The following is a 72,089-nucleotide window of genomic DNA, read 5'->3' as shown; positions in this document are numbered from 1 at the left end:
CCTATAGCCCGAAAGTGGAATGCACCAGAGTCATTTATCACTCTGAGGTCTGTGAGTCAAGAGGGGAAAAAAAGAAGTATACTATAATTCCCCATGGTTATGGAAATTTATTGGAAGCATTTTTTTTTTAACTATGTGTAACCAAAAAAATCGCAACCAACTAAAGTAAAAGGCAACAATTCTGCATAGTTTCAAACAAGAGAGGGTAAAATGGAAACCTCTCAGCCTCGCCCTGTTTTGTAAATCATGGCTGTAAAAAGAAAGTGAGAGATTCCAAATAGCAGGGATAGGAGAAGTTATCACCTCAGCCTCCCTGGACTCCTGTAACAACAGTGTGTGTTTGCCTTCCACTGTTCCTCCTCCTGCTGCTGCATGCCTGTGCAGAACCCCCCCCCCCCGAATGTCTTGAGCGAGCCTGAAAGCAGAAACGCTCAGCGTCGCCACACAGCTGAGTGATGGAGCGGCCAGGCTGACCCTCAGGGCAGGTACTGTTACAAATAGCTGATGGCTGAGTAATGGCAGCTCTTCAAAAGAAAGTTATGTATTCATCCATGTTGGGCTGCAGTTGAGTGTTTGCAGTGCACATCAGCCTTCCCCTGCTTCACTTGTCTTTTTTTTTTTTTTCTCCAACTGTCAGGGACTGATGATGTGTTTTTAGTTTCCTTGCCAATAATTCACAGAGTACACCTTCCTCGTCTTGTACCGACTTGTAACGCTACAGAAATATAGGACGCTAAGCAAGTAGTTTTATGTTGTATGCAGATAAATCAGATTTATACGTTTGACGGTGAGGTGTTTGCTTCCTGTTTGGCAAAATGTTCGCTTTTAAGTGAAAATACACATTAAAACTATTTAATATATATTACTTTTTCAAGCTTGATCAAACATGCTTGGATGAGTTCTTTCAAATACTGGCCATTTTTGCTTTTCCAAAATGGCCAACTTCTCGGTGGGTGGAGCTAATGGAAGTACATTGGAAATTTATTTGGAATCATGAGAGCAACAAGTGTAACCAAGTTGGTTAAAATTGGAACAACTATGTGTGACTTAGACCAAATAGAAAAAATAGAAAAAAATTAGCATTTAACGCAATTTTTACCACTTTCTCTCGCGTAAAAATTGCCAAGAAACTTTGGAGTAAGCCCAACACACTCACCAAATTTCATTCCGATACGACAACTTTTGTCTGACCATGATCCGACTTCTGGGGGCGCTATAGAGCACACATTTGTGTCCCCCAAAAGCAGGAAAAATCCAGTTTGCTTCTTGAAACGAGCTTAATACTGTATGTGTGTCTCATTATATCTGAAGGCAGTGTTTTTCCACTTTTTTGAAATCCTGTAATCCGATTAGATGGTAAGCCAAGCGCATCTTCTTGTGCCTGGACATGTGAAGAATTATTCCCATCGTGAGTCATTTATCGGGTTATTTCATTAAATCCATTTATAGACCGGATGAACTTTGACCCTTGAACACGTAAGCGTGCACATGCAGGAGCTGTGTTGTGTTGCAGTCATTCAACAATGAGAGGCCGCCTTCAGAGGAGATCGTCTTGGATTATATTTCAACTAACGCATGCGTGTTTTTTTCTTTTCTTTTTAATAATCTGAGTTTAAAAAACAGAGAAGTCTCTCACACACACACACACAGAAGGGGAGGGAGCGACGAGGAAAAACCTCCCCATCTGATATGACTGCATGACGATGACCTCAGTGCTCAGATGCGTTTGCCACATTAGTCTGGAAAGGTTGAGTTCATTCCGCTTGTTTCCTGGAGATGCCAAGGCCTGGGTGTGAGTGCCCCCACAGTCTGGTTCAAGGTTGAATCACCTCGCCCCCCCCCCCTATAAAGTGGAATTTAACTGCTTAGTCACATTCCCCAGAGGTTGGAAATGGCGGACACAAATGTAGCAGTGCAACATGTGCTGTTGGAATGTTTGCATGTGTGCTGCATGTGCAGGACGCAGTAAAAAAAAAAAAAGAGTAAAGCAAATGGCTTCCTGCGTGTGAACGCGACCCACGAGCGGCATCGCACGTCTGCCGTTCTGCAGTGTTTTGTGGACGCCAGACAGGCTTGTAATTCAAGCCCTTGTTTACACGGTTTCTTCTCAGACAGCGAGCTGTGCTCAAGTGTTTATGCTGGCGTTTGAATTTATGCCGCCGTCCAAATAAAAACTCAAGGCACAAACATGGGCAAAAAGCAGAGCAAGCATGCCCTGACATTTGTGTCAATCATAAAATATACAAATGTCGCCAAATGTTTCCTTTTGGAGTGACTTAAAGACACTCTTTAAAGATACAGTTTGCAATTTAAAGCATAGTTTTAACACACATTGTGTAATTTCTGCCACTCTGGGGATCTCTCAATCAAAACATATCTACTTTAATGACATCAGGGAGCAGTGTGGGATCATGGGAGTTGTTGTTTTGTTTTGGTTTTCCTGTGTGTTTGCGTAACCCAGATGAAAAACTAAACTAAATGAATAAATAGTGCCATAAAATTAACTAAAATTTAAAAAAGGAAAAAAAAAGAAAAGAAGATACTTCCGGGTCAAGTGAGGTCACTTCCTGTATCCCAGTCACCCATGTCACTTCCTGTTTCCACTCTTCCACATGGGAGCCCAGAGAGAGAGACACTTCAATTCAACAAATTCAACTAATTCAACAAATGGAGAATCTGAACATCATGCAAAACAGAATTTCCCCTCAGTCAGCGGTGAGTTTGTTTGCTTTGATTTTGACTTTGGTCGACTCTTGACTCTCATTTCCTGTTGGCATTGACTTGATTTAAAGAATTTAGTATTGTTTTACACATTGTTTTCACTTCTATTTATATAGTAATGTATTGATTAATTGCTGGATTAATTCTGGACCAATTTAGCTGAAGAAATCAAGAATATTTATTATATTTTGTGACCCATCATGGGTCAGGGTGTTTTTCTTTTTAAAGGAGCACTGTGATGGCGAGCTACCATGAAGAACATGGAGAAAAGGAGCATGCCTTTCGTAGACTATGGTAAGACCTTTAACTCTTTAAAAACTGGGAAAATGCCAATGTTTAAACTGCTTTTTGAGATTAGGCCCACGTGACCCTCATGTGGAGGATAAAGCGGTAGAAGATGGACGGACACTCCTGTTTTCAGTTTGTCATTGATTAACCTAAGTAGTCATTCAAATTGATATTAAACTTACAAAACTTGAGGTTGTGACCTTCACATACCAGTAAAAGATGTCTTATCTTCTGAAATTGCATAGCTGTTAAATGCAAACACAGGCTGTGGCTTGTTTGTCCATTCAGGCTTCTGTAGAAACATGGCGATGTAAGATGGTGGCGTCTGTAAGGCAAGACTATACTCGCTTAAGTGAAAATATTTTCACTTAAATGAGTAAAAAGGATTATGGGTAATGTATTCAACATTGGACCTTAATCATATCCTATCATATACAATGTAATGTAAAAATAAATGTAAATCTTATCCTTTAACACTCAAAAAGATATATTCTCAATAGTTCTTTTCTGTTCAGTTTGCTCATTATTTTTTGGAAACATTCCATTTTCAGTGTGTCATCATGTCCTTCATTGAGTCAAAGTGAGAAAAAAAAAAAACCTTAAGGGCTTCTGTCAAGTGAGAAAATGTCATTAATATCCTCACTGACAGCTGACAAGTACACTAACATGTGACGAGTTGTAACGTGTTTGTATCCGACACTTGACCACAGAGATGGTGGAAGAGGCAGAAGTTTGTTTATGCGAGTCTGAATGATTTTTCTCGTTTTCTACTTTACCTTTGTGGTTTATAGGCTCTGTTGATATTGGCACTGGATTCTGCCACCGGATTTTGTACAAACACTGGTGAACAGCAATGTTCTTTTGCTTTGGTCCCCACTAAAATCTGTATGTACTCGTATTTGTTGTCTCTTTAGGTCGTTTTCTGCCATAAATATTGAACTTATCAGGACAAGTAGTCCAAAACTTGGAAATGAGACAGGAACTATGTTGTGGTCATGGTTATGTCAAGGTTAGCTGGTTAAGATTAGGGATAAAGTTTTGTTTATGCTGTCCAAATGAATGGAGGCCAATGTATATTATCTTAATTTTTAGTTTCCTTTAGGAATAGTACTAAAATAATCAGCCCCAACCATGTTATTCTTTTGTACTCTTCCCTTGATGCACCAGAGTAAAATGGTAGTCCAAATCCAAGCCTGACCTTGGGATTTACCATTCTAAACCATACCGTACTGTACTATACTTTACCAAACCTTTTCAGCGCAAAGAGTTGAGCCAAATGTTGAATGGTTTGAAACCCAATTTTGAACACTTTTTTTAAATAAATTAAATGTGGCAAGGTGGATAGTAACACTTTTTTATATTCCATTGGAGATATTTATTTTATGACATTCAAACAGTTGTGATGTTGAGCTGCTTGGAAAGTCACAGACATTAGTTAGCTATCTTTATTAGCGTTAGCTGACAAGTTAAAATACAGCATAAAATCTACAAAAGGGGAAAAATAATACATTTGTTTGTTATATATATAATTAGGGATAGTCATATTCTGTATTTGGACAGATCTGTGGTCCAGGTCCTGGAAGATCCAAATTCAAACTAAATCTTCATCCCGAACTGATTTTAAACAAACAAACAAGTAGTTCCTGCAAACTACATCTGTTTTAACTACTGATAATAGAGCGCCTCATAATTATTGATGCCTTGTTCTTTTTACAAATGATTTGCTGTTGTTGATGTGATGCTGCTCCATCTTGCAGAGATCAAAAGAGAGAAGCAGATTTTTAATGCAGATGTAACTTTAGTGTACTAAAACTTGGACTGCCTATAGAATCCAACAAGACACAGTTGTTCCGTTACACTGCGGGAAAAAAAAATCCTCTGGGTCTTTTGTGGGAGCTGAGGCGAAACAGATGTGATCTGCTACGTTGTTAGCGGTGTTACATTTCTTCTACTGTTCTAGCCCCACATTGTTTGGCGCACCACACCGTTTCTCTTCCCTTCTTCCATCTGTGTGCTGTGGGTTGTCTCCTTTTCTACTGTTTTTGTCCTGATATAATTTTAGTTTTAGCGTCTTTTCTGACTCACTCTTTACTTTTACTTTTGGACTCGCACGTCATCTTAACTGTGGGACTGTTTCTTTAAGATGTTTGGCTCTGTTGAGGAAAAGGCTCCCACGGGGCACGCTTTTCATCATCTGCACTGTTCTCCGCGCTGCCAACTTCCTTTCAAAATGTCTGCTTTGGCTTTGGTGGACGCCATTTTCCAGCACATGCATCTCTACAAGCAAACCTCATGTAAGAAATGAAAGAGAGAACCCTGTTACGGAAAAAAATCAATAGCTGCAAATGAACTGTAAGACACATTCTCCTGGTCGTGCTCTAAGCTCACTGTGGCAGATGAAGTGTGAAGATGCAACTTGGCAGTTGGCACAGAGGGGAAGTGGAGGTGCAGGTGCTGACATGCTCACCTGGCGAGGAATCTGTGTGCTCAAAATAAATGAATTCCACAGGAAGTGGGGAAGCCTGAGCTGCTGTTTGAAGAGCCACCAATCTCTACCATGCAAACAGTCTGATATTCATACCACAAAGCATTTTATTCAATTGCATTTTGTGACATGAATTGTAATTTAAGACTTTTTCCTCAAATATTCAAATACAATACAGTACACCTTTTGAGATATTTGTACTTCCCATTTAAAGACCAAGAGCCAAGGTTCACAAGAGTCCTGAGAATAGAGTCCTGAGAACCTGACGTCCATCTGATGTCACATCGGGAAACTCCTTTACACAAAATACGCGACTACATGCCCTGTAAGGACATTTGTATCTGTGTGTTTTTGCGCGTTCGTCATCATTCATCGCTTAAAGACACAGTAGGCAGGATGTTTTTGTCATTACTGATCCTGTAAGTCACTGTGATCTGTGAGAGATCTAAGTCCTACAACTCCCCTAGGGTCTGTTCTCAGCCTTAGGAAACGTCTGGGCCTGTTACATGGAAACTTTCAAGCAATCGCCGGACAAATTCAGAGAGTCATCGTTTGAAGCCTCAAGAATCGGGATTTGCCGTCATGTCCGTTTTTTGAAACCAGGAGTTCAGACGTCACCTGCAGCCAGGCTTAATTTGGAAGATACGAGCTGTCAGTCGCTCTAAGATGACCAGAAAACTTCAGATGGAGACCACTAACGCCTCAGGGAAATGTTTACTTCTGCAACCAGTGGAGTCGCCCCTTGGTTGGCTATACTGCTGCTCCCATTCTGGACTTTACTTTTCAAGTCCCTTCATTGGAAGGGAGGCTGCTTCACTCCAAACACGCAACAACGATATTTCCTACACTGCAAACGGTGTAAAAAGAGTCAGTATAAGAGGAACAACTTCGTTGGGTCAGAAAGCAGTGATCCAATAACCTGCAGGTCGATGAAACTCAACAACTATTCCAGCAATTGTCTACTGCAGCTTTAAGGAACAAGGTTCAACTCCCATGCCTCTCAAATCCCACCCTCTTCTCCTGTTTCTTATTCTGTAACAATCCACAGATGTTGGCGATCATCGCGTTGAACTGGGATTGTGAAGAGAAGCAGAGAAATTAATGAATCTTCTTCACCTGAACAGAAATCTGAGATCCCATAGACCCCCTGCCCCCAGAACATTTTTTTAGGTTTACTATTTGTTTTGCTTTAGTAAACAATGAGAGTGGAAACTGTTCCGTGTGGGTGATCCTCCAGCTGTGAGACGCCTGAAACATCTTTCATCTTTAAACATTTACAGGGTTTCCTGCCACCTGTTTCAAATCTCCCATCTTAAGTCTTTTTTTTTTTGTTTTCCTATCTTGAGGGTGTTGTGTTACGAGTGCTTGGCGTAGATGCATCTGAAGAATTATGCAACGTGATCGTTCAACTGAGTGGATTTTATGCAAAGATGCATTAAATTGTCTGTATTTATCTCATCTTGATGAAGTTTACGTGCAGAGTTTTTCGATCACACATCTGTCGACTCGTGGCGTTTGGAATCAAACCCTTGACCTTATTGTTGAATTGTCCTCCTATTGTTTCTAAAACACAATCAACTTTTATTCATGTCTTTATCCTGTTGAGTAATGCTCCATCATACATAGACTATGCCATGTTTTTTTATCCTTAAAGTTAGAGCCCCCTCTTGTGGTTTGAATCTGTAACACACTTGTGAGCCCTTGTTTGAGACTTTTCAATGCTGTTTACTTCCTGTTGATTTGATTTCTCAGTAATTTTCTCCTTGAAATACCAACACCGATACAGTCTTTACCATTTGCTTTGTTCCCCACATGTCCAATATACATATTATGTATTTGTCCTTTATTTATCCAGGAAGGTACCATTGACTGCAGTCTATTCTCTGGTCAGCTGGCCCATTGGTTTCTGTTAATTTACAAAACCATAACTGGTAAAACTCCATCATATCTTCGCTTATTACTCAACACCAGAATTGTTATGTTGGGATTTAGTAGATTATGTGAAATTCTTGTTTCATTAAGTTAGTACGCCCTCTAGTGGACTGCTTCCATGTTGCATATTGGCAAAAGCAGCATTAAAGATAGAAAGAACATAATCTAAACAGAGAGACAGTGCACAAAGATGGAGATTTTTGGAGTCTACATCTGGAAAAGTGGATCTGGACGTTGCAGACTTTCCTCAGACACGCGGTTGATGATCTGCTGTTGAGAGTGTTCTTTAAGCTGCCAGCGTTACCTCAGCGATGTTTCAATATCGTCTGTTTTATAAATCAGCATCTAAAAAAACCCCAACAATGATGTCACTCTAAAACATTATGTCATCCGTTTAAATGAGACTGTGGCAACATGATACCATGGAATAAACACTGTAGTGAATTGGGAATAGTGGTTGAGAGAGTGAAACTGTGACAGATTTACTCAGTTAATGACACAAATTCACTGTAGTCATGACTTGTGTATCACAGGGGATTAGAAACACCTCTAAAAACCTGCTTATTTGCACAATATTAACCGTCCAGTTCATACAGAAGCGTGTATGACATCATCGGCTTCAGTTTATGTCCATAATAAATCAACAGAATGAGGGGGGAAATGTGATGTCACATGTCAGGGCCCGGATGTGAATCCAGTATAGAGCCTTTGTGATTGTTATATATAAAAGAGAGAAATAGAGAGATTGTCAACACAGAATAATCTTTTAAAGCAAGATTCCAACATTTTAGGGGAATCAAGAGCAAAGAGAGACCTCCTACACATGATGTGACTGTAGTTATTTTAATGAGGCGCTTAGTTAGTGCCTATAACAGTCCCTCTGTTCATCATTTTCATGTATTTTGTCCACAAATGAGGTAAGAAACTGCATGATTCACAAGTATGACGTCACATTCACTTTCATTCTTTAAAACAAAATCATATTTAGTATAATCAGTTTAAGATGATACTAAATGATCACATTTTTATTCATATTAAATTTAACTGATTTAACTTTTAAGGATATTATGTTCGCTCCTTTATCCTTGCTCATAGGTAAACCCAAGCCAGAACTAGCAACCCTCCATTTATTTATTTATTTATTTATTTATTTATGTGTCATATTCACTGTAACACCAGTGATGGTGGTGTTGTGTCTGTGTGGTAAGCATGTTGTTGTTGTTGTTGTTCTCCATCCATCAGTGACTGACTTCAGATGGGCAGGTTGTCCTCCCAGAGAGAGAGAGAGAGAGAGTCACGTGGTCACGCCCGAGCATCATCATCATCCTTCTGCAGATCCAGCAGCATCAGCACCGCGGCGTTGCAACCTCCTCAGCAGGTCATGCTTGACATGGATCATCTCCTCCTCCTCCTCCTCCTCCTCGCGTGGTAGCCTCCCGCAGCCTCTCTCCATCTCAATCTCCCCGGCAAGATTTTGTCTCCTCCGACCGCTGGATCGCTCACCTAAATCGCAGGTGAGTCTCGAACAACGATCGTCCACGCGAGAGTCGCTGTGGTGTCCGCTGCGTTAGTCGAGACGCAACAAAGAGCGCGCATTATCATGAGCGCATAAAACTGACTGCGCGGTGCGTGACACAGGTGAAGTTTATTTTTGTTCTAATTGCGCGTGCAGAGATGCACAGTCAGTCATGACAGGCTCGCATTGTGCGCAGATGGAGCGTCACTGCACGCTCTGGAGGCGGTGGTTACTGTGCGTGTGTGTGTGTGTGTGTTATTATTAGTATTATGTTGTAGTTGATGGTTCGTTGGTTGTTTCGCTCCTCTATCTACTATACCAGCGATTCAAAGTCCCAAATCCAATCATGCATTCTGTGGCTGAGGTGGAAAAAGGGTCATACACGCAACAATGACTCAGCAGTCACCACTAGTGGTGGACAATAATAATAATTAGAATTTTAAAAAAAAAGGTGCTTCCCAAGCAGCTGGCTGTTTTTATATGTATGTATATGTATATGTCTATGTAGATATATATATATATATGTATATGTGTATATATATGAAGAATTTACAGAGTGGAGTGCATGTATTGATCACTGGACCACTTGTCTGAGCAAGAGTCAGCAGAGCATGGGATTTCAACGTCTCTGACAGTCCTCCAGAGGATTGCATACTGTAAACCGCTATGTCTTAACCACACTGTACTGTATACATGTTATATTGTATACTGTACTGTGTTTCAGGCTGTTCCAGTCCATTTTTTCGTGCTCAATTAGGGATAGTACCAAAAATAACCAGCCCCCAACAGTTCCATTCTTTAGGCACCTTTTCCTTGGTTTTCCAGAGTTATAAGGTACAATCAGGGACAATCAGCTGATTGACTGAAGACTTCTGATGTCTCCTCTGTGTGTTGTTATCTTGCGTTCATTGTCGTTGCACCGCTCTGCAACATCCTGCTACGCGGATATCAGCCCGTCTACCAAGTAAATGTTTATCATGCCACACTGTACCGTGCTGTACTAAACTGAACCGCACCATGATGCATAATCATCCCTTTAAAGCTGAAATAGCTGCTACTTTTTGGTCTAAAATTGTCTTCAACTCTGTCGCCCCCCTGTGGATTTCTGTCTTACGTGGTGATACTTGTCCAAGCTTAATTGGAGCTGCGTGATAAATGAAACAGCAGCAGCCGTTCTGGTTGCGCTCGATTGCTGCTGGTGATGAATGACAGTCCTGGTGATCTTCTGACCAGTAGTGCTTTGCTAAAATATATATTTGACAGAATGTGGTGAGGTAAACGTTGCCAATTCAGGTTTTGCTGAGTCGATATGGCAGCAGATGCTGTGATGGTAGTAGTCTTGAGACAAATGTGATCCAGGAGGCAGTGCTGAATAAAGCCAATGTGCAGTAGATGTCAGTTATCGTGATATAGTACATACGTCAAATGTGTCCATTGCCCTCAGTCTTGGTCTTGACCTCTATATATCATGAGGTTATAGGAGCTACTAGCAGAGGTATGCTATCGCCTGCTGGTTTGAGTTACGGACTGACTGGCTTGTGGTTTGGCATTAGATCTCACACTCTCTCTCTCTCTCTCTCTCTCTCTCTCTCTCTCTCTCTCTGCACTGTGATTGAAATCAAAGTTTGTCAGAATGTGCTGTGAAAAACGCTGCAAGATGTCTGTGCAACTGATGCCAAGATGAATTCTTCCTCATTGATTTGACCAAAAGTTCTGACTCTCCATGTTTCTTTGGATACATTTATAGCTGTTATGTAATACCATGGGTGACAGTGAGCATCATAGCAATGGCAATTGAGTTTGCTTGAAAATGAACTTGCTGTGAAGTGAAAATAGGTTTTTGTTGTTGTTGGTAAATTCAGAGTGGAGTGGTGAAACATTTTATGGGGAAGGTTTTTAAGGCCCATAAACAAGATAATGTTATGTATTTATTTTTTTACATACAGTAGCAGCTTTTTATTGACGCCATCCTATTTTACGTAAGTTCGGTGTCTGCTGGCCGATCGCCAGATACAACTGTCAAAGTTTGACAGAACTGCTTTTCCAGTAAATGGACAGACGGAGCCTCTCGTGATCATCACATGAACACCAGCCTGGTGTGTGTTTGTGTGTGTGAAAACTCCAGCAGATGCAAAAATGAGAATGACCTGAAGTAATAAATGGAAAATTCACAAGTAATAGAAGAGCCAAATTAAAAACAAACAATTTGGAGCATAAAACAAACGTTCTGTGTCTTGCATACTCCTTCATTAGCACATTGTGAGCTATTAGACGGCTGTAAATTTCCCTGAGGGAACAATGAGTCAGCGTGGACAGATGTCGAGCCTCTTTTTTTGTGATGGTGAGAAAACGGCAAGTCCAAACAGAAATGGGTCGTTTGGGTTTTTATCAACTTCTTTATCTGCAGAATGCCAAGTACTTAATTCTACGCCTTCAATGCTTAATGGATTAATAAGAACTATTAAACCACCGTCTATTTTGCAAATCGATTTGCTCGTTTGAGCGTTAAATAAAAACAAATTCTCTGATTTTAGCGCACAGGAGTTCCTGCTTGCTCACTGTTATGCAGCAGCAGCAAGACACCACTAAGAATACAGATGCTTTTTCTCAGAGCCAGTGCTGCTGTGTCATATTAAAACGGCCCAGTGTGAAAAACACACTCGTTCCCAGGTGAATGCAATTCCTTGCAGACTTTTGGATATACAGTAGGGAGTGATCCTGTTGCTTTGTGCCATCTCTGCGACTCTCCTGGTGGCAAGGAGCAAAACAATGATGGTAATAATAATTATAGGGGATGATGATGTCTTTCTCTATGGCCCATTACTATCAGTTAACCTTTTTATTTTTAATCGAAAAACCATTGTATTGTAAGTTTCATCCTGTACTGTCTATTAAAGACCAAAATGAAACTACTCTTCTTGAACACCAAATTCAATGGTTCAACTGTTAACAGTCACTTAGCCATTTTAATTAACAGTACAATTCAAGAGCATGGGGGAAATCGAGTTACAACAAAAAGGATTACAGGACCCCTTTCTCCAAGATCTTAGGTGGCGTGAATGGTTATTGTGTTTCTGCTGCCTTCTCTCCTACACTCACTGCCCAGAATAATTACAGTCCAAACAATCCCTGGCATGTTAACATGGCACGTTGAAGGAAAACGGAATAATCAGCCGCGTCTATTTTGGCATCATCAGAATAATGAAGCAGTCCCAAGGTGCCCTTGCTTGCTTGTTTATTTTTATGTGCACGTGTGCTTAGTGGCTTTCAAATTAGACTAACAAGTGAAAATTAAGACGAGCCGAGTACTGTCGGTGTCGCAAGATGTGTTGCTGCGGCACAAGGTTAATTAAAGACATAATATTTGATGAGCCACACGATTAAATCTGTATGGATTTATGTTGAGTTGAGTCTGGCTAAATACTGTTTGACTAAGTCAGTGGAGATAAGAAAATGTGTACCACAATGCCTTTGGCAAGTATGTAGCTATAGTCTGCTACAAAAAAAAAAAAAATCAGCACCTGCGATTTCTTCGATGTCCTATTTGAGTCCAATCCTTGGAGAAATCACGTTAAAACTGTTTTTGAAACAGGTGTCCACTGTCCGCTCGTATATGCCATGTTTAATGTCTGTTTTCATCTAAACAGGAGCATAATTTACAAACTTGAGATTGTGCAATTGAAGACCTGGTAATATTTCGAGAAAAAGGTTGCAGATTTATGAGATTAAAAGTAGCAAATGTACAAGAGAATAAAATCGCAGATTATGAGATAAAAGTTGCAAATCTACGAGAAAATAAAGTTGCAGATTTATGAGATTCTACGAGAAAATAAAGTCACAGATTTGTGACGTTAAAAGTAGCAAGTCCACGGGAAAATAAAATTGCAGATTTATGAGATTAAAAGTGGCAAATCTACGAGAAAATTAAGTCGCATATGTTTAAGATTCAAAGCGGCAAATCTACGAGAAAATAATGTCGCAGATTTATGAGATTAAAAGTAGCATATCTACGAGAAAAAAATCGCCGATTTATTAGATTAAAAGTGGCAAATCTTCAAGATTCTACTTATTTTCTTTGCTTTATTGTGTTGTAATATATTTACACTTGGGTCACATATAAAGTTATCTATATTATATGCAAAGGACTCCGTTGTTTGTAGAGTTTTGAAGGCTCCTGTGCATCGGAGCAGTTATTCAGCAAGGTCTGATTAATTTAGGAATTTAGCACAAGGAAGCTTCCTTGACTCTATGAAGCACCTGTAGTCTTTTTCACTTTTCAAAAACTGAAAGTGAATCACAGCCACTTGTTTCATAGTAATTGCTTTTACTCGAATCGGTACGCTCACCAGCCCACCTTATTAGGTATAAATGAAGTGGTAGGAGTGGCACCCAGTGTGATGTTCTGCTGCTGTAGCCCGTTCTACACACTGTAACAAGGGGTTATTTGATTAACTGTAAAGTGGCATGTATTTGAGTAGATTTACTGTATATGTTTTTTTAGTTTATTAGATTTGTTTCGACCAGGGAGAGTGTACAAAATAATTTAATCTCAGAAAGAGTGGAGGTTCTTAGTGCCAGATTTGACTTCTACCACATGGGATTTCCAGTGCTTTGTCAATATAGTTGGCGATTGCATGGTAGTAATTCCGTCTTTCTTGTTCACCCTGCAGGTTATGCCACCCCAAAGGCTTCCTGGACCCCCAGCCGTGAAAGAGAAGGGCTGAGCTCCATTTCCCCCCCCTCGTTCCTCCCTCTGATGAGTATTCCCCCCCTCCCTACCTCACTAGCCCCTCCCAGCTCCTGCTCCCACACCTGACCCTCTGCCCGCTCATCATCCTCCACCTCTAGGACTTTCTCCTCCTCCTTTTATTCCTGCCACATCAACCATATTCTTCAACTTTTAGCCCCCCCAGCCTCCTGTCCTCTTCAGAGATCTATTCTTCATCTGCTGGCTGAACGCCAGGCCTCATGGCTATTGGAGGTCGTGCCCCTGAGACAGATGTGTTGATCAACCTGCAGCAGGTAAGAGTTTTTTTTTAGTATCACAGTTATATAAAACACAAAAAAAACATATGCCATGCATTAGTCTTGTGCTTCATGTGGAGTTTCTATATTAATAATGAGATTTTTAGGCCTTTAAACATCTTAAATATGAAAAAGATTTCCCTTCACCCATCTGAGAGAATTCACACAACAGAATGTTCATGAAAAAAAACCATAAAATCTTGCACAAAATGTTGGTGTAGTGTGGGGGAGAGAAACCTGTCATGCCAGACAAGTGCACTGACATGTCTTTAAGACTAAAATGGTTTCCCTCCAGTTTCTCAGCACAGTGCATGAGTCATGCGTGTGCGAGTCTGTGAAAAATGCATCCACAGCTGTTATTCAAGAGTAACCGATTAGCCCTGTGCATTCTGGGATAACGAGCGCCACCAGTTGATTCGGTGATGTGTGATGTGGCAGCAGGGACCGTCATGTCGTCCACAGTGTGCCCAGCATATTTTGAGCCAGAGGTTTTGAAGGAAATAATGGCTTGGGTGCTACATAAGTGGACCTTTCCATTTCCTATATACCCTTGATTTGCTTGTACAGAGAAAAAAAACACACATGCTTTCAACACAACCATACAGAGAATATGTTTATACCTTTACCAGTTAAAGCTTAATGACACCACTCAGGAATATAACATTTCTACAAAACAGTGAGTCTATGTCTGTTTGGAGAAGTCTGTTTTTTTTGTATTGAGTCATAAAATAGCCATATGACTGTATATAACCACAGATTAAGGAAACATACCAAGGTTGCCAGATTTGTTAGACAAACAAGGAAGGCCAGCAAGCATTCTGGGTCAAACATCCCTAACCTTACTGAACCTAAAAGGCCTAGTTTTCCCTCCTCATGTCTTGCCTTCAACTACCTGCTTTAAAAAGTAAAATGCTAAAAGTGGAGCACAATTTGAAGACAGGCGCAAATGTGGCTGATTTCTCCTGGCCAGGTAAGCAATAGTGGTGGATATTATACATTTTCAAGGGCCTTATCAACCATTCAAAGCAATGCATGATCTGGGGTTCCACAATGCTTATCTGTTTATTTAACATAAGCTATGTACAGTTGTATGAATGCTCCTTTATCATACATGAAGTCCAAAAGCAGACCAAAATGCTTCATAGATTCATACAGTAGAGGTCCTATAAACGATTGAGCTGCCATCTTTGAGCAAACAGTTGACCGACTCTTGTACCGTAAGATACTACTTTACTGGAGAATGCTCCTAATCCTATGTGATCTTTCCAGGACAACTGGTGATCGATAATTACTCACATGTATAGGAAGATACATTCTTCATAAGTGAGGGCTTTTAACTCTCTTTTGTCCAGTTGTTCCTCAATTTTTGGTTTCTATCAGACCCTCAACTTCAATATCAACCCCTATAGCGGTAAATCTATCTTTCCTGATCACTAATGTGAGAGCATTTGATCCCAAACACCAGCCACAGACCTCCTCCACAATATAAGGCAGCCACTAATGAATATTTTAATGCACCCGTCTTGCTTAGTGTCGTAGTGAAAATGAAATATTAATGTCATCGTACTCACGGTAGTATGTTTTTAACTCGAGTTTGACTTGATCTGTTTTTTGTTTTTTTTAATTGAAGGCCCAACAAATTATTAATATTAGGAGTTTTTAATCTCAATCATTTCAACATTTGGAACATAATACAATGGTTACTGTTGACCATGATCGTTTGCTCAGTCATTGGTGAAGGTTTCCTCATAGTTCATCCATCACCTGGTCTGGGTTTAGCTCCATCTGAAACAGACTTCAAAGCCGACATGAAAGAGCTTATGTGTAATTTCAGTGGAGTCAGAAAAAAGCAACAAAAAGCTGGTTTAGAAGAGTAATGGCTGCATGTGACGGGAGAATAATTCCCCTCCCATTATTGCGTCAACACTTAACATCGGCGTCTGACGCTGAAAGGAACAAGAGGTTGAAAATTGCTTTGATTTCGTTGGAAAACAGAGCTCCTTAAATGATGAAGAAAATGAAACCTTGATGTGGAACTCTCCTTTTTATATTTTGTGCGGCTCGGTGTTGGGTAGATAGAGAAGGTAGAAGGTAGCTCGGATCATTAAACATATCCTGTCCCTTCAACCCCACTGGTAATTAGTGCCGTAATGGAGCTCTGGCACAAAGAAATATGAGACCACAGAAGTGTAGCCAGACAACGGCCAACGCTGCCAGCACCAATGTGAGGCAGGAGAAGGCAACAGTGTCCCAGTGATTTGGACCAATCGGAGCCACCGAACGACTGTGGCGGGACACTCCCTTCAGTCTCTGTCTCCAGGGGCTCGAGTGCATTAGCTGCTCTCTGCTTAGCACTTTGTCGTATCGATTTGACGGCCGTCCGACGTGAAGTTGAGGAAATATGGCCACTGCGTGTCTATTGTACTGATACTGAATAATCTTACAGACTGTGTACTGTGTGTCTCGTATACAATTTAATGTTTTAATACATAGCAAAAGCCTAGGAAATGCTTATTCTAAGACTATGGAAATAAAAAAATACTTTGATTTTAATGTGGTTTTACACTTTTCTGCCATTGAACCGTCCTAAATGTTGCATACCGCACCTTTAAAACACCTTACATCTTTACTAGGAAACAAGTTCTCTAGGACATAATTATACTTTCTGTAAAATATGTGATAGTGAAAAACAAGAATCTAAAATCATCAGATTATTATGAATTATTAGGTCTTGCTATATCTTAAATCTCCTTGTGGAACCTCACTATGACTGTATGTTGGTGGGCTAGACAGAGGTGTGTAGTAAGGCGCTACATTGACTCCGTTACAAATACTTTTTGGATAAATTGTAATTTTAGGAGTAGTTTTATTGCAACATACTGTTACTTGAGTACATATTTGAAGAAAGAAAGGTACTTTTACACCGTTCTATTTAGCTAAGGGGTCGTTTATTTTTAAAAATATTTTTTCTTTATTTTTAAATGTGTGACCTATTTGTCTCATTTCTCTAACGTGACTATTTTAACCAATAAAAACCTAAAATGGATAATCCTAATTTATTGTACTTTTAGTTAAACGGTGATGTATTTAATTTTCCAAATAATTAATTTATTATGGTTATTTTTTGTATTTTATTGTTTTATTTAAAATAGTGTTATTTAACATGTCTTAATTTGAGCATTGCTGATTTACTGTATATTATGTTGTGTCTATTTTGGATCATTTGTGTTGCTCTGAATATTTCTAACATAAATCCGGCTGAACTTGGCACTCTTGAGTCCTTATTATCTTAAAGTAACAGTACTTTTACTTGAGTAAATGTTTTGCCCACCTCTGGGTCCAGACATCAAGTCCTCTGGACTTCATACTCCCCCATTAGCGATCATTCTGATAATAAAAATTCCTCACAATAAACCGACTGCCTCAGATTCCTTCATCCTTCATCTGTGATTTATTTGGCTGCATGCTTGCATTGCCTCCTTCCTTCCTTACAATATGTCAATCACTGTGGCGAAGTTAAAGTACTGCACTTGATTTAGAGAATCTGCTCTAAAATTCCTCATTTTGAATCCTGCCTCCTTCATCTGTCGCAATTTCCTTCACATTTTCCTCGCACTTCTATCTCTTTTATCCTCCCCATCAAGCTGACATTGTTTTCTTTCTGCTCCTCTTCCGGGTGAAGGTGGAGGAAGAAGATGAGGGAGGATCTCCTGAGGAAAAGGAGGCAGAAGAGGAGGAGGAAGACGATGACGAGGAGGAAGAGGAGGATTTGGAGAAAGCGCTGTCCGTGGCACGCTTTGGGGACATTATCAGCGATTCTGGACCTGTCGGCGCAGACCGGATGGGCCGACACTACACTGAGAAGGACTTTGAATGTAAGAGAAGTCCAAATTTTATCTTATCAATGCTTAAAGTGTACATCAATTCAATAAATCTGTGGCAAACGAATTGGGTGAAAAGGAATTGATCAAATGTCGCGCATAGTACAGGGCAACAAAAGTTTTTTTTATCCTCACTATATTGGAAGATAATTCTTGAAGACATTAGCATATGTTTATTACACAGTGCTCTTCTGCAATATTTCATGTTAATTAAACTCCGAAGCTTTCATTTTTTACGAAGGGGATTAGCAGGAGAGGGACTAATCCGTCTGAGGAGGAGATGTTTCTCCCCCTTGCATGTTTTCATTAAAGGAATCAAAAGACCATGACTGAGGGAAATCAAATCTGATCCTCTGAAACTCTGTGTTCTGAAAATGTAGTGAGTGTCGTGAGGCTGGCCTGAAAACATTAGGTCATAGGTACACGGGACACCTTCATAAGTGGCACTCGATGTGGTCCCTAAGTCTTCTTCATACCTTGGTGGTCATTTAAGTTGCTGTTCATTTCAAACCAGTTATTCTCCTCTGAACTCTGACATGGTTGTGTGGAAAATCTCAGTAAATCAACAGTTTTGGACCATTTTGCCACAACTAGGCTCCCTTAAAAGTAAATCCACTTTCTTTTTCATTCTGATGCTCAGTTTGGACTTCCGCACTGCCTTGACTGTGTGTTTATGCCTAAATACACCGAGGCTCTGGTCTCTGGGTTTCAGCTGTGCACTCCAGACACAGACAGAATACTGTCTCTTGGCTCCCAGAAGGTATAAATATTTGAGGCTAAAATTCTCCCTAAAGCACTTTGAGGAGTCCTTCAAATATTCTTCAAATATGTTCAGATTTTCCATGTTCTAAAGCTTAGAAATCACACTTTCAGAATCTGTAAGTAACTCAAAAATGTCCCTCAGCCTACTTGTTCCTGTTATTTTCCATGGCTGGGCACGTTTGTTCACTGAAATATCAGTTACTCGTTTCCCTCATGTTTTGCTGACATAACTTCTGGATGTCTGAAATCAGCACATATGCACTGTGTGTGCCAGTTCGGGAAATAAACTTGAGCTGCTCAGCTAAACTCGCTGCTGCCCTACTTTAGTTATGCACTATCAGCCCCATTGCATCAAAGATGCATGGTGGATGTGGGATTTTAAACTCAGACTGTGTTGCGCACAAGTTGTCAAATATATGCTGTATTTTTGCCTATTGCACAGATCACAGACACACGTTTCACCACACGCACCACCCCCTCTCCACCCACCTGCCGCTGCCCCAGCGTTTGCGCAAGAGGGTGCACAGCTCGGACAGGAGGCGCAAAAAGAAGCGGAAGAAAAAAAAGACCTCTCTGCCGCCCTCCGACGTCACACCCACCATCCACGAGGTAGACGAGGACGAGGCGGAGTCCGAGACGGACGCGCTCGGGGCGTCCGCCACGCCCACGGAGCCGCGTGACGTCCAATCAGAGGTAAAATACAACTGAAGAGTCACAGGAGGTCAATAGAGTGCTGCTCTGTAGGCCCATTCTGTTCTTCTCACTGATCTTCCTTTTCCTCTCAGTTTAGTTTGGGGAGCCAAGAGGACTTGGAAGAGCCCCTTCCACTCGCTGCCTTCCACACGGAAAATGAAGAGCGCTCAAGTCCGAGGAAAGCTGCTGCGCTCGCGCCGATGAAGAGGGAAGCTCGGAATGGGGGCGTCGGCGTTCTTGGCGAGAATGAGGAGGTGGATGTGGAGGAAGCAGCCTGCAGGTAGAGTGTCAAACATTTCAGGTTGTTCAGTTTGTCTCTGCTGTCAGCATACGCGCACCCGCACACAGCCTCGTACAGCTGACGTAGAGAGGACACAACTAAAAGTCTGACACAATCACACCGCGACCTACAATCCTCCCTCCTTTAAAGGGGGCATGTTATGCAAAAATCGACTTGTTTTCGTGGTCCGCCTCAGTCTAAGTAAAGGAGATAAAAACACACGATGTTGACTTCCGCACTCATTGCTACGTCACAATGAGACATTCCTGTAATTGGTGTCTCGCGGAGATTCGCTTTGTCCCTAAAAAACGCGAGAGTGCCGGCGAGGGCAATATAGTATCCGGAAGAGCGGAAGTCCGCAGAGTGTTCTGTTCTTGGCTGCACAGTGCAGCACAGAGTTCTACACACACGTCCAGCCTCAGAGGATTTTTACGTGTCCAATGAATACATTTTACATATGATTATAACTTTGGTATTTTGATCAAAGCATGTTCATTAGGACACCAGGGAACTAGGTTAACTTGGAGAAATAGGGTATAATAATCTTCTTCAAATGTTTTCAAATATGAAACACTTTTAAGTTTATTAAGGGTCGAGGCCAAAGCTGTTGATCTGTATTTGATTTGAGTTGCAACTGATCCTCAACTGAGAGACTAGATGCTAATGATTGTCTTGTTTTGCAAATTGATGTCTCGTCCTGACAGCTTCATTTTGTGCGAGTGCCCACAAACCCATTGTCACACGCTCGGCGATGAGTGGTTGCGTTTTTTCACTCTCGCTGTTGTTTGTTGTCAGGCACAAAGTCACAGAACACACATTCTCTCTCACACACACACACACACCACCAAGAGAAACACCGACAGCACACAACTCAGCTCAATATCCAGAGCTGCATGGGAACGAGAGGCAATAATAGTTGTATTTAAAATGCAATGTATTTTTATTTATAGATAGATCATGTGTGTAATTTGCATACAAAGTAGGTTTATTCATCCAAAATACTGAATAGCTGAAACAATTAGTCGATTATTAAAAGCTTTTTTCATTATTAAAACTAGATTTATGATTGTTTTAGCTTCTTGAATGTGAATATTTTCTTCGTTTCTTTGCTCCACATTTAAAGTTCCATGTGTTTTGTTTCACCAGCAAGAGTTCATACAAGTGGCTGTAAAACTGAGCTACGTTGCCGTGGTTACCTCCAGTTTAATATGACTTGTGAGCTACTGCAGACCCATCGTTTTTCCTGTTTTATTGCCGCGTCTCAGCTCGCCAGGACTATTTGTCGTGTTGTTCTTGGTAATTGTGATGTAAAGACTCACACTTGAGATGCCTTAATGATGGAGTCATTCAGATTCAAAGGTTTATTTTGCCTTTAAATGTGTAATTGGAGCAGCACAAAGGTAAAAGCAGCACAGAGGAGAACAGAGCGGACAAGAGAGCACATCCTGTTCCTTGTAGATATACCGTATGTGAACTTTACATTAGCAACTCAAGTGTTTCATTGTAAACAGGAACAACATCAAACAAATAATCAATACGTACAGGTTTGAAGGTACTTATGGCCCACTAATGGCCGCCTGAATCCCATATATCAGCTGAGACCCATGTGGCCGGCAAACATGCAGAAGCATCACAATATGAATTATTTGGTGGTGGCTTTGAATTATGTATTGAATTTGCTGCTGGGAGGTCAGGGTCTCCATGGAGATTCAGGTATTTGGCTCTTCTAATGCCTGGTTGATTAAAAAGAAAAAAAAAAGAGCAGAAACGCCATCATGAGTGTGCTGTGTAACACAGTCAGTGATGACTCAGATGTTGGACTGTGAGGCCCCCTGCTGGTACAGTGATTGACTTACAACCAGGAGGCACACCATGGAGGACTTATTGTTACTAACCATCAATGTTTCTCATCAACAAAACCTCTCTTTGCTCCTTGCCAGCATTTCACCGGGATCAGACGCCTCGGGCTCGACCGCAGCTTGCGGCTGGTTCCGTAGGAAGCCCGTCCACCACCGTCTGGCGGGGGCCCAGAGGAGCAACTATGACCTGCGGGAGCGGATCTGCATCGGCAGCATGACGGCTCTGGAGATGGCCGTCTATCAGCAGGTGCCCACCGATGAGGCCGAGGCGCAGATGCTGGCCAGTGCCGATCTGGACGACATGAAAAGTAAGGAAGGCGCTCTGTGGTGAGGTATCTGCAGTATCTCCACCTAAGATGATCAGCTTTTTCATCCAGGATGAACTTCTCACAGACCAGTGTTTTAGCGTGAGGATCTATGTGAGCTCACTTATAAACAGTATGATGACATCATCATGTTTATTCATGGTGGTCTCTGGGTCTGTGAAAAGTTTCCTCAATCATCCATTAAAATGATCATGTTACTATACTATAAGTATACATATAAGAATAATTCATATTGAAAATGAAGAACCTGTGATTTTCACACTTTGGTATTGTGTAAAAAAAAAGTTAAGTTCCCTCTACTGGTAATGAAAGGTATCGCCACTCAATTGTCGTGTGTGCCGGTTCAGCAATGGAGTTAATATCCATATCCAAGTGCTATTTTTGCTTTTAAAATATTATTTTATTGTTATTCAAGGTAACTCATTTGTGTGCTCATCCAATATTAGATTTGACAGAGAAGTAAATGAAAGATAAATTAGTTTTAAGTCTTCTAAGAGTAGTGTGTTATATAATACAGTGCGAATAATGAACAAGACTAGCATTGTATATTTCAGCTGTATATGATGAACATGTTGAAATACATTTTCAGTCAATGAAATGGCTTTTTTATACAAAAATAAGAATGTTTACCCCAATGCATCCTAATGCTATGGATCAGATCAGTTTATTACCACCCATTAAGGTCCACTGCAGTCGGGTGTTAATGAGGCCATTAGCACAAGTAGGGCAGTCAGTCAATAGCCTGTCTTTATCTCCTCTTAAATAAATGTCATTCTCAGTGTGTATTGCTATGATATTAACCGACTTTACAGTATCTGCATGAGGTGGAATCACATTCGAAGGTTGGTGCCGTAGTGTTTGATACAGAAATAATGGAACAAAGAGGAAAATCAGGGGGAAAAAACACAGAGGTGAGGAGTGAAAATCTCTGTGTCCAGGCATTCGGGGGGTTTAATTAACAGAGGCTGTGATTGATTCCCCTTCAGCGGCGACCCTGCCCCTGGCCTTTCCTGCTTTAGCCGAGCAGAGAGCGGTCATTGACTGCCGGGATCTGGAAAACACAAAACAGGGCACAAACAAAAGAGTCACAGAGTCCCTCAATGGGATCTGTAGTGAGCGAACGTGACATGTGACGTATATCACCACTGCTTTTTCCTCTGTTCTACTCTGCTTGTTGTATTACATACATGTGCTCTTACTGACTGACTAAATGTTGCTCTTAGAGTGACAAGCTTAAATTTGACTTTAAAGGGCAGGCAAATGTTTTTTTGTCTAAATGGGCCAAAACATATGTTATATTAAATGTATTAGTTAACTTTTAACTTTGTTGTAGCTTTCTTTCAGTTTTTGCCAACAATGGCATTCACATACCAGAAAGGATGTCATCTTCATTCGCAATGTAAGCTTTAAAATGTAAAATGTACACTTCAGGCTTATCCTAACAGCAAAAACATGACCGTTTTTGGTTGTAAAGTGGTTGCGCAAACATATTTGTGCTTAGTTTCCTGTGATAAACCCTCATGTGTACCCTGTTCATCCTTGTACACACACACACACACATATACTGAAGCACACAAAAGTCAAATCCTTTTTAGAGAGGGTCCTGTGTTTGGCACCTCAGGCCACAGATGGTTTCCATGGAGACGCAGGGACAGGAGTGGTTGCAGCCCTCTGTGATAATTATTACCGACGCGATATCTCGCTCTGGCGAGTGCGGGTGCCGACTCGTCGATGTGATCATTTGATTCTCTTAAGCTTTCAGTTGCAGCTCGTTCTCTCAGTAAATTTCATCACGATTATTTGTGTGTGTGCCAACGTTTGGGACCCGGCTTTAACTCCCCTATGTTGTCACATGACTGGTGGTGATGGTGGCACAGTGAAAAGGGGGAAGGCATCAATTCTTTTTGCTCTGATGCGAAGAGGAATCAATGGTCTGTGGACCATCAATCAATAAAAATGGGCGGCGTTTCCACTCGGTTGCCGGAGCTGTTCCACAAAGCTGATCGTCCCTGCTCAATACTTCGCTTTTGGAGTTGTTGCAGCTGAAGTTGAGCTTGACGCTGTGGTTTTTAAGGGATAATCTTTTGTTATCTTAATGGATTATACTGGTGAATATGGTGTTTTGCCAGTTTTTATATGATTGAAGTTCAAGTCTTGATCCACAAGTGTTTTTTTTAAATCATTTTTCCGGGTTGCCTGTGAAGCCAGGGCTCTTTGGAACAGTGACTCAGGGTGAGCCACGGCGTTCGGCAGTTGGAGGCCCTGGATGAGCAGTGGGTCCGCTCAAACAGAGGAGGATAGGAGGAGGCACCGACTGTGGAGATGACAGATATCACAGAGGAGGGACAGGTTAACCAGGGGCACGAGGCCTCTTCTGATCAGCCGCGCGTCACCGACCACCTCGGACCCGAGCGGCGGTGCAGTGTCCAAAAAGGCTTGGGCACCCCGAAGCACCACCAACGTGAACATCACGGCTCTTTGTCCAACACGGAAGGGTTTGAGGACTTTGAAGAGTTTGTCTTGGACTTTGACGACTATGACTTGCTTGAGTCCATCCACTCTCAGCTGGGGTCACCGCTCGAGCCCATCCGTAAGTTCTTTGTCCTTGAACCCCTCTCTCTCTCTCTCTCACAGAGTATAGCAGGCTTCTTCAATCCTGGTCCTGGGGACCCCACTGCCCTGCAGGTTTTAGAAGTGTCCAAGGGAACTTCTAAAACATGCAGGGCAGTGGGTCCCCAGGACCAGGATTTAAGAACCCTGGAGTATAGCATTACAGTTGTGTGCAGTCAGTGAAAACCTTCAAATCACGCACATCTAAAAGTAGTGAAACTTACATCGCACTTCCAAGATTGAGAGTCAATCATGAAAATTCAAATTTCACTGTTCCATTCTAGTTTAACATGCACAATCAATAGATTGTGTGTTTCTATTGATCGTACCCTGCTGATCTGAGCTTAATTAATGACGATATGAGATTCCAATGGCGACAAACAGAAACGAGGATGTCCACGGTATCGACCCGAATTGACTCAATACTCAACTGCCAGTTTCCTGCTTCCCCTATTGATCCAATAGCACCCATTCAGCTGGAGCCGAGAGACATTTCATTGACAAACCGCGTGTTTGTTGTGCTATTTATATCCCCTCTGTTTGGAAACATGGGCTGGGATGACGTTAGGCTTCCAACACAGATTTATGAATGAAAAAATTCTGTCATACATGACGAGACCATATTTTGGGTGGTGGTTGTTACATAGCAGAGTTTTCTTGGTGTTTAAAGCCAAACCGATTGCCTTTATGCATTGGTAAAGGCATTCAGGATGTGCTCCAATGGCATTATCATCAGCGTATTGAAGCTCCATGATGTTGGTGCTCGTGACGGTTTACTCTCGGCTATAAACCGGTTCCTGAAAGGTTAAAGAGCCTACCATCGGTTCTGCTCTTTGGATCTTTGTGGTAGCTCTTGACCGAGTACTGCTGCAATGAAGATGAAGCCAAACAGGATGGGTGCGATGATTCATCGCAGTTTGACCCCAAATAAAATGGCTCAGATTCAGACCCGCTGTTGTCATCGTGCAGTAACCTCCATATACAAAACGCCACAATGATTTAGTCACAATTTTTTATATAAACAAAATAAAAAATTGGTTTGAGTTCTAGGGGAATACCCATCTTTGCTTTTTAAAGGCTGCATCTGCATCTTTGTCCTTTCCATCCGCAGTTATTCACCCCGTCATTGCCTGTGGTGAGACAAAAAAGAAAAGCAGGTTGTTCGAATCAGCTGAAGTTCATACAAGGGCTTTTCTCTCCCTCAAGAGTTTTTTTTTACGAAATGAAACTCAGTCTTATTTAAACTCCATTTCCATTTTCGCTCCCTGGGGAAGGCATGATGCAGCGTTATGTCACACACAAAAGCAGCTCCACATAGAGCTATTCCCATTATATATATATGGGATATAATCTGTATAGGGGTCACCTATACAATTTTTTGTTTGCTATTAAAACTCACACTTTTATTCATCCAAAGAGTTGCAAAATGAATAGAAAATATAGACATAATTGTTCCTTTGCTTTTGTCAAAGAACCAGCAAAACTGTTTTCACCTGTGCTAAGATAATTGCACAAGGGTTTTCAAGGGTTTTCTAATCATCCAATAGTCTTCTAATGGGATTAGCAAACACAATGTACCATTAGAACACTGGAGAGATGGTTGCTGGAAATGGGCCTCTATACACCTATGGACATATTCCATTAAAAATGTCCACAGTCATTTACCACACTGGCAGTTTATTTTATTTATATAATACCAAATTATACCTCCTCTCATAACCCTTTCAGAGAAGCAGTAGGAAATAGATGGATGGGGGCATTGATTCTTAAATGTCACCAAATGTGTCCTTTCCATGTAAAAAAAACAAAGGACTTTTTGAAGAATTTTGCCAAACTATGATCATCACTCAAAGTCAAATTTCCAGACATCTCCTTCTACGTTGCTGTTTACAGTTGCTCAATTCAAAATACAGATTTCCTCATTGTGTTCAACTCAATAAAATATGAGTTTGCATGTCAAGGAAATAAAAAATGAAACGAGTCTCTATGACCTGACAAACTTCTGGTGGTTAAATAAAAAACCACCTCTGGAACAGTTTCCCCACCGTGCATATTGATTCACACTCATCCAGGCCGCTTTAGCTGTGTGTCACTGGGCGGATGTTTCCGTCAGCTGGAAACCTGGACAGACGCGGCAAATGGAAGATTTCCGATGTTCCAGTTTCCAAATGGATTTAGGAAATGGAGCGCATTTCCTGACTTAGAAAGCTGTTTTGCAAGTGAAAGAGATAATTTCATGCCCATAAATCTTTCCCCTGCTAGGTTGGCGTTTCGGAATGACTCATCGTTATGTCGGCATCATCGCTGAGCAATGTTGACCTTTTTCGTTCGCAGGTCACCGATTCGAGGACAACCCCGGGGTGAGACGCCACCTGGTGAAGAAGTCATCGAGATGTCAGCTGACTCGCGCCAACAGCGGAGCGCCGCTGTCCAGCCTGAAGAAGAGGAAGAGAGCGGCGGAAAAGAAAACGCACGAGGTTTGCAGCGCGGTCGCAAGGAGTCATAATTTCCAACACCTGCGTTGGTCCACATAATCGACCACTGGATGAACAGTGCAGTAAACATACCTGTTAGCACTAAAAGCATCTGGGTAACACTTTACATCAGGGAACACATATTCACCATTAACTCAGTGCTTACTAACATGTATAAGTAGCATACTAGCCCTTTATCAGTAATCATTAAGCACATATTAACCTTATTCTACATAATTTGTGTTAACCTTGTGTTATTATGTTAAAAAATACTCTAAATACATGTTATTACAGGGTCCACGCATCCTTAAGAAGTCTTTGAAAGTCTGAAATTCATATACAGTGGGATCCCCCAACTATCGCCTATATTTATAGTGTTGTCGGTCTTAAATTTCATTCAAGGTGCCATTAAAAAGCTCTTAAAAAGTCTTCAATTTGCAGATACCCTGTAACACTGGTAGCCCCGAAAGTAAGCCTACGATGTATGAAGTCACATCCACTCTGCTCTCTTTTGCGTCCTGCTTCATCTACAGTTGTTCGTGGAGCTGAACGAGCTGATCGTCGACAAGGATCACGAGATGCGTTGGAAGGAGCGCGCTCGCTGGATCAAGTTCGAGGAGGACGTGGAGGAGGAGACCGACCGCTGGGGCAAACCTCACGTGGCGTCGCTGTCCTTCCGCAGCCTGCTGGAGCTTCGGCGCACCATCACACACGGTAAGCGGGTCCTGCACGAACGCAGAAATTACGCCAACGTCTTTGCACGACGAGCTGAGTTTGACGTTACCCCCGTATTGCTCTGCCTAGGTGCCGTCCTGCTGGACCTCGAGCAGAACTCTCTGCCTGGCATCGCTCATCTGGTGGTGGAGACGATGATCATCTCTGATCAGATCAGAGCAGAGGACAGACCCGGCGTTCTGCGGGCTCTGCTTCTCAAACACAGGTCAGACGCCTAAGTTCATGTTTTTCTGCCCAAAAGAACATTTTGTTCTGATTCCTCTGGAAAAAAAAACAAAAAAACATGAAGATTTAAATAGCCAAATTTGTTGGCTGAGTCTTTCAGGAACAGGTGGAAAACAACACCGATGCTGAGAATTGAAAATACAGGCCTCTTTTACTGCTGGTTTAAAAAAAAATTGCAATTGTTATCAATTGCAAATGATGCCATTTTGTCAAGCCAGTAGCATAATAAAGAAAAGCCAATTAAATGCAGGCATATAAAATGCATGGAGTCGGTCCAAGTAAGAGAATAATGGAACATGAATGCATTTAAAAGCTAATGCTCAGCCAACGTGAAATTCTAATAATCAGTTTTAGCCCCATAAATATGCAGCACTACATTTTAATGAATAATAAAAATGAGTTTTCTGCAGTCCTGTTTTATAGCCGAAATGTCTATTGTATTTCTGATGATAAAAATTCAGTTTATTATATATTAACCTATGGTTCTAAACACCAGTAAACAGGCTAATAAAATGCTAAAATGATTTGTTACCAAATTTTCAAACCTCATTCTTGTTATTTGCTGATGTCTGGAATAAGACAAATGCAAAAACCCCAGTATTTGACATAAAAGGAGGCATACTCCCCCCAGAAGTAACTTTTGGCCAATATAAAGTTAGTCTTTGGTCATTTCTGCTTGAGCAGGTTGTTGTCGGCCAACATCGGTGGTGTTCAGAGGTTTAAAACTGTCACACAGACACAGTTTTTCCAGGCTCACGCCATAGGGAATAGTTGCATCAGATCCTGTGCACTGCTGAGTATACAGTGCATCAGTATACGCTCTCAAAACGTATTGATTGGCACTTGTATTGACACACACCAGCTCAACTGACCATGGAATAGAATGGAATAGTGTGCTACACATCCAGCATTATGGATTTTTTTTGGGGGGGTGGTTACATCATGAAAACTAAATGTCACCTGTCAAACTCAATCAAGGGGAGAGATAAACCATGCATGGCAAAAAAAATCGCTCTCACTCATGTTCCTCTATTTTTCCGTTTAAGGAAAACACAAAATCTTATGGGAGTCAGAGCGTCGAGACAAATGTTGTCACATGTGTGATTTGCAGTGTATGGCCATATCATTAGAGATTAGGTCCATAAAGTTTGAGTTTGTAAGTTCCTTCCTGGGACACTTTTTAATGTTATTTGTTGAAATCATGTTCAGGTCCAGACGGCCGTCGTTAAGTTAGAATTCAGGTCCGCAAGGAGTCTGGAAAAACTTTAGGCTGCGCTGCATCTGATGCAACTAATACACCCATCCCAACTCTGGCTGGTCTTCTTGAACAGAAATTGTGTAATATTATAATTATAAGGGTCACTAAATAATCAAATAATGATAATGGCTGAGGTCCATTTGACTCAAACACAGAACTATTGTTGATATGATACATAACACCTGTTATTTTATTGCAAAAAATGTCAAAATACTTACTATCAGACCTGACTAAGGGAGCATTTTGTGTGTATACAACAGCAGAGCGAGAACATGGTGCACAACCTGCGAAACGACCAGGTTTTTCGAGCTGTAGAATTAACTTCTTACACTTTCCGCGACCAATTCTTTGTGTTTCAAATCGTTCTCCAACCTCTTTACGAGCGCAATGTTGCAATGTTTTTTCAAATGATGTACTCCTGTTTGGTAGCTCTCAAATCACACAGAACACATGTTGCCTGACAATTGCTGTAAGTCGAGCGGAGGCGTGATGTTATACCGACTAAATCTTATCATATCGTGACTAGAGAAAACAGTCTCCTCCACCAAGAGCTGCTCAGTGTCACTTTACCCAAATCTAATAATTGATAACCGACATGGTACAACACTGAATCAAAACCTGGCCTTAACTGTTTGACTTATGCTGCTCACAGACAGACAAACACAGCCAAAAAAACATAACCTCCATTGAGAAGGTGAAGAACTGAGACAGCAAATCAATCTGAGTAAATATATACTCTCAAAGCAACCAAAACAGATGCTCCCGAGATAAGCTTTTCAGCAGCGTAGCAGCGGGCCATCGTACATTCACATCATTCACAGCCTTTCCACACGTTGACTCCCAGCATGTCACCGGCTGCTTGCACTGGGAAAAAAAAACAAAACACACACTCAGATTTATGTGGTGGAAACACACACACACACACACACACACACACACACACACACACACACACACACACGGAGCTGCCGCTTAAATTTAGCTTGTTGCTTTTTCAGACCACCGTAAAAGATGGCTCTGGAAACGTCTCCAGCACGAGTCACAACTTTGGCGTCACACCTTGTTCTTTTGTCTCATGGCTGGTGTCGCTTCCAATTTGGTCCCCCCCCCAACCTTACTGCGCCGTGTGGGCTTTAGTGAGTCAGGTGATGTCATCGGTGGCCTGCGCAGTGATATAATGAGGCTTTGTGAAACCGTTGGCTTGAGTGAGACACTGAATACTTCTCACCGAGGGGGAGAAACAAGCGTACCTTCTATTGCGCCACCTGTTGACGAGACATTAAGCTCCCTGCAAAGTTGCTCGCATGACTTTTTAATGCTTTTTACTCGTGTTTTTCCAGCCATCCGAGTGATTTCAAACACCGCTTTCACCGCCACCACTCGTCCAGCAGTCTTCACGGCAGCTTCACTCACAACCACGTCCACGACACCAGTCTGCCCCTGGTGGCCGAAGAGCACGACGAGCACCAAGACAACAAAGGGCCCGTGTACGATCCCAAACAAGACGTGTTTGTCAGCCTGTTTGTAAGTTCCCTTGTTTCTCCTTTGCTGTTTTTTTGTATATATATATATTTTAGGTCATGGTTGATTTACACAAAAGTGTGTCATGATCTCCATCTTGGCTCAATACCACTTTTACCTCTGAGCCATAAACAGCTATTTCTAGAACATAACGGCATACATGTCTCGGTCACATGATCATGGAGGCATACATCTCTCTGAAACAGCATGGCCCCCTGTGCTTAGTGAAGCATTTATGTGATATTCAGGGTTTAGGGATCTAATTTAGGGATTTCTTTTTCCAATATCCCATCTCGCTATCAGACCAATACCAATACTTAGTCTGGGATTATGCTGTGGGATTATGAGTATTGGGCCAATAACTATACCCAATTACAGACAAATGGGGTGAACCAATTGGCTCCCCAGTTCATAGCAATAACAATTTTGTGAGAACCTCTTTAAATTATATAATTGGTAACACTTTATATTAAGGAACACATATTCACCATTAACTAGGTGCTTAAAAACATATATAAGTAGCATAGTAGCCCTTTATTAGTCATCATTAAGCATGTATTGACACCTTATTCTACCTTATTCCCGCATACGGTGTTAATAAGTGCTCAATATGTACTAATAAAGGGCTAGTATGCTACTTATTATGCATGTTAGTGACGAAAAGGTGAAAGATATTAAATCAGGAAATGCAACCTTTTTGAAATTCACAGCAAGGGATGAGCTAGTTTTGACAAACGGCCCTCTTGGATAATAATAATAACAATAATAAAACGCAACACTCCTAAGAATTGGGCTGTAAAACAATAGAGCGTGAGTACACTAAAGTCCTTATAATAAGGCCTGTGGCTCTCGCATTGTTCTTCTTTCCATGAAGTCAGAAGTGGCGTCGCTCGCTCTAGAAGTCGGGGAGAAAACAAGTCTCCGTGGGTCACACACACGTGTTGACATGTTTTCAGTGCGTTTACAGGTGTTTCCAGTTACAGCAAAGCTTCTTGGTGCATTTACTGTGAACACTTAATGGTTTAAAATATTGCCACATTTAAAACAGCATGTCAACAAACATAAAGAAGTTATAATATCGTATCGTAAAATATTTTTTTTTCATTCATACGTACTAAACATTGCTATTCCCACAATAATTTCACTGAAGTGGTCCCATGTAGACATTATGATGTCCCAGCACACTGGTTGGAAGAATTATGTGGATAATCTTTGTACTGGTGTTCCTCCAAGAAATCCCTCCACCCTCTGCCTCCTGAGAGCCATCCAGCTGCAGCCAGATCCCTGAAACTGCTCGCCAAGATTCCCAAAGATGCCGAAGCTGTCATCGTTTTGGTTGGTAAGCTCTGGGATGTTTGACAAAGTAGACTGGTTAAAGGAATTCTCTTTATTTTTTTTTTCTCATTTGTTGTTGTAATCTGTTCGTAGAAGAGTTTAATAATTAGTTTGGATCAAAGATTGTAAAATAGTAAATCAGAATAATACAAGAATATTTTTTTTTTTTCTTTTTGCCACAAATGGTATCCTGGTATGCGTTGTATTGTTTTCAGCTGCACTTTTGTAGTGTTTTACTGTTGCTATTGTAAATCAACACTTTGCAGCTGTTTTTGCTGCGTTCCCTCAGGACACGCAGAAAAAAACAATTTAACTGTGAAGCTGCAGGATGACTCGATGTGGCATTAACGGCAAATTAGCGCGACAAAGTGTGCCAAAACGCTGCAAATGTATTCCTCTTGTGAAAACGTGAGAAATGAAATGTTGATGGATGCACTTTTTAGCCAAAGTGCAATCACATTTGTGCTCCCAATGCGGAGTTGTGGAAAACCACTAATAGCTAAGCATCTTGTGTTCCCTTTTTTTTCTCCCTTTTTTTCTTTCTTTATTTTTTTCCATTTCTTCCTCTCAGGCTGTGTTGAGTTTCTTGAGCAGCCAGCCATGGCCTTTGTCAGGCTGAACGAAGCTGTGCTGCTGGAGTCGGTGCTGGAGGTCCCCGTCCCTGTTCGCTTTCTTTTCGTCTTGCTTGGTCCCAGTCAGGCCAGCATGGACTACCACGAGATCGGCCGGTCCTTCTCCACTCTGATGTCTGACAAGGTAAACTGTCCACGTTCCTGTCAGAGGAAACAAAGACAAAAGGGTAAAGTCACGTCTAAGTAAAGTTGTAGTATGCGACTTCACCCCTAGACGCCATATTGGTCCTTGGTCTTTGATTAAAAACATGTGTTCAATAGCAGGAATAGCTGAATACTTCTGAAACCAATACTTACAACACAAACTTCTATTAACCACCGAGCTATATTTCACTGGTGTAATAAATGTTCTGCTCCCACAAAGAGCTAATTAACAGCGGTTCGTATCAGATTTTCCATTTTTCTTTTGTCTGATGTATAATCCAACGCTTTAAAAAAAGTATTGGACCAATACTGATGTTGAGGATCCCTATTAAATAACTCTTTTCCAGTATCCAACAGCACTTAATCCAATCAGGAGCCAGAACTCCGCTAAGAGGCTGTCCTCTCTGCTCGTCATTTTAGGCTGTTTGTTGATGACTAAAATCCCCCCAACTCAGCGTTAACTATTGCAATCTTGTCCACTTGCTATCTTATACATCCTAACGCTGAAATATGTGTTCATATATATTAGAGCTGAAACAGGGTTAGGGTTAAGGTTAGCTTTACCCAACCCTAACCCACATAACAAAGAAATCATTAAAACTGAATCATTTTACGTATTACGAAAATAAACATTAGTCGCAGCTCTAATAATGCAGCGTTATAACTTGCCGCAGAACTTCCACGAGGTGGCGTACTTTGCGGACGACAGGCAGGACCTCCTGAATGGCATCAACGAGTTTCTGGACTACAGCATCGTCATCCCGCCGTCGGACATCGAGGGGAAAGACCTCCTGAAAACCGTGGCCGACTTCCAGAAGCAGATGCTGCGCAAGAGGAAGGACCGGGAGCTCAAGAAGCAGCACTCGTCCGGCGGATTGGTGCAAGACAACAAAGGTGTTCTGTTAGTTCTGGAATTAGTCCAACAAAGTACGACTGTACACTACCGTTCTTGTCAATGTCTTGACTTTATTTTCTATTCATTTTGCAACTCTTTTGATGGATAAAAATGTGATTTTTTAACTGAAAACACAACAAAAATTATATCGGTGACCCCAAACTTTACGGTAGTGCACCTTCTGCAATAGTGCTGGAACCAAGGAGGAACCAGTTAGTCACTGCTTCAAGCTGCTTTTGGTCTTTGCGTGGGATTTGTAGAATAGGAAAAATCTAGTCAGTTAGTTTGTTAGGTGGTAAGTTACACAGGTTTGATTTGTGTGTCATGCTTTCTGGGCCCGTCCCACATAGCAGCTGCTAGAAAATAAGACACCACATAAAACAAACGAGGTTTTCTCAAAGTAAAAATATAAGTACACAAACGTTTGGGGTCACCTATGCAATTCTTTTTGTGTTTTCCGTTAAAACTCACAATTTTATTAAGACGGTCGCACACCTATGTACATATTCCATTAAAAACCAGACGTGTGCAGCTAGAATAGTCGTTTACTACGTTACCAATGTATGGAGTGTATTTCTTGAAAAAAAGTGTTTTTCCTTCAATAATAAGGACATTTCTAAGTGACCCCAAACTTTTGATATATATATATTTACATATAAAAACATCTATTTCTTTGCTGCTTTATGCAATAAAGTCTGTATCAAATCTTCTAGAGGTGAGTCCAGAGGAGGAGGCGGAGGTAGACCAGGAGGTGGACCCGCTGAAGCGCTCCGGGATCCCGTTCGGAGGCCTGATCCACGACATCCACCGCCGCTACCCGCACTACGTCAGCGATTTAAAAGACGCCGTGGACATGCAGTGCGTCGCTGCCGTCGTCTTCATCTACTTCGCGGCCCTGTCGCCCACCATAACCTTTGGCGGCTTGCTGGGTAAACTGAAACTGCGGTTGGGAGTCGACGACATGAGGAAAATGAGATTTGTCAGTTTTGTAAATAAAGTCAAATTAAATTTGTATTTTTTTTGCTTTCAGGAGAGAAAACGGAGGGAATGATGGGAGTGACTGAGCTCATCGTTTCGACCGCCACTCTTGGAGTTATATTCTCGCTGCTCGCTGGTCAGCCGCTTCTCATCATTGGCTTCTCAGGACCATTACTGGTGTTTGAAGAAGCCTACTACAAGGTCGCCTGACGCACAGTAACATTATTACACGCTGCTGTTGTTGTGGTACATATTGTCGTTAACGACCGCGTGCGTCATTCTCACTCAGTTCTGTCAGGCTCAAAACTTTGAGTATCTGACCGGTCGGGTGTGGATCGGTTTCTGGCTCATCATCATCGTCCTGGTGATGGTGGCGGCAGAGGGCAGCTTCCTCGTTCGCTACATCTCGCCCTTTACCCAAGAGATTTTCGCTTTCCTCATCTCCCTCATCTTCATCTACGAGACCTTCTCCAAACTCTTCAAGGTCGACCCTCGATATCACATTATTCATATTATGTTAAGATGTTTCAGATTAAACCAATTCCTGTTTTTTTTTTTCCCCTAGGTGTTTAAGGAGCACCCGCTGTTGATGATGTACCCCACAGAGTTCACTCCAGCTACTGGCATTCAAGAATTGGACATCTTCAACCAGCCCAACACGGCTCTTCTCTCCCTGGTTCTCATGATGGGCACTTTCTTTGTCGCTTTCTTCCTCAGGAAGTTCAGAAACAGTCGATTTTTGGGTGGCAAGGTCAGTGTCACTTCCATCCACTGTGCTGCTGAGACACTCCATATCTCAGTACCTTGTTTCATCTTTATTTCTCTTTGGTTTCTCCAGGCCAGAAGAATTATCGGTGACTTTGGAATCCCTATCTCAATTCTGGTGTCAGTTCTGCTGGATTACTCCATTACTGACACTTACACACAGGTAAATAATAACTTCACTCGTGGCAAACGTCCCTTTTCTGGCTGCTTAAACCTAATCTTTGATCTGATTTTTAGAAACTCAACGTGCCATCGGGCTTCTCAGTCACGTCCCCCGACAAGAGAGGTTGGTTCATCAGTCCATTTGGTGATAAACAACCTTTTCCCGCCTGGATGATGGGAGCAAGTATTGTACCCGCGCTTCTCGTCTTCATCCTCATCTTTATGGAAACTCAGATCACTTCGTACGTTCAGTATAATTACACTCGTAATACTGTGTACGAGATTTCCTCCTCCTGAATATCTTCCTTGTCATTCTCCCTCAGTTTGATCGTCAGTAAGAAGGAACGCCGGCTGGTTAAAGGCTCAGGTTTCCACCTGGATCTGCTGCTCATCGTCACCCTGGGCGCCGTCTGTCCCCTTTTCGGCCTGCCGTGGCTCACGGCGGCCACCGTGCGCTCCGTCACTCACGTCAACGCGCTCACCGTCATGAGCAAAGCCACGGCGCCTGGTGAAAAACCCATGATCCAGGAGGTGAAAGAGCAGAGGCTGACGGGGCTCCTCGTGTCCGTGCTTGTTGGTGAGAAAAAAGGACCGGGGGGGTTTAGGGGATGGCGGTAGGGGATCGGTAAGCATCAGGTTATCCGAGCTATAGCTGAGGGAAAACTGTGCCAGAATCAGTTATTTCTGGCAAATGCTTTTTAAGCCTCAACAGTTCCTGGCTGAAAATTGTTAGGGATACCCTGCTGTGTGTGTGTTTGAGGCTGGGGGGGAAACCATTGTTTCAACAAATACTGTAATTACTTGAGTGTTAAATGGTGTGCGACAGCAAGCAGAAAGCTGCAATAGCAAAAGATTGTGGCTGAAAAAAAACCTAATTTGTTCAATGTTCCTCTGTACATGTGCCTTCAATCACATCAAAAAAAAATTTGCTGACTCATGTCGGAATATGTCTTAATTTTGTTGTTATTTGAATTCTAATGGACATATTATATGACGATGTGCCTCATATAGTACGTACATGCCCGTGCGTAAGGCTCATAATGCAGTATCACACTGATATTGTTATAGTCCGCTTGATTAATATCTTGTTTCCATTGAGAAATGTTATAAATCTTGGGTACACTTTGTTTCCCCCCCCCCGTCCCTAATGAGTCATGACAACTGTTGATCTTGAATTCGATTGAAGGAAAACATGTTTTGAGGATTCAGTTTCAACCAAAACACTTGAACCGTGTCGTGCGTGTCGGGGTAAACGGCGTGTGTTTTCTGTTACGAGATGGAATCACCGCACACGTTTTTCCGTCCGTCAGGTATGTCCATGGTGATGACCGACGTGCTCCGTCTCATCCCCTTGGCCGTGCTCTTCGGCATCTTCCTCTACATGGGCGTCACGTCGCTGACCGGCATCCAGCTGTACGAGCGCATCACTCTCATGGTGACGCCTGCCAAGCATCACCCCGACCACATTTACGTCACCAAGGTAACATAAGCGGCATCGGGAGTTTTTACGTTTACCCCTCGTGTCGTGAGATTCACGACTGTCGACGGCTACGATACTCATCAAAAAAAGTTGTTGGCCCCACTCTGACACAGAGAGATGAAATAATCACTGGCATCTGTTTATTTTTAAAGCTCTTACTGGAAAATGACATCCTTTTGTTCAACTTTATCTAATGACATGTTAGTTCTTCATGTTTCCTCATGCCAGGACTAAACTTGAGTGTTATTAGTGGAACAATATTTTGGAATCTCCCGCAGCATGACACTGTATGATGTTTTTTTTTGTACGTGTTGTTTTGTATCACTGTGGTTTTTATTCGTTTTTCCCCTCGATGTCTTTGTTATATTGTGCTGATGATATCGTGCATCCTTTATTTAACACTACCGTTCAAAGGTTTGGGCTCACCTATACAATTTTTTTGTGTTTTCCATTAAAAGTCACACTTTTATTGATCAAAAGAGTTGCAAAATGTATAGAAAATATAGTCAAGACATTGACAACATGATTTGTGTTCAATATAATAACTTTGCTTTCATCAAATAACCAGCAAAACTGTTTTTAGCTGTGTTAACTTCATTGCACAAGGGTTTTCTCATCATCCAATAGCCTTCTCACGCCATTAGCAAACAAAATGTACCATTAGAAACACTGGAAATCTATACACCTATGTACATATTCCATTATAACCAGATGTTTGCAGCTAGAATAGTCGTCTACCACATTAACAATGTATAGAATGTATTTCTGATTCATTTAATCTTATATTCATTGAAAGAATGTGATTTTCCTTAAAAAATAAGGACATTTCTAAGTGACCCCAAACTTTTGAACAGTCGTGTATTTTAACATTATTGATAAGCAGATGATGCACTTTTACAAAATTCAATTAAAGTAGTCAGAGCCAGGGATTGAAGCAGTTGGAGAACTGACTTTTAGATGCAGAATTGACCACTAGATGGAGCCAGAAACCAGGGGAAGAGATTGTAAAGTGAGCGTGTGTTGCTTTTGAGAATCCCTGCACTGTGGTCTGCACTGTGGTCTATGGTTTTCTCTCCATTAACCCGACCGCATGTGTCGCCTCAGGTGAAGACGTGGCGGATGAACATGTTCACCGTCATCCAGCTGGCGTGCATCGTGGCCCTGTGGGTAGTGAAGTCCACCGTGGCCTCGCTGGCGTTCCCCTTCGTCCTCATCATGACGGTGCCGCTGCGGCGCCTCGTCCTCTCCAGGATCTTTCAGGAGCGTGAGCTCCAGGCGGTGAGTTGGCCCCGGCGGAGGCCTTCCATTGAGTCTGTGCCACGATCATGTGATCCCGCAAACTTTCATTGAACTTACTTTACAGCAAATTTAATATTAGATGGATGCCGGCATGTTTTTATAGCTGCCTAACACTAACATTTCTCCAAGAAAATCCAGAAATGAACTTGACTTTTGACATTCCTCGTGATTTTCTGTGTGATCATGGACGGCTTTCTCTCGTCCAAATATTTTTTAAAATCATATTCAAATATTACTTTTGCTGCGGGATCTAAGCAGAAGATGATGAAGCCGAGCCGAGGATTCGTGTTTTTCTGTTTAATCCTTTAAACCCACACGTGTCATCGCTGTCAGGTTCAAAAACGCTCTCTACTTCCAAAACTGTTCAGTTTTTCAGGAGCTAGAATAAACAGCCCCGCTGTCAGCTTGACCACCATGTGCCGTGTGTCCATCCAAAGGTCAAAGCGCCGCGGAATTGCCTTCAAATGAAATCGAACTGGAAAGTTCCCTGAAGTTGGAACACTGTGATGTCAGATCCGTGAACCGTTTGACCCTCGCTCTTATACAAACACGTTGATCCTTGCAAACATGATTGTGTTTTAATTCCTGCCGACTCAAACGCTGACACACAAACTAAACTAGGAGAGCTGCATCAGTGCTGTAAAGTGTCACAGATGCTTGTAAAGTTAAAAAAAAAACTTTTATTTTTCAAGCTTAAAGCATTAAAAAGCCTCCACAGGTGTGGAGCTCTGAGGAGCATAATTGCATGCTGTATAGTCCTTGGCCTGTAGGGGCAGCAAAGTCCATTTCCACCAGAAAAAAAAGAAGTAAAACTTAGCCGTGAAAATAAAAACATCCTCAAAATAAGACAAAATTATGAGATCAGAAGTCATAACTCTTGACAAAAAGTCATCATTATGAGACACAAAGTCTAATTGTCTCATAACATTTGAAATTGTCTCATAAAAGTCGAAATTATGAGACATATAGTCATAATTACAGACAAAAAGTCGAAATTATGAAATAAAAAGTAATAATTATGAGACAAAAAGTTATAATTATGAGACAAAAAGTTATAATTATGAGAAACAAAGTTGAAATTGTCTCATAAAACTCGAAATTGTTTCAAAAGTCAAAATTATGAGACAAAGTCATAATTATAGGCAAAATGTCATATTATGACATAAAAAGTTTGAAATTATGTAATAAAAAGTTGAAATTATGAAATAAAATGTCATGATTATGAGATAAAAAGTCAATGAGATAAAAAGTTGCAATCTCATAATTTCAATAATATATTTCGACTTATATGAGTATATTATTATCAAGCCTAACTTTTACCTATTTCTTTTTTCCATATCTCTTTAAGGTCACAGCTCAGCACAATAAGCTAAAGAAACAGAAATCATATCCAATGTAGAAAAAACAAAGAAAAAAAAGCGAATAACAAAAAACACATGTACATTGAAATGTCATTATTGAAAATATGTTCAGTCATCAAATCAATACATAATCCCTTCATTTGGGTACGAATCAAGATCCACCCTGGAATATTTCAGGATCAGTTCTTCAGAAAGATCCAACATGACTCATTTTTGTCAGAGAAAGGATGACAGATCAAAGGCGTGGGTATCTGGTGGCCTTAAGGGCCCGGATCTCGCTTCTCTTGTGTCTTAACTGGTTTATCTTTGATTGTGAGGGTCCTCTTGAGACTGATCCCTGGGGGTTGAGTGAAAATAGTTCTGCAAACTGAACTTTCGGCCGCGACAAAGTCGATTTCTTTGGGGTTTGTTTTTGCTTTTGTTTAGGGCTGAGTTTGGAAGTTGAGCTCTGAGAAATCTTTTGACTTTTTTATCAAACTAATGAGAGATAATTTGTCTTTTTTTTTTTTTTTTTACAGCTCGACTGCGACGAGGATTCTCCCAACTTTGACGAGGACGGCCGAGATGAGTACAACGAGATCCACATGCTTGTATAAATAAAAAAAATTTAAAAAAGGACGCAACAAGAAGTCGCTCTCCACGGCCGAGCGTTGACCAGAGAGAACAGTGGAGTTACCCAAATGGTGTTTGTAACAGAATAGACTGGAAATTCACGACTTTTTTTTTTTTGCATTGTTTATTCCATTCTAAGATGGGAAAAAACACAGAAACTCACACAACTTAATCCCACTTTGTGTCCCGTCTATCCCTTTAACTACTGTGCAGGTTCTGGGCATCCGTGCAATGATGATGGTGACCTTTGAACCGCAACATGGCCGAACGAGTCGCTGAATGTTAGCACTAAAAGTGTGTCTTCAATTTCCTCACTTATCGTCAGTTCCACTGCCACTGCTCCTTCTGAAGAAGAAGAATTTAAAACCTTGTGAGTTCAGGTTGCTCTTTTACGCTCGGATGACAACATTTGACGTCAAAGTGGACCACGGCGGATCGGCAGATAATATGAGAACTGCGATTTCTGTCAGAAGAACCTCGACAGAGAGACTTTGTTCGGTGTTAAATTCCCAAACGTACCAGTCCACTGCCCTTAATAGTATGACCTTGGATGTAAAACTACGACATAGTGAACCTTATTTTTCTACTTTTTCCTGCCCTACGATATTTATTTCACGTCTATTAGGCTAACCGCCGCGCCGAATCCTCAGCAATGTTTTGACTACGGATCACTGAGCGGGATAATTCAGGTGTGTGCGTTTCAGGTATTGATTGACATGTATTTTCCTCACTTTAGCGCCACCGTTTTTAGCGGACCCCGCCCCCGAAGGCCGGACTCTTGCTCTCACTGATGACAGAAGGAGAAACGGGTATTACCTGAAGTCAACATTCTGATTTAATCTAACTTTAATCTCCGAATTCAAGCTGTTTTAACACGTGTTTTCAATCTACGATTTCCTGTTAGACAAAATCTTTCCGGCTGGAATCTTCAACCTGTAAACTGCTCACGCTCCAGCACCAAAGTCCCCGTAGAGAATCAGCAATTACAAAAAGTATATCACAGAAAAGGGGAGATTTTAATCCACTGCTGCCCTCTGTAGTAAGTTCAAAGACATCATCTTGTGATATGTTTTTTAAATCCTTTGTTCGGATTTACAGATTAGCTAAAAATGCCAATTTTTTTGCATCTGGGCAAGTCCTCCAGAACTATCACTTTAAAGATCCAGTGTGTCGAATTTAGCGTGATCTATCAATAGAAATTAGTGCGGTTAACGTGCAACGGCGGCGTCAATATTAACGCACGCCATGTTCCATGATGACTGACCGGAAAAAGAAGCATGTGACGTCATGTTTCTGTGACTCCCGATCGTTAAAATTAGTCTCTGAAGTAACGCTAAACTTTAAAAACAGACGCAGTACACAGGTACACTGGTTATTTGTAGCGCTGCTCTTATCGTTTAATAAACAGACCACTCCAGTTCGACTGTAGCCGTGCTAACGGCGCTAAAGGAGCTAACAGAGCAAACTCGTAAACAGTGCCTGGGCTAACATGACGTTAACATGTCACGCACGGCTTGTCTGGTCAGTCGTCATGGAAACGTGTCATGTTTAATGCGTTAACGTTGATGTTAACGTCCACTAATAGAAATTGAATAAATAAGTAAATAAACATGTTTTGTGCTAAAGTTATGTGGTTGCAATTCATAACCGCACCCCTAGGTGTCACTAAATACTCCACGCTGGTCATTTCTTAGCAACATTGTGTAGGTTCGCGCGCTCAAACTTGAAATGAAAATATCGACTAATTTGTGCATTCTTTGGTCTGTGAGACGTCCGCGGCGATGTGCGCATTTCAGAATAACACACTTCACAGGAGAAACTTAGAAACTAAGCAAACATAGACGTACTAAACTGTGCTGGGGAAACAGTCGAGTGTTGGCAGAATGTATGAATGACGCATTGTACAGTGAGACTGTGAACTTGGAATTATAATGTACCATCTGTGCTCTGAGGTGTTTTTCTTTTGAAATGCCATGAGATGAGTTTTCACCTCCTATACTGCGAAGCCATTACAGAGCTGAAGCGGTTCTCAGAAAACCTCCGTCCTGCTGCACAGAAAACATGTTTTGTTAAAAAGAGCTACTTTGGTTTGATTGTCTGGGAGCATCTTTTGGGATATAATAATAGTTTTAAAGCTGAATGTTTAAACATGGGGATCATTTTATAACTGACTGACACTTGACCAAATTCATAAATTGTGATTAAAATCAGAATCCTGAGGAAAAATTGTGGCAAAATTCAGATTTTAATCTGATTTAATCTCAGAATTCAATATGTTTTACAATAGAATTCTTAGATAAAAGTCATACTGTGATTTAAATCTGATTTTTAGATTTAAGTCAGAATTTTGAGAAAAAAATCTATCGGAAAAGTCAGAATTCTAGCTGTTTTATAATATTTTAGAATTCTAAGAGTAAAGTCAAACTGTGATTAAAGTCAGAATTCAGAGAAAAATTCTGGCGAAAAAAGTCTGATTTCTGAGAAAAAAATTGGACGAAAAAGTCAGAATTCTGATTTAATCTCAGAATTCAAGCTGTTTTGTAGTATTTTAGAATTCTAATATCAACGTTAAATTATGAAAGTCTGGGGGGGGTGGGGGGTTAAACCAGAACCTGACTTTAATCTTAGAATTCAAATTCGATTTTTTTATTTTCACGTGTGACCCTAATCCTCTTCCGTACGACACAGCCCTAATCAACAAAGAAAACAGCCTCAGTGTTCTCTCACCTGTAATTTGACGTATGTATGATTGTATCTGCAGGAGCAAAAGTGTAAAATGAGTCAGTGAGGAGATTGTGAGGCAGCAGAAGTGGTTTCTGTAGATTGTTTTTCCTCCATGAGATGATTTTGTTGACGCTGGTGCACGACCAAGTGCTTGAGAAAATGAAGAACAAACTAAAAATAAAAGCCCGATAACATTAAAGGGTCAGCAGTGTGTTGGGATTTCTACAATGTGTGCCAACCTTGAGATGTTAAGTTTATCTTATATAACCGTGTCCTAGATTACAAGCCATACAAGACTTCAGTCTCAGGGGAAACTGACCTTTGATCTGTAAATATTACTCACCAACCTTTAGTTGATTGTGTTGTTTTCATGTGTGTGTGTGTGTGTGTACATAAAGCGGTCAAGGCAATCCAACACTTGCTGTGTATAGTAAAATAAACGGCAGACATTCCTGGTTGTAGAAAAGAATAATGTGTTTACTCGACTGAAGTGACGTGGAATTTAAACTCCCCTCTTCCCTTCAGGCGTCCACTTGAAGCTTGACTTTGATGTGAAGCATACACCTGCCGGAGTCTGCGTCTCGTTGTGGCCGCGCCGAACGGTAACGAGTCGCCCCGAAACGTGCTTTACATTAGCGGCCATTTGAAAAATGGGCCTGCGTCGTTAATGGAGCCTTTTTCAACCACGTGTTTATGTTTCCGGTTTTCCAAAGATTTTTCCTCCATTATATTTGGGCCCCCACTGTGTTGAGTGACATTTTAAAGGCCACGTGCGCTTTTTCCCCTCGTCAGGATTCGGGCGAAGCTGATTCCAATTTATGGAAAAGCTCGTCTGATAAGTGACCACCAACAATTTTAATTGACCGCTGATGAAGGATCATGTGTAGATGTACAGTAAGTGCGCGCAGGCCCTTTTTCAGGACTTAAATAAACTGAGGTTGAGGTTGGAACTATTTAAACAATGTGGTTTTATGATTAAAAATCAAATGTCCAGACAAACGGCCGTGTATTTGTTGGTAGTTTATACTGTCATTGTTTGAGTCGTCCCTTGGAATTCACCTGGAAATTGACTGTAATTGAGTTATAAAGGCCTTTGTACATGTGTTTGTGTGTTGATTTATTTGCACACGTAAACCTCAGAATATTTCACAAAAAATGTTTCAAACAAAAATGTTGTAGTATGGTTTTTACGGAAGAGCAATCGGGCCACAATATCATTTTGGAAACCAAAAAAAAAAAGTCATAGTCAAAGACTTTCTGAGGGAAAAAAAGAAAAGATTTTGAGAAAAAAAAAGTCAATCTGAGATGTTTTTCAGGAATAAAAAAGTCATAATACTGACTTTGATCCCAGAATTCAAGATGTGTTGTTAAACCATAGACTTCTAAAATATTGGAAACTTTTTAAAGTCAAATTTAAGACAGAATTCTGAGAAAAATTCTGGCGAAAAGTCCACAATCTGATTTTAATCTGACTTAACTCTCAGAGTTCAAGCTGTTTGATGATATTTTAGAATTCTAAGATTAAAGTCTTTTCAGTACTTTTTTTTTTGAAGAATTATTTGAATAAAGTCAGAATTTTGCCACCAATGTCAGAAAGTGAGTGTCATGTCAGTCTGAGAAAAATTATGCGGGAAAAGTCAGAATTCTTGTAGAATTCAAGCTGGTTTTTATTTTCTGTGTGTTTCCAAAATTTAAGTTAAGTTAAGTCCAAATCTTAAGATAACCAAATATATGATGGACACCTACTGGAAACTACAATAACATTTTGTTATATGATACAAAATTAGCCCTTTTCAGCATAATAGCCAGAGGAGTTATAAATTGTGGCTCGACATCTGCCGTTTAACTCCGGTGGATTGGTTGGGTCTCGGCTGGTGGCTGAGATAAAGGGGTCACAAGGGGTCTGACGGTTTGAATCCAGATGTTTTCAGAGAACACAAGTCTGGTTAAAACTGTTCAACATGTCCACGTGCTTCTGTTTTCGCAAGAGGTTTTGTTGTTGGATTAGGCCCTAACCCAGGCGGAGAGCTGGCCAGTGTATACATAGCAAAAAACATCCTTTCAGTATTTTTCCATTTGTTATTTAACATAATACAAGGTGTGGTGCAGATACTCACAAGAGGAATTTTTCGTTTTTTTTTGTCGCCTTTTTCGGTAGCGGATCGGACCACCCACTCCACGGCGGGTTCTGTTGTTTTTCAACCGCCCCCTAATTCAACGTCACCGGTTTGAGCCAAGAAAAATGAAACCTTTTGAGTTTTCTAATATGGAAAAATTGCCTGAGGTTTTGTCCACTGTTTAAATAGAAACCAGATAAAAGGCTCATGACAATTTCCCTATCGCTTTGGTCAACACGTGTACTTCACTGTAAATAAAATACTGCTGCAGTTGCCATGATTTGAAACCTCTTAAAAGCACGGACGGTCGTCTTGATATGCTATTTAAATGAAAGAACTGTAAAATGTTGTTTGTTTTTGTCTGCAATAAATATTTATTACGTGTTTGTAGGTACAAATGGAATCCTAATCCTTTAGAATCATTCCTTACTTCTCATATAAACAACTCAGACAGTCAAATGTGATTTTCTGTCTACAGAGTACACAAACTTTGACATTCAAGAAGACGACAAACAGAGATAAAAATGGAAAATCAGGTAAACAAATGAGCAATATTGCGGATAAATGGTGATCGGGTGGACGTTAAATAGCAAGTTTGAACGGGGCCAAAGTGAGTTTGCATGCATGTAGTTATACTTTAAAGAAAAGAAAAAAAATACAGTAACTTTTTCAACTTTCTGAAAGCAAAACACCCCGGTGTATCGCAACACGTCGTGTATTTCTAGCTGTCGGTGCGGTGAACACAGAAGAAAGGCGTGCAGAGCGTGGCGATGATGCAAGGTGCTATAAACAGGACGGCCGTCACGAGTGGGGGGTCGCGGACCTGTCCACAGAGGAAGAAGTACGTCTGATGCACCGACAGGTAGACGTCTTCCAGCAGAGTCCCGCGTAGCGTGCACAAAGTCTTTTTCCCCAAGCCGTCCACGCAAAGTTTCAGTTCGTTGTAGATGCTGCAGAGGAGACCAGCAATAATAATAAAAAGAAGTTGATTTGTTGACCTTACATTTGACTGGATTTTCATGTAATTGTGAGGTTTAACGCAAGGTAAAAAAAAAAAAACTTATAAGACCTAATGGTCCGGTGTGCAAGAATTAGTGACATCTAATGGTGAAACTGCAGATTGCAACAAAAAAAGGAGTCCTCCGCTCACCTCTCGCTTTCCTAAGGACGTAAGGGAACTATTTTCTTTGCCACTATAATGTATAGAGTGATTATAAACCCTCCTGTATGTTACACACTAGACCTTTAAAGGGGCAACTGGCACTTATGATGTGATAGCAATCAAAACATAGGGCTTTTTATGTTGTTGAACTGTAAGTGTGTGTAAATATTGTGTTGTTTTCTTTAACTGATGAGTAATTAGCTGACACGTTGACCCGTGCCACTTGTAACCGGGAAATGGGGGAAGTATTTCCTGGTATCTGACAGTATCTCATCAATTCCTATCTTTGGCATTAGGGTTAGACTGTGCTGTGTTTGTCTTATGTTTTTGCCCCTCACTTTGTATGTGCATTATACTCTGTTTTCTATTTTTAAATGTTTGCTTTATTACTGTACCACACTGTACGGTCAACAATTGTTGTTTTTGATTTGGTTCGCTAAAGGTCATATAACCAAGGACTCGAACAACAACCATTAACGTGCTTATAATTCACCCTTTCACGCTAGGCCACGGGCAGCCGTCACGATAGCCGCTCGTCTCCATGCTCCGGTTGAACTCCGACAGGCAGGCGTCAACGTTACTTTGAAAGCTGAGCCCGTCACATGGGGGAATATATTTGACGGCCATTCCTGGAGGAAAAAGGACAGGAAAACGATCGTCAATCCCGAAAAATATTCAAGACACCCAAAAATAACAATGTCTGTTAGATACACATTCAGGAAATTAAGCTATAACAGTATGGAAATAGTGTTATTTTTGTTTTTTTAAGAGAAAACAATAACACAGATTTATAATATAGAAGAGTTGGTACGTGCTTAGACAAAGCTAATATTAGGGTATCCTCCATCCAAGTGAGGCCAACCACGCAAACGCCGATGCTATTGGTTGAAACTGTGATATCAATATTGTGTGAAGTCAAAGTTCAGAGGAAGTCAATGTTTTATTTGCCCTCTCGCTCACACACGACGGGAGGCAAAGGTTCAGCGCATTTCAGCGAGTAGCGTCGCACGGAAATTTGTTTCCTGTTTTTTTTTTGTCTCAGTGGACCCAAAACAGTGTATAAATATCTCGTGCTGAGAACAGGACAAAAGCCAGCGTCTGGTCAGTCGCGGGGACAGATATAGCCCAATTATTCTCCGAGACGAACTCCAGATGCAGTCGATTTATCAAACATAAAACAGGCGTTTGCTGTGGGGCTAGTGAATGCTAAGCTAACCTTGCAAACTCGCACTGAACTCACTGAGCTTGAGCGCGCCACGCTTTACAGCTTACCTGTCCAGATGAAGCAGATCGCCAGCAAGATTGCAGTCAACACCATCTGTCGACAACAAAAACAAGTTTGAGGTTTTCTTCTTAAATTTCTTCCAGATTCACGGCATGTGTTCAAACTGAACCGAAGAGTAAAATAATGACTTTAAATTTGTGGTAAAAGTATTTGCTATTGCTATGCGTTTAAGAGAAACTTCCAAGCTAACAAAAAACACTGTACACAAAGGTGGTTTGCATTCCCGAGCCCACATTATGTCAAACTCAAGGCCCCGGGGGCCAGATGTGGTTCGCCACGTCATTTTATGTGGCCCGCGAGTGATTCATTGGTCTTAAAAATCGGTGTTAAAATAGGTCTATGCTGCTTTAAGGCGTGCGTTGACCATAAACTACATTTCCCACAATGCACGGCAATCGCGTTACCCGCAAAACTGACGGCATCACCATCGCGGACCGGGTTACATCTATAATGCATCGTCATATTTGTTACTTGAATAAGTTAATAAATACAGAAAGTTATTTAGCAATACGTTACGCAGTAGTTACCTTTATTTTACATTATATTTGGTGACATTTAGTTACGTTCGAGGTATAATGTGCAATTACCAAACAAAAGAAAATATCCACGATTACACGAGCTCCGTTGCAACATCTTTGCCAAAGAGATCGGACACAAATTAGTGACAGAAAACACAGCGACGGTCAGACCCGGGAGAAACAGCACGATGCTGCCTCTGCCTGTGCGTATAATTCAAACGCTCCTTCCTACTGTAAGTCCAGAGTGTAAAAAAATGTCTAAAATAACTTCTGTTATGAAACTAATGTGACAGCCACCTGCTTCCTGGACATTATCTCAAATGAATGTACTTATCTCATGGGAGCTAAGACCCTGAAAACAGATGTTTCCTGGGACTGCAACGAGATTAGGAATTTCTGTCCGTCTGTCATATATGAAACAAACCTCATGCATGTGCAGAGTATATCACATTTCACACGATAAAAACTACTTGAAATATTCACCAACTATGCACACAATAATAACACAATGAAAAAACATGCTCCTCAAACGCGTACCTCTGTTTCTTTTTCCTCCCTCGTTCCAATTCCTGGTTAAAAAATCGCTCCGAGGATCCAGCGCCGACTAACACATGCACAACTGCATGGTCATTAAAAGCTTCTGTGGTTATCTGGTCCACTTTCTCATTGGTGCAACTCTGACATAATTGGATTGTGCAACAGTGAGCCTGCTTCCTTTCCCAGACTGGGTCTGGCCGTTCCCATTTCGGAGGATATGTTCCACATACATCCCCCCAGGAATTGCTTGAACCAAGGGGCCTCAATGTCAACAAGCCTGTAGGGTCAGGAATACACTGAACATCACTGCTTATTTTTCCTTTCTTTTATTATTATTATTCCTATTCCTCATCAGGACGGCACACACAAACAAGAAAGTCTATATATCTTCACAACCAACCGTATAATATACATTCAGTGAATGAGTTTTAATTCAGGGTTCCACCTTTTTACCGCGCTCACAAACTCAATCACACTTGAATCTGTTTGTATATTAACTTGTACATGAGTTTATTCTTACAGGTTTGATCAGACCAAACCATCTTCTGTAGCTGTTTTTTCCTGCTTGAAGTTTGTATGAACGGGCTTTTTTTTTCCAAATCAACATGTATTTGATCCAATGGTGCAAACAGAGGCTTCCTAGTCCAGACTGAGGAGGCCGATTGACGGTGGAAAACGTGACCACCTCTCTGTGGTATTCCATTTGTCTTGAATAATTGACTCTTTGAAAGATGGGCCTTTCAGGATCCCTGTTAAAAACATCTCTTAGCACAGCACCATCAGGACGTTAAGAGCTGCTAAAAAAACTTCCTAAAAACTCCCAGGCTGTTTAGTAATTGCACAAATTTTCTCATGGGACAATAGCAGAGTGGAAACTTTGCATTAGCTCCACAGATGGGGACATAATTCACTCGTCAACACCGTTCAAAGGCTAATTGCAGACATATCTTGTCTCATCCGAAATGTACAATCTCTGTGTGAAGATTTTGGTGGGGGTGTGGCTGCGTATCGCACCCAACTGAATCCGTTTTGCGAACAAACGTGGCAGCGCAACGGGACTCCACGGTCGACTCCGCACAGAGATCGACCGATTATGTCGTACAAACGTGACAGACTGAATATATCTGATCCTTATAACGCCCCTGGTGTGCTTTTTTTTACGAGTTCAGAAACAGCCGGAGAGGACATTTATTCGTGGCATCCTGACATCTTCAACTTCCTGAGTCACTGAAAGTTTGTCTGAAGGGGAAGCAAAGTGGACTGTGATCTGGCTTAGTGACAAACGGTGTTCGTTCTCGTCGCTCCCGTCGTCTTCTTCTTCTTCTGCTGTTTCATAGAAGTGATTCACGTCCACCGTCTCTCTCTCTAGATCTGTGGGGATCCAGTAAAATGCTCTTCTGTTAGCCTCTCTCTGACTGTTTTGGCTTCCCGGGACACAACGACTGTTCACTTTTATGATGAAAACAGCCGGCGAAGAGACGAGTTTTATAGCCTGATTTATATGTCTAGTATACGTCTATAAGGATGAACTGCCTTGTTTCCTGCCAGGGGGCGTGTCAGAGGTGTTATCTTGGACGGTGACCTCTACAGGAGGAATTTTGTATAACACTTTCCACAATTGTGTAAATCTAAATTGATAATTTATTTAGATAAATATTTATTTGAAATTGACAGCTTACGACGACGGAGTGTTAGGGCCACTTTGAGAAAAAATCTTTTTCACAGAATGCAGTCAATTTACAAACTTTTTCTCGTAAATTTACAACTTTATTCTCGGAAATTGAGACTTTATTCTCGTAAATGTACAACTTAATTTTTGGAAATTTACAACTTCATGTTTGGAAATTTACAACTTTATTCTTGTAATTCAAGACTTTATTCTTGGGAATTTCCGACTTTATTCTCGTGAATTAAGACTTTATTCTTGGAAATTAAGACTTTATTCTCGTAAATTTACAACTTCATTTTTGGAAATTTACAACTTCATGTTTGGAAATTTACAACTTTATTCTTGTAATTCAAGACTTTATTCTTGGGAATTTCCGACTTTATTCTCGTGAATTAAGACTTTATTCTTGGAAATTAAGACTTTATTCTCGGAAATTAAGACTTTATTCTCGGAAATGTAAGACTTTATTCTTGTAAATTAAGACTTTATTCTTGTAAATTTACAACTTTATTCTTGTAAATTAAGACTATTATCTTAAATGTACAACTTTATTCTTGTAAATTAAGACTTTATTCTTGAAGTCTGTGAAAAAATGTTCTTCTCAAAGTAATCAGAAGCCTTAAACGATATACACTATCTTTATGTGTTGGAAGCCATTTTTGGGAGTAGTGACTCATCATCACAACATTTTAGGATATGCTTTTTTTTTTTGCTTTGTCTCCACCTATTAGATGACAATTTAACACCACCCTCACACGTGTGTTCTCAGGGGAAACAACCTGGCAACCTCCAAAAAGTCCTTTTTAAGCTAAATCATAATATTGTCTCAAGCTTCATAATGGGCTTCACTTTTATTATTTTATTATTTCATGAGTGTTTTTTTCGACCAACAACTTGTTTTTTTAAGGCGTGGCTTTCAGAGACTTTCATTTCATTCGTCGCGGGCTAATCTCGTAAATCTGAGCCGCAGAATTCAGCGTTGTTTCGTCAGTCGTTCCCGATTTGGTCCAGAAACAACAAAAAAGAAAGTTACCATTCAGAAGCTTTTCTGCAAACTGTTTTTCCATCCCGCAAACCGTGTGCAAGTGGCAAATCGGGGGCAAGGTGAGGATTGATGACCCTGGGAGACGTTACTTCATAGTCCCAGACCAAGTTATAGCACATTATACCTGCTGCACTGACCTCACACTGGAGCTGCTGTGGAACTGGAAAAGCCTAACATGCATCCGTTGGGTCGGGCAAAAAAAAAAGACGAGGAAATATCTCAGTCATGTAGTGGGCATGAAGTTTTCCTGTTTCCTGCTCAACCTCCACAACAGACACACACTCCATCATATGACTGAGTGTTAGTCTGTAATTACCTCATGTGTCAGGGTTACGCTCCATTGTTGTGACAGTAAAACTTTATAATTCAGACAATTTTGAACGGTTGCACTGAAAGTTCACACAGTTATTAATATCTATGAGCCGCTAATTATTTTCATTCATCATCATGCGTAATGCGGAACCTTTTTCATTTGCAGAAAGACAGCAGACGGCGTGCAGGTTTTCCTCCCCCCCGACTCACTTGATGAGGCGATGGAACCTGAACACTCATCTGTGATGTTTCTCAGCAAAGGAACGTGAGTCTTGTGCTATAAAGTGCCTTTGCTGGGTGCTGGGGATTCAAGTGTTTGTATGTACCAGTTCACAAATAACAAACTAAAACCTGAGGTTAAGGTCCTTTTATCTCATTATTTCGACTTTTGGGCTTCCAAAAGTACCTAATAAATGGGGGTTGTAGGTTATAACTGTCATGAACTCCACTCTCAGTGCTTCTCCCCCTCTTTCTAACTCCCTCCTCATCAGCTCAACTCCACCCACCTGTTCACCTCAGCTGCATCTGATCTCAAATCAGCCCAGTATATAAACTCCTCTCCAACCAACACTCACTGCCAGATTCTTTCTCAATGCTTGCACCAGACGGTTTTTTTTTTCCCCCCAGCGTTTTGCTGACTGATCTCCCGGTTTCGACCCCTGCTTTCCTTCACCTATTTCTCCCGCAAATCACCTCAGCCCTTCTCATGTCACGGACATTACTCACCAGTGTCCAGAGGCTAAAATTGAGAAGTACTGTCCCGCTTAAAGCGCTGCAAATCGTACCAAAAATGGCCACACACAGTTTATGATGGGAGTCAGTCAGGAACATGGGAGCAGATAGGACCCTGTCAATGTCATCAGGCTGTTTACACACACAGTTGACTTACAGGTCCCTGAGGTTCAAACTCTGAACTCCCAGTGGTCACTTTTGGATCTCAGTAGTCACTAATAAACCAAGCAGTCTGCAGAATGGTCAAATATTTCACATGCGGGCTGCTGCTCGCATACTTGGCCTTGCCCGGAGCCTCGCTCGGGGATTTGGTGTTCCGATGTCCGAGTTGCACCGCGGAGCGCCTGGCCGCGTGCCCCAGAGTCACGGCCGTGTGTGCGGAGATAGTGAGGGAGCCGGGCTGCGGCTGCTGTCCCATGTGTGCCAGGCTGGAGGGGGAGCCGTGCGGGGTCTACACGCCCAGGTGCTCCACGGGCCTGAGGTGCTACCCGACCCTGGAGCCTGGACTGCCACTGCAGAAGCTCATAAAGGGTCAGGGTCAATGCCGGCAAACGGGCGGATCGAACGACCTCTACCACCAAGCGCCGAACGGTAAGTTGTGCGTTAATGGTTTTTATAGTACATTGATAGTGGTACAAAATGGCAATCTCTCATGTTAAGAAAGGCAGAGACGAACCGGAACGTAACCATATATAAAATAGATTATTTATAATGAATTAGCATCATGTAAACTTAAAGCGAGCTGCTCCAAAAGTGGCTGATTGGCCAACAAGAGAGGGAAAGACATGATTTAGCCAGGTCACTCTTGAAAAATAGTTTTTTATCTGGTTAAATAAAGGAAAATAAAATAGACTTAAACCATTAAAGTACAAAATGCCAACAAGGTGTTGGAATGGAGCTAAACAGAGAAAACATTAGCATTTTAGCATCTATTACGTCATATTTTTGAATAAGTGAACTCGTAAAACACCGCATTTGGCGGAAAACAATAAACAAAATGTAATATAGATAAAAAAAAGAATATAAAATTATGACTTGTTGACTTGTTCTTCACCTCTCGCTTTCGATTGCATGTCTTTGAAGCAGCGGATGAACGCCGAGAGAATGAATAGAGTTCGTTAATTCACGGCGACACGACAGAGCGAGTCTTCAGAAGTGTAGCCACAGCATAAAAGTGATATAGTGGAACAGTCGCGGCTCTGTATACGCGGAGGGTCTGTGTAAACTTGTTTTATAGATTGTATAATTGGTTCGCTGCCACGCACTTTGTTACTGTGATTTAATGCGGACTCCATCTGGGAGCGTATTAATGAGTATTTTCTGCAAGAGCGCCAGCATCAGTCAGACTCGCTAGTTTTGACCTGTCATCATACCTGGGCATGACATTCAGATAATTATCCTGGAATAAGGAAACTTCCTGGAAAGCTGCGCAACTGAGTCAAAAAAACTATATTTTTTTTTTTTAGTTTCAATGTAAAAAAAACGAATAAACCTACATCAAACGCAACGAGTCACAAGAACTGCTGCCCAAAAGAAATAACTCAGAAAATCCTGCGGGGGGAAACAGAACTGTTAATCTTTGCTCGCCCACATTCGGTTTATTGGGGACGAAAGGTCACTATTGATTCCTGAAAATGAATGTTGACGTATGCAGTGTGTGTGTGTTTGGCAGGCGGCGGGAGGGAGGGAGGGAGGGAGGGAGGGAGGGAGGCCCACATCTGTCAGTGCAAACAAACAGCATCCTTTTCCGATGAACCCGTGACATGTCTGTAACCCACATGTTCTCAGAGCTCATTTAAATGGACTTGCAGTCGCGTTGCGTTACGATGGTAATTATGGAATATTGTCAAACACAGAGTCTCCTCAGGCTGGTGCACATCTCTAAGGCCCTGTTTTGTTTTTTTTTGCACGGATAGATTTGATCCATGTTAGTAAGAGAAGTAGATTTTCTCAAATTTGAAATGCAATTCACATCATATCTCAATCGAGAGCTCGGTCAGATTTGATATCGTCTTTTGCATCCCTCTAAAGATCCATTATATAATCGCTTTTGACATTTTATCTCACTATTATGACTTTTTATCTTATAATTTTGACATTTTATCTCATATTTTTGACTTTTTATCTCATAATTCTGACTTTTTATCATCGCTTTGAAATGGAGGGCCTTGTTATTGTCTCGAAACAAACAATCTCAAGTGGGAGCTTCATTGACTTCATTCTTTCTGGTATGCAAAGAATGCCATAGTTCCCTGAGTGAATCTGCAGTCTAATGTCAGTAATTCTTACACACGGACCTTTAATGTACATGTGAGCCTGGCCATGTATAATGCACGGATCATTGCAATATTTCCTTGTATGGTGGAGTCCTGGATCACAACTTTCACAGAGCACAGTTGTTGGACATGATAGACGATGGCGTCTGTGTTTGAAAGCTGCGTTCTTCCATGGTTACCAAAGTAACCTGTGCAGATATGTTGGCTATGTGTGGATATTGGTATCAGTGGATATTTGCTTGAACCCTTTCACGCCTAAGCTTCAAAATGTCCGTCTGCACTTCTATTTTGCTTGTTTTAACCATAAAAGGGCCAGATGCCCATTTTCCCCAGACTAACTTTCAATATCTGACAGTTATTTGCAATTTAATGCAAGTTAAAATGGTACATTAACATATTTAAAATGAAGATTTATTGAGAAAAAGCCGTGCACGAACACAAATTTGAAATTTGAACAGTATAACACAAAATTAAACTTATGTACAGGTGTTCTCTCTGGCGACAAAGACGTTGATTCGCCGGCTTTGTGCAAAGGCGTGAGTGAAATTACCGTAATAACCACATTACCTTTGACGTGCAACTTCTCAGCTTTCAGAAACCGTTGTATTTTTTCCGCGAGCACAAACCGTTGCGTAATTACAATAACGCAAAAATGCGCTTGCGCAAACGTTTCATCTGCGATTTACATCTACAGCTGCTGTGACTCGAGTAGGCAAAATATTATGTTAATTTCACTATTGAATCGACTAAAATAGATAAACTAGACATAGATCGGTATTGGTTAATAGCCCAAGAACTCCCGATATATCGGTAAAAGTACTCCTATAATCCCATTTGCCCGCAAGTCTTAGCATAACTTCCGCAACCTGTGTCGTCTATATTCTCAATCAGGCTCATATCAAACGGATCTCGGGTTAACTCGATATGGAATGTGCCTGAAATACCAAAATAGTCTCTGACAGTAACAGAGTGAGCAGAGGTGATTTTCATTATTTTTTTTTTTTTCACTCTGCAGGAATCTTCATTTGGTTGAAGTAACCGCATACTTTTTGGGTTTTCTGGTGGGCGAGGCTAGAGAAAACAAAATCTAATTCCGTCCTTTGTAACGTAAGCTGACCGTGATGGACTCGTCTGTGCTCTCTGCAGAGATTTACCGTCTTTGGTGTTCAAACCCGGTTAGAACACATAAAGAAAAAAAAAAGCTGAAAATGAGCGTCAGTTGAGACTGTGGTTTGCCCTCAGTTCACTGTGTTATACTTGGCTTTTCAAGCATGAGTAACTGCTGGCTGTCAGATGCCAACATCTGTCTCTTTTATACCTATTAAAATGCACATTTTGACTTTTTTTTTAAACTTCTTTTAAGGAGTTGTGTTGTGGTTATTTTGGTGTGACTCAGAGTTCAGGACGCAATAATCTCCCTCTAAATGAAATAAACAGCATGACAGCCTGAGTAAACAGTCCAGAGGTCAAACAGACCACTGCAGAGCACATTTTCACATCCTTCTTTTTTCCAATTTTAACATCATTTTGAACTGATGTCATTGATGTAGCATTTACCGCTTCTGGTGCAACTTCATCTGCTGTCCCTTTTTTTTTTTTTTTTGACAGAAAATGGCAACGCTGATGTTTTAAATCCACGAGCTTCGAGCTCGTCCAATCTGAGGCGCATGCAATGTTTTCGATGGCGCGGAGTCTTCGGTGTTTCCACTGCGGCTATTTTCGTAACGGGAGTGGACTTGGAAACGCTCTCGCAGTAAATGCTTCACATCGGCTTCGAGCCTGGCGACGAGCGTGAGCTTCAATCTCCTCCGCGCGAATCAAAACATCTCTCGTTCTCCGAGTCCCGAAACAAGGGAAATCAACTGACCGTTATATGCAAAGCCATTATATGGTGTATATATAAGTGATCATTATGCAACTATATTTGTAATTTTACATTTCAAGATGCACAGTGTAATTTGTTCTGAAGGCGCTGGATCCATCCAATGTTTTATAGCTGAAAGCAAATGCTTGTACTCTATAGTTTGGACATGTTTGTACAATATGGCGAGCGAATATTGATTGAAAGTTGGAGAGAGACGCTACGACTTAGAGGCCGTGTTGCTCAAGTTGGAGGTGGCAGAGCCTCATGATGAGGTGGTTCGAGACAGAACAAGGATTTGGTAATAAGCTGAGGGAGGGCCGAAAGATTGAGGTGGTAAAGACTCCTACCGTGGAGTATATGGACTGATACACAAGCAGCCTTTCTGAAAATGATGTCTACTAAAAAGCTACCATTCAGGCATTTTCACATCTGCAAGGATACACAAATCCAAGTGAGCAAAAGCTATAAAGCACAGGGCAGGGTCATCCTGGTGGTGATCCCAACAAACAGGTGACCATAAAACGGGTATTTGGAATATTCTTTGGAATAGAGAGCTAACACAGTGCTTCGATTTGTGTTCTGTCTGCTCTCAGTGTTGTGAGGCAGACAGTGAGGGTGTGGAGGTCTGTGCTGTGTGGACCGGTGTGTGTAAGTCAGATTTTCATCCAGGAAACTGAAGTCTGAGTCCTGTCTAGAGGGCCCGCATAGTTCTGTCTGAACCGGACTTTGAGAGTATTTATCACACGAGACCTAAACTCAACAGGTATTCAGTTTTTTTCCCCTTCTTTTCGGTGAAAGTTCTTGTTTATTTTTGCAATAAATCACATACATTTTTGGTGATATATAGTGTATACATATATATATATATATATAGGTGCACCCTGTCTCTCTGAACTGTGATTGGTCAAATCGTATGGGTAGAGCCAAGAGGAGGTACAGAAGTTTAGGTTTCTTACTTATTTTATTTACGTTAGAAATATGGAAGTGCTAAGTGTGCAGCATTATAAGTGTAGGATATGATATAAAGCTTCTTGCATGTCCTTTTTTGGGGGGGTCATTTTGGTTCTTTCTTGAAAGAACAATGCACAATGGCTTCCTGGTTTGACTCGCTGTCCCATTTCTATATTTCTTTATTCTTGCCCCTGGCCTGTTGCCTCTCTGTTGTCCCCTGCTTGCAAACACAGAGGGCCACCGCTGGATGTCCCAGCTGCTGAGGGATGTCTCTCATTAAAGCTGCTGCAAAACCATTTTTTTGTTGTCTCCCCGGTTTGCAGCTCTCTCTCCCTGAAGCCCCCCCCCCACCTCTCTCTCTCTCTCAGCTGTCCTTAATATCTGCACGCTGTGGTCCTGCTACTATCTGTGGAGCAATGGCACTCTCTTGTGGGGGTCAGTTGGTTGCTCTGTTGATGCAGCGCTGCCACTTGTATCTGTTGCTCCATAGTCTGCTCCACCTTCTTCACTCCAGGCTTTCCCTGAGAAGACGTTTTGCCATCCTTTCTCCCCTTTACTTGCCTCGTAAGGTCTTTAAAAACCTTGTGCAGGTGTGCGTGTCACTCATCCGCTGGAAAAGGTGAAGCCATCCGAGGTTGTGTAAGGGCTGGCACCTGCATGTCCAGTTGAAAGTAGTTAGTTTGACATATCGTGTACGATTGATCTCTCCCTCAAATGCACACTGTTTACTCAGCAATAATCGCTATTTAGGTAGTAAACTGTGGTAAAATGTGTCTGTGAGAAATAGCTCTATATTCTGACAGTTATTACCCATCTTTAGAGGGATGCTCCGCCCTCATGATCTGAACTTAAACATCATATTTATGATGTTAAAACTGATAGAAATGAAACAAAACGGACAGTACCACATACTTCTAACCACACATCCCAAAACACTCCAGAACACAGCTCTAAGTCGATCTAGTATTTGATATTGATTGATATCGTCCCATCTTTACACCAGTGTAAACTGTTATCCTTCACTTCTTGAATGCACCCAGTTGGAACGAACCAAATTCAGTCAATTCAGAATCCAACTTCACTGAAAAAGGTAAAATAAAGTTTGAATCAGCATTTTAATGCACCAACCAGCAGTAATCATTTATTTATGAAAAAAATCACCCTGACTTTCGAGTTACTGCCCAAACACTTTAGCCCTGCCAGTTGGCTACAGTTGTCCATTTAAAGTACAAAGGAATCTTCCTCTTTTTTCCACACACACACACACGCATGAAAGCAACATCAAGAAGTTTAGAGACACTGCTGCGTAAAAGGTTTAAAGAGGAGTCTCTGGCTAAAATCTTCTTCATTATTCAATTTCTTTGTGCGCACTTGCCAGCAGTAAAGTGTTTGAAGTGGTGGAGCCTTTTGAAGAACTGTTTGCACTGTCCATGGTTTTTTGAGGTACTGTGAGGCCTGTTTTTTTCTTTCTTTTTTCTTCTCAGCCACAGAAGCTCAGAGAAGTGGCACACCTCCAGCGTATATATACGATAACAGGGCAAATACATTAATGCCAAGCAACGGTGGAAAGACATTACTCATTCCCCGTGCTGTGAAAGTTCCGCTCAAAGGCTGTGTACGAAAAAAAAAAGAAAAGCCAACGTTCCCCCAAACAGCTCGAGACAGGTAGTTTCTATGGCAGTGAAGGCAGAGTCAACAACAGTGTGGAGATGACAGCTGTTGGCTCGTCGTGTGTGTTTTCTCTCTTCTCCTTGCAGAACATGCTGTCATGAGTTTTTCTATGTGGCTTCAACAAAACTATAGGAAACCTTTACAACTTGTCTGTGTTTGCAGGTCAGTTCACATGACAACAATGCTTGTTGTTTTACGATGCACGCGAGTGCCAATGGGTGCTCAGATCTGGCTTTGTCAGGGCTGTGTTCCTAGATAAGATGTCATGCAATATGAGTGAGATACCAGAATCCATATAGGGGTTTTTTTTGCGCTGCGCCCCCATGTAACCGGCGAGCGCACCCTTGTCCAGGTGCCGATTGAAACCTAAGTCACACTATCAAATGCGTCATTGTTACGCTTACATTGTTCTTGTCAATAACGATGTTATATTGAGGGATGCGTTGATAACACAGCTGGAAAGTCTCTTTTGTGCGAAAGCAAAATTTGGCTGCATACGCCGCAGATTATGAACTCCACATTCACTTCACAGCAGAGAACATTCTCTCTCTTTGAACACCCTTTCACCACGTTTTACTAAGATCTACTCTGATCCCCTGCACTTAATCGCGAATGTACTCGATCCTCGCCGTAAAGTTCATTATTTGTATGTAGGGATAAAACTGCGTGTAGAGAAATTATCCAGTCTGCGTTGGATACGGACAGCCCGCTTGGAGACAGAGAAGCGCTAGAAGTACAGTACAGCGCAGGGGTGGTGCGCAGAAAAAAGAGGGCTGTCTGTCTGCTCCAGATGAGGGGGCACTCCCACTTTTTTATTTATGTTTATTTATTTTACTTTTAAATATGACCAGCATTGCATCGCTTGTTTTAAGACTTACTGGACGATTACTTAATTAGGATTTAACTTGTGAAGTGAAAACAATTGAACAATTGAAGAAAATTGCATTCCATTAATGGACATTTTATTCACTGACACATACTCTATGGTGGTAAAGTAAAAAATGGAATCCTAAAAAACATAAACAGAAAAAAATAAAATGGATTTCATAGGGCCCTATGAAAAAATCTAAAAAAAACTGACAAAGTTCATTAAAAATGTTTTATTTGTAATGAGGAATTGTTGTGGCAGTGAATAAAGTCATTTGGTTTCAACACCTGGCAGAGAGCGTAGCGTGTGCACTCAAATGCACATGTATTGTGTCATAGCATGTGTACGGATGATTTCGCTGGGGGGGGCCTTCCCCTTTCAGGCGTGATTTACAACCTCACAGCTCTTGACAGCACTAATTACACACTCACACACAAACTTATTTTTATATCGTAGCGACTTACTATGCCCAAGTGCTTATCCCTAACCCTAAAACCAAGTCTTAAAAAGCCTGGAAAAAGCCCTTTAAACCCAACAAAATGGTCAGAATGTCCTCACAAAGATATAAACACATTGCATGCACACACACAGAACTTCTGGTAGGTAACTGAGAAAAAAAAAAAAGACTTACTCAGCATGAAAACACTTCATCACCTCCTGAGCTGTTAGCTCAGCTCTTTAATTCTGCCTTTTCACCTCCTGTTGAAATGAGTCAGGCCGCAGCATCAGGTAATAACTTACGTGCTGCTGATAAATGTCTTTCCACAGCCTCACACCTTCCATGAAATTGGCGTTTCACCACCGTCGCAGCGATCGCTTCTCCTCTGCAGAATAAACGATAACCTCCCCTCCTTAAAGTCATCTTATCTTCACTTATCATGACTTTTGGACAATTTTTTTTCGGACATTGAATTACTGAAGTAAAACTCACAGTTTGTCTTGACTTGCACAACCATATTTGGAAATTACCATGTATGACTTTATCAGCGTGAGGAAACCTTTACTTAGCCAGTGTTGTCTTTTGGTATTTGCATTATATTATGCATATTTGGGCCCTGCCTTTCAGCTGAGATTAGCACCAGCGATACCGCGACCCTCATGTGGAGGATATGAATGGATTCATTTATATGCTTAATAGTCCCTAATGGATCATGACTAATCTTTTGTCGTTTGCTGCATGTTCTGGTATTTTTTTGATTGATTGAAAGAAAGCGAGAGACAGAGACCCCTAGTGGTAGAATGTATATTCTGTGCGTTTCAATACAATATTCTGTAGCCCCTTTTCTAACACCAACATTTCTAGGAAATGTTATGACCTTTTAGGATCTTTCCCAAAGAGATCTGTGTGGTTTGCGTTTCCACCGCACCTCAAAGGTCTGGAAAAGGACACTCGGAGTTTCTGGTAATCTGTAAAGTTGCGAGTACGTTATGTCTTTTGATGTTTTGGGGTGATTTTTCCTTCTGGTCACTGAGAAAAGTTCATGCTGATGTTATAAACCTGAATGAATGTAGTGCTACACTTTAAAGGGGAAAAAGGTCTTAGCAGCGAGTCTGTTCACACTGTCGCCATCGTAATTACAGCCATAGAGAGATAGATGCCTGACTGTCCAGGGGAGCATTAGTCACATGAGGTATGAGCGACACAGGATGCCCCGAGGACACGCAGTGTCTTCTAATTCAGGATTAAGATGACTTGTAAAAAGAAAAGGCCTGTTATTAGAAAAATATTTACTTTTTTAATAGCAGCTTGTAATTAAAGAATAGATCATTGTAGTCGATGTGTAAGTGTGGTTGTGTGTGTGTGTGTGTGTAACATCTGCCAATTAAATGCGTACCTATAAGCAGGATACAATGAACTTTCATGAACAAGAAACCGACTCCGAAGGAGGATTTCTAAGAAACTACAAATAACCAATGTTACTCTGCAATTAAAACCAAAAGCATTGAGTTCACCACTCTGTTTCTATGGCAGATGTTTTGCATCTTTTTTTTTTTGTTTTTTTTTTGCTGCAGAGGTGCACGGGACTGAAATTCCACCCACCAAGAGACCTCTACCAGACGCTTGGTCGTATCACGAAAACGCCAAGAAGCAACAGACGAACGAGCGCAACACAAGGATGAGGATAAATCAAGTGGAGGACGCGCGGACCCAGACAGCACTGCAGGTGAACGTATGAAGACATTTCAATGAGCCGAGACCCAGCCATGGTTGTGACGATATTTTTTCATCTCCGTTATCTCGAAAACTCGGAATAATACATTAATCTCCTGGTAACGAGGCTTGTTTTATCGCGAGATAATTGTCGAGAGATTGGATTGTGATTACACTCGAGTACTGCCACTTGGGAGGAATGTTGAATGGTGTGCAAGCAAAAGCACACACATATAGGCGTGTGCAGGTAAACCAAAAAGAACATGGGTTAAAAGGCCCGAATGTATAATGTGTGGCTGCGGTAGTTTAAGTAATGTTGCACGTTTAATTTGAAATTTCCCCAAAACTGTGCAGTATAAATGTCTGATTTTAAGTATGCCAGTAGTCATGGATTAGATATAGATAGATTTACATAGATTTTTTTGATAAAAAATGTCAATATTGGACTTTTAATTTGAAATTTCTCAAAAACTGTACAGTAAAAATGTCAGATCCTGCTGAGCCATTAGTGATATAATCTTTAGATGATAATATATAAACTTAGACATAGTATTAACTTTGCAAGTGTTTTAACAGTTTACAGTTGTCAGGTGATATGGGGATGTACATTTGTGTGTCGTCTGCATACAGTAGTTGCGCTAACATATTTTTTATGGGGTTTTAAAAAAAAAAGTTTTTTCAATTTTTCTCACATGTTTTGTAAAACGATTCTCTTCTAAAGAGCTGTGTAATGGAAGCACACATGCACCACGTGTTAAAATTAGAAGTTATTGAGGTAAAGTTGGAAGGATATTCACAGAATCGACCTTGTGTGATCAATAACAACTTACTAATTATGTCCACATTATTCACACATTAGTACGCATTAGTGCTGCATTCAAGTGCTGAATTCTTGTCTGCACATAATGAGCATCTTTGTGATAAAGAGCGATGTTGTTTTCCGCCTGTGGAATGTGTGTCGGTAGTTTAATGCAAATCTATACATTAGATCCCAACCCCGCTGTCATCCCAATCTCCAACATTCACCCAACATTACACAGTCTCTAAAGCAGCTTGACAATAATAAAAACAGTTCCAGGAACATCCTTAATAGGGTGGAGTAGAAACACAAAATGCTCTTTCTGTTTTATGCAAATGAGCTTGGGCTCAGCGGGCTGTGCTGGAGGCACACATACGTCCCAACGTGGCAAACAATGATATGCATTTGCTCATTTTCTCCCTCACTTAACTCGGGCCGTTTTGCAGCAAAACATCATAAAACTTAAATAATTATAACAATAAGCTATAGCGCACGTAGGTATTGTCACGATCATTAGGAGCGACAAAGCGCGCACACAGGGGGTGGAGAGAGAGGGCTGAAGTGAAAGAAGTCCAGCAGCTGGACATGGGGAGGCATTTCAGACAGCTGGGGTCAGGCATGAATGCAATTCTTCGTGTGTGGCCATGTGAGGTCAAATACTGTACACAGAATACATGCTGCACTGTCAGAGCTGGGGTCATGGCATGTTTACAATACAAATGCTTTAAATATAAAGTACACATGTTTTTATTTTTTTGATAAGTAATTCATGTTTTCATGAGAACAACCAAACATTGGATTTCCTGCTGTTTTAGCTGATTATTGAAATCAAATTTGTCTTCTTCCTTTCTTCAATTTCTAAAACGCCACTGGTTTCACTTGACTAAATCGTTCACATAGAGTATCTCGTCGTCTTTGCTGTTCCACAAGTTCACATTTAACCCTTTAACATCAAAGCCTCAAAATTTCCGTCTGGACTTATTATAACCATAACCATAAAAGTTAAACCAAAAAATGTCCTGTGAGTTAAATGCTTTTGTTCATTTTTCCTTACTAACTTTGATATCTGGCAATTATTTAGAATATACTGCATGTTAAAATAGGGTATTAACAATTTTAAATGAAGAACAACACTGCAGCTGAACACGAACACCTGATTTTGTGTGTTCTTTTTTTTTTTTATATATATTTGACAAAAACGTCATACTATACTATGTAGTGCATCATACTATACTATGTCGTCCAAAATGTGACCATTTTTTGAAAAAAAAAATTGGTCCAAAATTTGACAAAAACGACATACTATACTATGTCGTCCAAAATCTGAAATTTTTTTTGAAAAACTGTTTTGTGGTCCAAAACTTGACAGAAACATCATACTATACTATGTAGTGCATCATACTATACTATGTCGTCCAAAATCTGACAATTTTTTTGAAAAACAGTTTTTTGGTCCAAAACTTGACAAAAACGTCATACTATACTATTGTTACATGCCCTATCTAAAAGTATCAGGGACGCAACACAACAACCAAAAGATATGCAGGTCAACATGGAGTGGAATTGAATTAGAGCTTTATTTTCAACAATTTATCAAAAAGGTTCAACAAAGGTTTGTGAAACAGTAAATGGTGGGAGAAATGGGCCGAAGTGGTGGAGCCAAATCATTGAAATGAAAAGAACAAAACAAGGCCTGACTACTCCTAACTCACAACACACAAAATCAAAGAAACAAAGGCCTAACTTAATTATCTACAAAGAGTCTTTACCAAAAAATACATGTGTGGCACCAACCAATAAACCTAGTGTGTTTAACAGAAAATATACCTACGTGATGTAAAATGTAGGGTACCCAAGTTACCTAAAGCACCAAATCTCACCACCACAGAATTACAATGGAGTCAAAAAATAAAGCTCACAGACAGAGCAATTGTGAGGGCAAGATGGCATAGAGAGAGACGGAGATCCTGTCAGCAGGTCCTTATGACTTGGCCCAGTCCATCACTGATTGGCCAACTCTTAATGTTGAACTGAGCTTCCCAGGTGGATCCCAGTCAGGTTGTTAGCACCTGGGAAGAAAACAGAAAGGAGGGGACGGGGGAAAGCAGAAATGCAAACACACACACCCACACTCCAGCCCTCTGGCTTCGCTTGGCACGTAACACTATGTAGTACGTCATTCTATACTATGTCGTCCAAAATCTGACAATTTAAAAAAAATAATAAAAAATTGGTACAAAATTGGACAAAAACGTCATACTATACGATGTCGTCCTAAATCTGACAATTTTTTTGAGTAACATTTTTTTGGTCCAAAACTTGACAAAAACGTCATACTATACTATGTAATGCATCATACTATACTATGTCGTCCAAAATGTGACCATTTTTTGAAAAAGAAATTTGGTCCAAAATTTGACAAAAACGACATACTATACTATGTCGTCCAAAATCTGACAATTTTTTTGAAAAACAGTTTTTTGGTCCAAAACTTGACAGAAACATCATACTATACTATGCAGTGCATCATACTATACTATGTCGTCCAAAATGTGACCATTTTTTGAAAAAAAAATTGGGTCCAAAATTTGACAAAAAACGACATACTATACTATGTCGTCCAAAATCTGAATTTTTTTTTGAAAAACAGTTTTTTGGTCCAAAACTTGAAAAAAAAGGTCATACTATACTATGTAGTGCATCATACTATACTATGTCGTCCAAAATGTGACCATTTAAAAATAAAAAAATTTGGTCCAAAATTTGACAAAAACGACATACTATATACTATGTCGTCCAAAATCTGACAATTTTTTTGAAAAACAGTTTTTTGGTCCAAAACTTGACAGAAACGTCATACTATACTATGTAGTGCATCATACTATACTATATCGTCTAAAATGTGACCATTTTTTGAAGAAAAAAAATTGGTCCAAAATTTACCAAAAACGACATGCTATACTATGTCGTCCAAAATGTGACTTTTTTTGAAAAACAGTTTTTTGGTCCAAAACTTGACAGAAACGTCAAACTATACTATGTAGTGCATCATACTATACTATATCGTCTAAAATGTGACCATTTTTTGAAGAAAAAAAATTGGTCCAAAATTTACCAAAAACGACATACTATACTATGTCGTCCAAAATCTGACAATTTTTTTGAAAAACAGTTTTTTGGCCCAAAACTTGACAAAAACGTCATACTATACTATGTAGTGCATCATACTATACTATGTCGTCCAAAATGTGACCATTTTTTGAAAAAAAAATTTGGTCCAAAATTTGAGAAAAACACCATACTATACTATGTCGTCCAAAATCTGACAATTTTTTTGAAAAACAGTTTTTTGGTCCAAAACTTGACAAAAACGACATACTATACTATGTAGTGAATCATACTATACTATGTCGTCCAAAATGTGACCATTTTTTGGAAAAACAGTTTTTTGGTCCAAAACTTGACAAAAACGTCATACTATACTATGTAGTGCATCATACTATACTATGTCGTCCAATATGTGACCATTTAAAAATAAAAAAATTTGGTCCAAAATTTGACAAAAACGAGATACTATACTATGTCGTCCAAAATCTGACAATTTTTTTGAAAAACAGTTTTTTGGTCCAAAACTTGACAGAAACGTCATACTATACTATGTAGTGCATCATACTATACTATATCGTCTAAAATGTGACCATTTTTTGAAGAAAAAAAATTGGTCCAAAATTTACCAAAATCGACATACTATACTATGTTGTCCAAAATCTGACAATTTTTTTGAAAAACTGTTTTTTGGTCCAAAACTTGACAGAAACGTCATACTATACTATGTAGTGCATCATACTATACTATATCGTCCAATATGTGACCATTTAAAAATAAAAAAATTTGGTCCAAAATTTGACAAAAACGACATACTATACTATGTCGTCCAAAATCTGACAATTTTTTTGAAAAACTGTTTTTTGGTCCAAAACTTGACAGAAACGTCATACTATACTATGTCGTCCAAAATGTGACCATTTTTTGAAAAAAAAATTTGGTCCAAAATTTGACAAAAACGACATACTATACTATGTCGTCCAAAATCTGACAATTTTTTTGAAAAACAGTTTTTTGGTCCAAAACTTGACAAAAACGTCATACTATACTATGTAGTGCATCATACTATACTATGTCGTCCAAAATGTGACCATTTTTTGAAAAAAAAATTTGGTCCAGAATTTGACAAAAACGACATACTATACTATGTCGTCCAAAATCTGACAATTTTTTTGAAAAACTGTTTTTTGGTCAGAAACTTGACAAAAACGTCATACTATACTATGTAGTGCATCATACTATACTATATCGTCCAATATGTGACCATTTAAAAATAAAAAAATTTGGTCCAAAATTTGACAAAAACGACATACTATACTATGTCGTCCAAAATCTGACAATTTTTTTGAAAAACAGTTTATTGGTCCAAAACTTGACAAAAACGTCATACTATACTATGTAGTGCATCATACTATACTATATCGTCTAAAATGTGACCATTTTTTGAAGAAAAAAAATTGGTCCAAAATTTACCAAAATCGACATACTATACTATGTCGTCCAAAATCTGACAATTTTTTTGAAAAACTGTTTTTTGGTCCAAAACTTGACAAAAACGTCATACTATACTATGTAGTGCATCATACTATACTATGTCGTCCAAAATGTGACCATTTTTAGAAAAAAAAATTTGGTCCAAAATTTGACAAAAACGACATACTATACTATGTCGTCCAAAATCTGACAATGTTTTGGAAAAACAGTTTTTTGGTCCAAAACTTGACAAAAACGTCATACTATACTATGTAGTGCATCATACTATACTATACTATGTCGTCCAAAATGTGACCATTTTTTGAAGAAAAAAAATTGGTCCAAAATTTGACAAAAACGACATACTATACTATGTCGTCCAAAATCTGACAATTTTTTTGAAAAACAGTTTTTTGGTCCAAAACTTGACAAAAACGTCATACTATACTATGTAGTGCATCATACTATACTATATCGTCTAAAATGTGACCATTTTTTGAAGAAAAAAAATTGGTCCAAAATTTACCTAAATCGACATACTATACTATGTTGTCCAAAATCTGACAATTTTTTTGAAAAACTGTTTTTTGGTCCAAAACTTGACAGAAACGTCATACTATACTATGTAGTGCATCATACTATACTATGTCGTCCAAAATGTGACCATTTTTAGAAAAAAAAATTTGGTCCAAAATTTGACAAAAACGACATACTATACTATGTCGTCCAAAATCTGACAAAAACGACATACTATACTATGTCGTCCAAAATCTGACAATTTTTTGGAAAAACAGTTTTTTGGTCCAAAACTTGACAAAAACGTCATACTATACTATGTAGTGCATCATACTATACTATATCGTCCAAAATGTGACCATTTTTTGAAGAAAAAATAATTGGTCCAAAATTTGACAAAAACGACATACTATACTATGTCGTCCAAAATCTGACAATTTTTTTGAAAAACAGTTTTTTGGTCCAAAACTTGACAAAAACGTCATACTATACTATGTAGTGCATCATACTATACTATATCGTCTAAAATGTGACCACTTTTTGAAGAAAAAAAATTGGTCCAAAATTTACCTAAATCGACATACTATACTATGTTGTCCAAAATCTGACAATTTTTTTGAAAAACTGTTTTTTGGTCCAAAACTTGACAGAAACGTCATACTATACTATGTAGTGCATCATACTATACTATGTCGTCCAAAATCTGCCAATTTTTTTGAAAAACAGTTTTTTGGTCCAAAACTTGACAAAAACGTCATACTATACTATGTAGTGCATCATACTATACTATATCGTCCAATATGTGACCATTTAAAAATAAAAAAATTTGGTCCAAAATTTGACAAAAACGACATACTATACTATGTCGTCCAAAATCTGACAATTTTTTTGAAAAACAGTTATTGGTCCAAAACTTGACAAAAACGTCATACTATACTATGTAGTGCATCATACTATACTATATCGTCTAAAATGTGACCATTTTTTGAAGAAAAAAAATTGGTCCAAAATTTACCAAAATCGACATACTATACTATGTCGTCCAAAATCTGACAATTTTTTTGAAAAACAGTTTATTGGTCCAAAACTTGACAAAAACGTCATACTATACTATGTAGTGCATCATACTATACTATATCGTCTAAAATGTGACCATTTTTTGAAGAAAAAAAATTGGTCCAAAATTTACCAAAATCGACATACTATACTATGTCGTCCAAAATCTGCCAATTTTTTTGAAAAACAGTTTTTTGGTCCAAAACTTGACAAAAACGTCATACTATACTATGTAGTGCATCATACTATACTATATCGTCTAAAATGTGACCATTTTTGGAAGAAAAAAAATTGGTCCAAAATTTACCAAAATCGACATACTATACTATGTTGTCCAAAATCTGACAATTTTTTTGAAAAACTGTTTTTTGGTCCAAAACTTGACAGAAACGTCATACTATACTATGTAGTGCATCATACTATACTATATCGTCCAATATGTGACCATTTAAAAATAAAAAAATTTGGTCCAAAATTTGACAAAAACGACATACTATACTATGTCGTCCAAAATCTGACAATTTTTTTGAAAAACAGTTTATTGGTCCAAAACTTGACAAAAACGTCATACTATACTATGTAGTGCATTATACTATACTATATCGTCTAAAATGTGACCATTTTTTGAAGAAAAAAAATTGGTCCAAAATTTACCAAAATCGACATACTATACTATGTCGTCCAAAATCTGACAATTTTTTTGAAAAACTGTTTTTTGGTCCAAAACTTGACAAAAACGTCATACTATACTATGTAGTGCATCATACTATACTATGTCGTCCAAAATGTGACCATTTTTAGAAAAAAAAATTTGGTCGAAAATTTGACAAAAACGACATACTATACTATGTCGTCCAAAATCTGCCAATTTTTTTGAAAAACAGTTTTTTGGTCCAAAACTTGACAAAAACGTCATACTATACTATGTAGTGCATCATACTATACTATATCGTCCAATATGTGACCATTTAAAAATAAAAAAATTTGGTCCAAAATTTGACAAAAACGACATACTATACTATGTCGTCCAAAATCTGACAATTTTTTTGAAAAACAGTTTTTTGGTCCAAAACTTGACAAAAACGTCATACTATACTATGTAGTGCATCATACTATACTATATCGTCCAATATGTGACCATTTAAAAATAAAAAAATTTGGTCCAAAATTTGACAAAAACGACATACTATACTATGTCGTCCAAAATGTGACCATTTTTTGAAGAAAAAAAATTGGTCCAAAATTTACCAAAATCAACATACTATACTATGTTGTCCAAAATCTGACCATTTTTTTGAAAAACTGTTTTTTGGTCCAAAACTTGACAGAAACGTCATACTATACTATGTAGTGCATCATACTATACTATGTCGTCCAAAATGTGACCATTTTTAGAAAAAAAAATTTGGTCCAAAATTTGACAAAAACGACATACTATACTATGTCGTCCAAAATCTGCCAATTTTTTGAAAAACTGTTTTTTGGTCCAAAACTTGACAAAAACGTCATACTATACTATGTAGTGCATCATACTATACTATATCGTCTAAAATGTGACCATTTTTTGAAGAAAAAAAATTGGTCCAAAATTTACCAAAATCGACATACTATACTATGTTGTCCAAAATCTGACAATTTTTTTGAAAAACTGTTTTTTGGTCCAAAACTTGACAGAAACGTCATACTATACTATGTAGTGCATCATACTATACTATGTCGTCCAAAATGTGACCATTTTTAGAAAAAAAAATTTGGTCCAAAATTTGACAAAAACGACATATTATACTATGTCGTCCAAAATCTGCCAATTTTTTTGAAAAACAGTTTTTTGGTCCAAAACTTGACAAAAACGTCATACTATACTATGTAGTGCATCATACTATACTATATCGTCCAATATGTGACCATTTAAAAATAAAAAAATTTGGTCCAAAATTTGACAAAAACGACATACTATACTATGTCGTCCAAAATCTGACAATTTTTTTGAAAAACAGTTTATTGGTCCAAAACTTGACAAAAACGTCATACTATACTATGTAGTGCATCATACTATACTATATCGTCTAAAATGTGACCATTTTTTGAAGAAAAAAAATTGGTCCAAAATTTACCAAAATCGACATACTATACTATGTCGTCCAAAATCTGACAATTTTTTTGAAAAACTGTTTTTTGGTCCAAAACTTGACAAAAACGTCATACTATACTATGTAGTGCATCATACTATACTATGTCGTCCAAAATGTGACCATTTTTAGAAAAAAAAATTTGGTCCAAAATTTGACAAAAACGACATACTATACTATGTCGTCCAAAATCTGCCAATTTTTTGGAAAAACAGTTTTTTGGTCCAAAACTTGACAAAAACGTCATACTATACTATGTAGTGCATCATACTATACTATGTCGTCCAAAATGTGACCATTTTTTGAAGAAAAAAAATTGGTCCAAAATTTGACAAAAACGACATACTATACTATGTCGTCCAAAATCTGACAATTTTTTTGAAAAGCAGTTTTTTGGTCCAAAACTTGACAAAAACGTCATACTATACTATGTAGTGCATCATACTATACTATATCGTCCAATATGTGACCATTTAAAAAAAAAAAAATTTGGTCCAAAATTTGACAAAAACGACATACTATACTATGTCGTCAAAAGTCTTACAATTTTTTTGAAAAACAGTTTTTTGGTCCAAAACTTGACAAAAACGTCATACTATACTATGTAGTGCATCATACTATACTATATCGTCCAATATGTGACCATTTAAAAAAAAAAAAATTTGGTCCAAAATATGACAAAAACGACATACTATACTATGTCGTCCAAAATCTGACAATTTTTTTGAAAAACAGTTTTTTGGTCCAAAACTTGACAAAAACGTCATACTATACTATGGAGTGCATCATACTATACTATATCGTCCAATATGTGACTATTTAAAAATAAAAAAATTTGGTCCAAAATTTGACAAAAACGACATACTATACTATG

General features: G+C 39.9%; 2 protein-coding genes across 3 annotated transcripts; one reads left to right on the top strand and one right to left on the bottom strand.

Annotated features, from left to right (window-relative positions):
• Positions 1-13,907: 13,907 nt before the first annotated feature.
• On the top strand, positions 13,908-40,238 carry slc4a3 (solute carrier family 4 member 3; the record flags this gene model as incomplete). 2 transcript variants are annotated; one of them, XM_083902512.1, is made up of 22 exons in its annotated part: positions 13,908-13,970; positions 17,650-17,842; positions 19,053-19,303; positions 19,396-19,583; positions 21,524-21,750; positions 26,713-26,855; positions 27,386-27,566; positions 27,657-27,792; positions 30,411-30,594; positions 31,825-31,930; positions 32,498-32,682; positions 33,377-33,596; positions 34,311-34,526; positions 34,628-34,776; positions 34,865-35,059; positions 35,141-35,326; positions 35,414-35,503; positions 35,578-35,744; positions 35,826-36,079; positions 36,813-36,982; positions 38,087-38,260; positions 40,161-40,238. In XM_083902512.1, the coding sequence occupies 22 exons, from the start codon at positions 13,911-13,913 to the stop codon at positions 40,236-40,238; spliced, it is 3,753 nt and encodes a 1,250-aa protein (XP_083758638.1). The 2 variants fall into 2 exon arrangements, with proteins under 2 accessions (XP_083758638.1, XP_083758637.1); XM_083902511.1 differs by having other exon boundaries at positions 13,911-13,964.
• Positions 40,239-45,580: 5,342 nt separating this feature from the next.
• Positions 45,581-48,697, bottom strand: LOC310938266 (receptor activity-modifying protein 1-like). The gene is made up of 4 exons (XM_083902756.1): positions 48,598-48,697; positions 47,530-47,575; positions 46,751-46,886; positions 45,581-46,045 (listed from the first exon to the last, which is right to left on the bottom strand). The coding sequence occupies exons 2-4, from the start codon at positions 47,573-47,575 to the stop codon at positions 45,817-45,819; spliced, it is 411 nt and encodes a 136-aa protein (XP_083758882.1). The 5' UTR covers positions 48,598-48,697; the 3' UTR covers positions 45,581-45,816.
• Positions 48,698-72,089: the final 23,392 nt, after the last annotated feature.

Source organism: Microchirus variegatus, assembly GCF_963457635.1.
Source record: "Microchirus variegatus genome assembly, chromosome: 16".
Classification (NCBI taxonomy): Eukaryota; Metazoa; Chordata; class Actinopteri; order Pleuronectiformes; family Soleidae; genus Microchirus; species Microchirus variegatus.
Note: the sequence above shows the minus strand (reverse complement) of the source record. Positions and strands in the feature narration are given on the sequence as shown.

Bases quoted from the DNA above. Each gene is read 5' to 3' on its own strand.
- LOC310938266 (XM_083902756.1), bottom strand. From the start codon at position 47,575: ATGGTGTTGACTGCAATCTTGCTGGCGATCTGCTTCATCTGGACAG. The intron at 46,887-47,529 runs GTAAGCTGTAAA...TTTTTCCTCCAG, and splicing joins GATCTGCTTCATCTGGACAG to GAATGGCCGTCAAATATATT. The intron at 46,046-46,750 runs GTGAATTATAAG...TCTCCTCTGCAG, and splicing joins CCGTGGCCTAGCGTGAAAGG to CATCTACAACGAACTGAAAC.